This window comes from Gordionus sp. m RMFG-2023, chromosome 4 (assembly GCF_954871325.1).
Source record: "Gordionus sp. m RMFG-2023 chromosome 4, tfGorSpeb1-WG-v2, whole genome shotgun sequence".
NCBI lineage: Eukaryota > Metazoa > Nematomorpha > Gordioida > Chordodea > Parachordodidae > Gordionus > Gordionus sp. m RMFG-2023.
In genome coordinates, this window is record NC_088778.1 from 25,543,973 (window position 1) to 25,616,061 (window position 72,089).

General features: G+C 27.3%; 3 protein-coding genes and 1 long non-coding RNA gene across 4 annotated transcripts in view; 3 read left to right on the plus strand and 1 right to left on the minus strand.

The window, feature by feature from the left end:
• Window positions 1-229: 229 nt before the first annotated feature.
• LOC135929062 (glycogen debranching enzyme-like) lies at window positions 230-29,823 on the plus strand. The gene is made up of 37 exons (XM_065465551.1): window positions 230-482; window positions 927-1,110; window positions 1,586-1,726; window positions 2,388-2,479; window positions 2,780-2,921; window positions 3,669-4,102; window positions 4,275-4,446; window positions 5,499-5,640; window positions 5,968-6,076; window positions 6,629-6,903; window positions 7,226-7,356; window positions 7,608-7,776; window positions 8,022-8,183; window positions 8,500-8,623; window positions 9,872-10,035; window positions 10,712-10,813; window positions 11,915-12,070; window positions 12,582-12,738; window positions 14,159-14,296; window positions 15,037-15,136; window positions 16,737-16,879; window positions 18,388-18,496; window positions 19,739-19,893; window positions 20,853-20,986; window positions 21,391-21,524; window positions 21,816-21,964; window positions 22,683-22,785; window positions 23,181-23,337; window positions 23,880-24,023; window positions 24,365-24,476; window positions 24,834-24,969; window positions 25,940-26,061; window positions 26,673-27,100; window positions 27,282-27,379; window positions 28,551-28,638; window positions 28,697-28,822; window positions 29,194-29,823. The coding sequence occupies exons 1-37, from the start codon at window positions 374-376 to the stop codon at window positions 29,326-29,328; spliced, it is 5,676 nt and encodes a 1,891-aa protein (XP_065321623.1). The 5' UTR covers window positions 230-373; the 3' UTR covers window positions 29,329-29,823.
• Window positions 29,824-38,076: 8,253 nt separating this feature from the next.
• On the plus strand, window positions 38,077-38,840 carry LOC135928502 (uncharacterized). The gene is made up of 5 exons (XM_065464965.1): window positions 38,077-38,192; window positions 38,234-38,294; window positions 38,336-38,422; window positions 38,469-38,562; window positions 38,604-38,840. Exons 1-5 carry the CDS (start codon window positions 38,110-38,112, stop codon window positions 38,657-38,659), a joined length of 381 nt encoding a protein of 126 aa, XP_065321037.1. The 5' UTR covers window positions 38,077-38,109; the 3' UTR covers window positions 38,660-38,840.
• Window positions 38,841-41,111: 2,271 nt separating this feature from the next.
• Window positions 41,112-41,526, minus strand: LOC135928501 (uncharacterized). Its single transcript, XR_010572358.1, has 3 exons — window positions 41,419-41,526; window positions 41,232-41,373; window positions 41,112-41,146 (listed from the first exon to the last, which is right to left on the minus strand). It is a non-coding gene; the product is annotated as an uncharacterized LOC135928501 (long non-coding RNA).
• A 23,574-nt stretch (window positions 41,527-65,100) lies between these two features.
• LOC135928047 (probable LIM domain-containing serine/threonine-protein kinase DDB_G0287001) overlaps window positions 65,101-72,089 on the plus strand; it is a 25,347-nt gene continuing 18,358 nt past the window's right edge. Inside the window, exon 1 of the mRNA XM_065464371.1 lies at window positions 65,101-65,158. The gene's annotated coding sequence lies outside the window, so the exon portion shown is untranslated. The remainder of the gene's footprint in view (window positions 65,159-72,089) is intronic.

Below are 72,089 nucleotides of genomic sequence, written 5' to 3' on the forward strand. Positions count from 1 at the left end.
TAGCTCTCTGTTTTTGGTGCCCTTTACCCTCTTAAGTTGTTATCTGCTTAAAGAGTATTTTAATCTAAATTCTGGTATATGTTTTCTGTATTTTGGGGCCTCAAGACTCTTGTCCTCTCTGGCGGGGATCTATTTATTTAAAATCTTCTAATAGAAATCTATACAAACTTAAATATTTTTTCTAAAATCATTATATCATTCATTTACTTTATTTTTTTTCAATTTTCAGATTGTCTCAATTTTGAATCAAAGTTCACGAACACGGGTGAAATATTCCTATTAACCATAAATCACTAGCACTCACTTATGCAAAATTCTTTTTCTTAATTGATAATCTCATCTTTGAGCACTTCCCCGTAACTTTCTAACGAAAATGGCATCGTTTCCCATCGGTTTGGAATACACACCCCCTGGGATTGTGTATATACATCAGCTCAATTATCAAGAAAATCTCGAAACCAAATTATTTCGATTGCAAAAAGGTTAACTTTTTTAAAATAAAATGTATTTGCTAATATTTTATCCTTTAAATTTTCTGAAATATAATATTCGAATAAACACCTTTATTTTAAAATATAAAAATTTAATCAATGCTCATTGGACTCGGTTCGATCCAATTTTAAATTAAAATTTTGGCCAAAATAATTTAACCTAAGCCTCGAGATTTTATTAATAGATGTTTAATCCTTTCTTCCATCTGAACAAAATCTCCAGACTTTGCTTAAATTTTTTGGCTGAAATATTGGATTAGCCATTTAACAACTACCCAGGGCATCAAAGACTTACTATATTTAAAGAGATGTTAATTTAAATTGATTTACACCGCTACATTTCCCCTACCCTAAAAACGATAAAATATTTTTTTTATAGATATTTTTCTCTTCTTTATTGATTTATTATTTCGATATCTAAAATAATTACAACAGGCGCCATGATCCATTTCAAGTTGGGTCCCTCACTTTTCGGCAAGGTCGTCCACTTGTATTGCAACCATCCCTCTCAAAAGCCGGAAACCGGCGAATCAAGCCAAAACCCGCTAGAAGATAGCTTCTCTCGAAATTTCGAGCCATTTGAACGTGGAACCTTCTATGAACTACCATGGGTTAAAAGGTCATTTTTTTAAAGAATATATTTTGGAATCATGTGATGTTTTATATTTCTACTACTTATTACAATTTTTTTTTAAAAAATCAAAATTCAAAAAATCAATATTTTCAGCCAAACAAATATAAACCTAGGCCTAAAGTATTTTCTCAAAAGATGGAAGAAAGGTTTAATCCTTTTTTAGCGACATCTTGATCCTGCATTTCCCACTCGCAGTTGGCGCCAAATTACAGCGGAGAATACAAAATAAGCTGTATTATGTATAATTCCCCGTGAATTCGCGCTAAATGTGAATGCAGGGTGAGGCTTAGATAATATTTGTTTAGTCTAAAAAAAATCGGCTAAATCAAGGTTTTAAATAAAGTACAGTTTACTTCTAATAGTAAATCATAAAACTTATTTATAAAAAGCACATCTTGTATTGAAATTAATTTTCTTTTTCTTTATCGTCATTAATAACAAATCTGGACTTTTTAATTAGATCTATTTATCATTGCGATGAAACGGACACTTACGCGGAGCTAGAGCTAGGCCGGAGCGGATCCTTTAGATACTATTTCGTTATTTGCGATGCCGAACACGTGAAACTTCACCCGCTTTTAGAGAATAGGACTATCAACGAGTAAGTTATTTTTGCCATCATTTCTTTCTATAATAATAGTATGGCCGGAAAAACAAAAAAACTATGCGATATGCCCCTAATTGAACCGCCATTAAATGATTACTCTTTTTATTGATGAGGATAAATGAAATTATAATTAGTCCATTTCCGTTCGGCGTTTGCCATATTAAATTTTTTGGTCTCTCGAGAAATCTATCCATAATAGGTTTTAATATTAGTAAATAAATTCCTTGTGATATATAATTTTTATTTAATAAAACGGATAAATTTTGTACATATATTATTCTTGTCAAATGCCATAGTTCTGTTATCATCAATTAAGAAGAGCTCGGAGTTAGTTTATCAACAAATTTTTTTTTGTTTTCGAGAGCAATTTTACTATTGAAAATCGCATAAATTTAAACTACGAGAGGGGGAAATATTTTTTAATATCCTTTTAGCCAAAAACTAAAAATCAAAACGCATAATAATATATTATAATGTAATTAAATATACAAATTACTGAGCTCCATGAAGACCGATTTGAAAAATAAATAGGAAGGAATGAAAGAATAGAAAAGAAAAGAAAAGAAAGAAAGGAAGAATTATACAAAACTATGACTTTATATATTGTGATATCCTTTAGCGTTTTAAAAAATAATTTTAAAAAAAAACACAAAAGAGCCCAACTAAATTTACATAGGCTTAAATGGATGGAGTATCGCCAGAGTCAAACCTTAGAACCAAATACGATTCCCGCGCCTGTCGCTTCCGGTTTTGATTTTTTCTTTAAATTAAAATGTATACACATAAAACAATTAAATGCTTTTATTTTACTTTAGATCCTCTAGAATAATCGGATGCCCATATTAACATTTTTTAAAATTTTGACTTATCTTGGAATTTTTAAAATAAAATAAAATAAAACTATGATATCTTTACTTATAATAGCTAAAAAAAATTCGTAAAATATAACGATATTTTTATTTCTTCTCATTGGACGAGGGAATCTCTATGGAGTATTCCTATATGTCAATTACTCGTAACATAAATATTTATATATACATGATTTAGAAGCGGATAAAGGTTCTATTCGCGTTCGTTACTCCCTCACGGAACAATTACAGGATGAAAACTTTCCTTTGTCCTACCGTTTTCCCATGAGCGACGATACTACAGGGATCAGTTCTGAAGATTTTGAAGGGGACGGCTGTGGGTTTTCTTATTTAATTACATATTATGGTCCTATTAGACAGATATTAACTTTGGTATATAAATTGTCTGACGTTAGGCCTTTATCTTTTTACTTGGTGGTTTTTTTTCTAAAAAAAATACTTATTCTGGTTGTGATTTAGCTAGACTGCTGATTAATTGAGGACCCACCAAACACTTGGTCTAAGAATATACTAGAGCGTGCTTGCATCTGAGAAATTAAATATTTAATTAAATGTGTCATATATTTATCTATTTATTTAAAATATGGGAATTAGTCAGACCTGGTCATAACTTGATTACATATTCTTTATCGTTACATTATCATAATTAACTTTTCTGTTTAAAATTAGATATGCAATAAAAAGGTTAAAAATCCTGTCAATAATATTAATTATTTTTATAATATTTTTAAATTATTTGAATAATTCAAATCGAATTCGGATAGTAAATTATTCTACGAATCGAGTACGAATAATGAAATTTGTATTCGTTTTTTGAATAGACCCTAGTGCAATCATTCGAAAAATCGAAATATAATGTGAATCATTGAAATAAATTCAAAGTAGAAATTTATAACTCTTGCTTCATATCTAATCAAATCGATATTATTCCTCAATTTTTTTTCAGCGACATGAATAAATTGCGCAAGCGCACTTCATCTAATTTTTATACTGATAAGTGAAACTATTAAAATTTCCTATTATGTCACCTCACCACAAGAGATAATTTTTTATTTCATTTGTCGCAGTTATTTTCTGGTTGATCCGACTCTGACAGTTGGTCCAGACTCAGATCCGCTTGAACTAACCCTCGATGCCTTACGCTGCCAAACCATACTCGCTAAATCTCTGGGCCGTTTCGATCAATGGCCTAATCGTATCCTCACTTCTGTCCGGTCTGGTTATAACGCTATCCACCTAACCCCGGTCCAAGAACTAGGAATATCCAACAGTGCCTACTGCGTGAAGGATCATTTTAAACTTAACCCCATTTTTTACGTGCCTCTCAATTCCTCGATTTCCAAGCTGAGCTTGAATGACTCTTCGCTCATTAAAGACGATAGCCAGATCGATTTGGTCAATGGTAGCCCCGGTAAAAATGGAGGTGAGGTAAATATCCAAAATAAGGATACTTACGAAGACGAAGGTAAAGAAGACGGGGAAAAGGGCCCTAAACACAGAAGTATGACACATAATATTATTCCATAATAAACTTACATTTAGTATATAGTAGTATACTTATAATGAACTTGAATTGAATCTCTTCTTTTTCTTCTCTCCCAAACTAGATTTAAAATATTTAATTTTTTCACAAAAATTTAGTTCACATTATCCATTATCTATCATTCTCTTAGTGTCCCGTTCCATGAGTCTGAGCAAATCTAACAGGAGACCCGCCACTTTAGAAGAATTGGAGAATTTGATAGCCAAAATGCAAGTCGACTGGGGCCTACTTTCATTTCAGGATGTCGTGTGGAACCACGCGGCGACTAATTGCCAATGGATATGGGATCATCCCGAATGCGGGTAAAAAAAAATTACCGCAAACTTGATTAGTTTGTTGTTTTTAAATTTATAAAAATTGACTCATTCGCATGCCAAAGGTACAAGCAAATTGCCCTTACTGAATATTTATTTTAGACGATATACTATGTTAGCGTCAATGTTTCAATTCATTTTTAGGGGCGTTTTTTTAAATTTTTTAGACCCGATTTTACCGGAAAATATTCTAGCTGGTTTAGATTATTTGCCCTGACAATTTTGCAGTTAACGTTTCAGTTATTTAAATTTATATAAAAATACTATGGAAAAACTAATATAAATTTTATTAAGCTCCAAAATTCATTGCAAAATTCTAAACATGCTGGTATATTTACATTAAAAATATTTGTTTTAATTAAAAAACGCGCTCAAGGAATATTTAAAGTTGAAAACACATTGACGCTAACTTATACAATACTTCCATTTAACAAAAATAATAGATCGAGCCTGGAGATTTTGTTCATAGATGGCAAAAAAGTTGGGATATTTATTAACAAAATCTCGAGGCTTGCGTAATATTATTTTGGCTATTCAACAACAACTAAAAATAAAATAACTCTAGTCACAATCCATATAGTATATGTTTTGAAATTAAGCAGACGAGATAAGATAAGCACTTTTATAAACGAATCGTAAAATTGGGAAATTTAGCATTCAACATATAGCGCGAAACCTTGCCAATATCTAATATAAACTCTCCCCACTAGCGTACATCAGGTCTTCTTAAATTTAAAATGCTTTTATTTAATCATTTATATAAATTTTTTATGGTGATGCTACTGCCTATTTACCGAAACCGGTTGTAACGTAGGATTCTTTAAAATGTAATACAAACATGGATAATATTGGAGGTTTCGCGCATTTAAATAATTGATAAATTTTCAACTGTTAAAGGGTTGAAATGAGCGAGTGTTTAATCTGTTTCCCACTGGTTCTCAAATTAGCGACTACCGCTCAGTTGCCAGGATTGAAAAAAATATTTCTAATTCTCTCAAGATTTTTTTTAATTCCATTTTTTTGCCCTTAACTTGTTGAAGTTACAACCTAATAAATAGTCCGTATATGAAACCCGCATATTTAATTGATCGAGCACTGTGGCATTTCACGCTGCAAGTGAGCAAAGGGGAGTGGTCCCATCGAAACGTCCCGCGCAACATCCGGGACGAGTTCAATCTCAATGTAAGTATCCCCGCTTATTTTATTCGATTCATTCTTTATTTTCTTCTTTCCTTTATTTCTTCCTTTTCTTTACACACTAAAACTTTTATTCAAGCGGGTTCTTAAAAGTTGTTCAAAAATTGCTATAGTAGTTTGCACAAAAACCACGATGGACAATTTTGAATTTTTATTTATCATCAAATAATCAAATATTTTAGATGCCCTAAATATATTTTTGCCAGGAAATAGGAAAGAAAAAGAAAGAAAGAAAAAAATATCAGAATTCTGATTATAAACTTTGAAAATAAGAAAATGATAATAAATTTTATAAAAACAAAATCCTTACAGGCTATACGCGCCATCTTATTGGACACCGCATTTCCCAAATTGAAAATTTATGAATTTTACATAACGGATGTAGAAAAGGTTTTGGGGGTATTCAGAGCTAAAATTATAAGTTATTTCTTTTTATTTATTTATTCTTTTTATTTATTTATTCTTTTTATTCTCCATACAATAAAAAAAAATTATTCTGTTCTAAAATAAGAATAAATAATAAATAAATAATCTACAGATATGAATTTCTTAGAAACAAATTTGGTAAAGATAAAATAAGTATTTTAAAAATTCATTAATTTTATATTTCTTCTATTTAACCCTATAGTTTTGGACAATGATTATACGAGTATATAAAATATTTTCTTTTTTTAAATTTTTTATTAAAAATATATATAGTATTATCATATTTACTGATTTAAGTTGAATATTAGTTTTAAACCAAATTTACGAGAACTTATTCCTTGCACGAAAATGTATAGACATTATTCAGGAACATCGTTAGGGAGGGTCAAAAGGAGTACACGTCTAAATTTAATTTGAGCAACGAAAAATATTTCCTATTTGGAAAAATTATTAGATCCAACTTTACAAATTTTTTTAATTCAGATAAAAACAAATTAAATCCTCATTTTATATATTAATTTCTTCCTCCTCCCTTTCCGCATGTAAGAAATGGGTGGACCGAACCCTAAGGAAGTGCACCAGCATATGACGGCTCAGGATTTTGCCCGTAAAGCTCGTAGTATATCCCATTCCTCTCAGATCACTTCTAATACCGAATTGGAACTGCTTCCACACCCCCATTTCGCTCGAATGGGAAGTAGCGTGGATATGAAACTAGCCTTAGCCATTTTCAATAAACCCCACCAAACTGCCAACGAGGCTGATCGGATCGAAATATGCTGCAACGAATTTAGGAACAAGTTGCATAACTTGAATCACGCCGTAAGATCACATTGAAAAAATAACATTATAAATATGTATAGATTATAAATAACATAAATATATACTGAAAAATCTCTGATGGTGCGTTTGCTTTAAATAGCCCTAGACATTTAAAAAATAGAATTTGTTATACACCTAAACAGATTTTTATTTATTTTCTTAATTGAAAGAAAGAAAGAAAGAAAATTACCTGACATTGCGCTACCTATTTAAAATTAGTTTCTTTAATACAAAACTTTTAATTTTATTTTATACCCTTTTGTAACAACATCTCAATTTATTTTTTTAAATTAAAATTAAAATTTTACGTCTCACAAAATAGAAATGGGAAGAAATGGAATCTCATCTTAGAAGCGCTGCTGAAGCTGTAGTGCGAAATTGCAGATACTATTATTTGGATGGTAACGGTCCAAAATGGCCTGAAGTGTCCATGGAAACCCCTATAGTTTACAAGTACAGAAAAATCAATAAAAAGTCAAGAATAAATTAGGTGTATAGTATATATGGCTTAATATTTTTATATTATTTAAGGAATCATTGCAAGAAAATTTAATTATAGTGCGCAACATTTTAATCGAAAAGTTATTCGACCTAACCTTTAGAGGGTCGAATATTTTGATATCTGTGTATAGTTGTCGGCAAAAAAAAATAAAAAAGTATTGGGGTATCTCCTATAACAATTCGTTTAAATTTTATCTTTACAGATATTTCACTCATCCATACGACGATATGCCCATTGAGAGGGAGGAAGTGGAAATAATAAACGACTCCGAGAAGGGGCTATACATAATGGCTCACAATGGCTGGGTCATGAACGACGATCCTCTCAAAAATTTTGCCGGGCCGGATTCAAACGTTTTTCTGAGGAGAGAGGTTTTTTTAGTAATTTTAATTATTATTTTTTTGATTTGTTACATTTATATATCGTATTTTTTAAAATTTTGAAAAATTCTAGATATTTGCTATATTTATGAAGGTTTTCGAATTTTTTCTCTTTTTCAAGTTTCGTACTAGTATAAATAAATACATGATAAAAGAAAAGAAAGGAAGGAAAGGATAGGAAGGAATTATAAACTTAGACATTTTTATTTTATCGAAAAAACATCTATGTAAAAAAGTTACTTGTATGGGGGGACAATGTCAAACTACGTTATGGCGAAACTTACCGAGACAACCCTTTCTTATGGGACACCATGAAAAAATACACCGAATCAGTCGCTAAAATATTCCACGGGATCAGGATTGATAATTGTCACAGCACACCTTTGGGCGTCGGCGAGGTTTTTCAATCCGATACAAAAATATTTTGATATTGTCACTTATTTTGCATAATATAAAATACTTTTTTTAAAACTCTATTTCTTATTTTTTAGCTCTTTTTTTTATTTATTTCTTTTTATTTTTCATAAAGAAAGAAAGAAGTAATATATCATTTAATATATCGTTCTTTTTCCTTATATAACAACAACTTAATCAATCAATAAATTGCATCGTTACAATTTGTACTAACCTTATAAAATACACTGATTTTTAAAAAAATGCTTATATAAATAGTAATTTTTTATTTATATATTGATAATATTTTTTTAAAAATAGTTTTTGATCGATGCCGCTCGCAATGTCAGACCCAACTTATACGTTATGGCCGAACTTTTCACGCAATCTGAGGCCACCGATAATATATTCGTGAATAGGTTCGGGATAACTTCGCTCATCAGAGGTTTTATCTTTATTTTGGCATTAAGGCGAATAAATGTTCTGTCGTGAACGCCGTCATCCATCCCCCTCCCCAACCCATTATCTTTTCTATATTATTTTGTGAACATTGCAACAATTTAGTAGGAAAGAATAAGATAAAGGGAGGGGGGGGGGAGTGTTTTTTATATTGCAATATTCAATAATCATTATATACCTTGATCAGGGGAAATAAAAATCAATTTGATAAAAATCGCCAATTAAATCAGTAATTTTTTTATACAAAATCATTGATTTAAATCAATTTTAAAAGAGAATCGAATCCATTAAATCTATTATGTAATAAGAGAATATTCTATAATATCTATTTCGTTCTTTGTTTCCTCACTAATTTTTATTAAAAATTTAGATATGTATGGTTCTTATTCTTAGTATTATTTGATTTTAAAACACAATTATGTTGGGAGGTGGAACTAGTTATTAGTAGAGTTAACACGTATTTTTTAATATTATAATTTTAAGAACTTTTAAAATAATTATAATATAAGTAAAATCAAAACGTAAAGGAGATTCAGCTATTATTTAACCATTTATTTATTTTAAAATCATAACGCTTATTTATTTTTTAGTTTGTTGTACACAAATTTTGATGATTTTTATAGGCAAGGCTGGGAATTCGAAATAATTAAAGAAATTTGTGTATTTTTTGCTTCGTAAGAAATTATTACAGGTCGTGCAACTTGTACAAAATTATTTTATGGGCCAAGCAAAAATAATTGCCTGCCCGGTCGGATCATTTCGACTGGTCGGGCGACTTTGATCTCTAATTAAAAGAATTCCAATTGATAATATCATTTTTATGACCCGCAATAAATAGAATTTTTATAAAAAACTACGCTTAAAATAAATTTATTTATGAAATTTATCAAGTAGAACTCAAAATTTTAGCCTAATTATACTATAATGTAATATACGAGAAATTGTTTAATTTTTATAAATTAATATTAAAATTTTGGCAAATCTTTGACACGAAATATTTTTATAAATTCATGAAAGCAATAAATCAAACATTGAAATTCTAAATGTATTATTTAAATGGTATAGAATTTTTAATAATTATCACAGGTCATAAGATAATATCCAACTTCAATATTTTATTTGTAAAATTCCACCTTTAACAAATCTGATTTAACTATATATTTTTACACCGTAATCTTTATAGCACGATACAATATTTTTATGAATAACAATTTTTTTTAAAAAAACATTATAGAGGCCATGGCGGCCTGGAACGCTAAAGAGTTGGGTAGATTAGAACATAGATACGGGGGTACGCCCGTAGGTTCTTTCTTGCCCCCTCCTACCCGCCGACTTACACCGCAATTGGCTCACGCTATCTTGATGGACCAGACTCATGATAACCCTTCCCTCATAGAAGTACTATATTTCTTCGCCTATTTAATTACCACTTTTTTCCCCGAACTTTTATATGCTTTCATTATTGATGTCCAGGTTCTTTCTTTCTTTCTGATTTGTGATCAAATTATAATAAAGACGAATGAGAAGATCTAAAAAAGAAAGATTAATTAATAAAGCGCTCTAATCATTACTTTATAAAGCTCATTCGAAATGCACACAGGATTTATATATACAGAGTTTGAAGGATTAAGAACTTTAAATCAAGATAGCTCAAAATTAACTTTATTTTATAAAGAAAAACATAAATATGATATTTTTTATCTTGAATTTACTTTTCACGATCTTTATCTTTAAGCTTTATTGTTTTTTATGGCCTATTAAGAAATTAAAATAAATAAACAAAAAAAAAGTGTTGTATTCAATTTCATGATAATTAGTTCAAACGAAAATTTTTAAGAATAATTGATTTTAAAAAAATTTCTAAAATGCATATTATATATATATATATAATATAAAACTTTATCTAATATTTAAGTTAAAGATTCCAATAATTTTTTAAATAATAAAAACGCACTTTACCTCGCAAAGAGTATCATTGTAAAATAAAGTTATAATGATATTTTGCGGGTTTGAAATTAAATGATACTTTAGGAGTGAAAATGCGAAATATTATTCGTTATTATATTTTTATTAGGCGCGTTCGGTTTACAATGTCTTACCCCTTAGTGCGGTCGTGTGTATGGCGTGTTCTGCTATCGGCAGTACGCGTGGTCTGGACGAAATGTTTCCCAATAAAGTACGGTTTTATTTTTTATAAACTCTACCTTTACTTAATTATTTTTTTAAATGTCGATTTTCGTCATCTGGTCCTTGTGGCGTGCACTTTCCCCAATTTTCTATCTCTCAATTCTAATCTTCCTTCTTTAATGTTTACTAGCGGTTTGCCAGGTTTATCCGAGTAAGCTAATTTCCGCTCTGATTCCTTTTCCACTTTTTACGATCCTTGACGTCGCTATTTCCCCAATTATCATTTTCATCCAAGGCTTCGTTGATCTCTGTCGAGGCCTTGATTCCTTTACTTATGGTTTATTTTTTTCTCATCACCACTCCGATCGCATGCCAATCCTTTCCCGCAATTCGTTGCTTATTTTATTTTTCTCCCTCTCATGATACCTCACACATCATCTGATCTAAATCTTATTATTTAATCTACTTTTATATCCGGTTCTAGCGATTCCCATTTTTAATTTTAAGTAGTCTTTCTAATCTTAGACTCCGGAGGTTGAAAAATTGCATTTTTTTTTACTGTTCAATATAACATAATAAATGAGTTGGTTTAAGCCAATTAAAACTATCTTTTTATGAATATTTCTTTCCGGAATGTTCATAACAGTATCTGATATGCTCCTGATAGGAGAATATTCCATTTTGTTTTCGCTCTCTCCTTCCGGGTCCCTGCTTAAGAATGGATTCAAAGTGGGATTCTATCAACACGATTTAACAGCTGATCGTATTTTTAATTATGTTTGTTAGATCAATTTTTTAATTCTGTTTGTTAGATCAATTTTTATTTATTAGTATTAATTTTATAATTTTATTGATAATAATCTAAGAATTATTGATTTTAAAAATAAATTGATCTCATTAAAAGATTCGCTCAGCTGTTCAATATTGTCGGGTGGGATCCCACCATGAATCCAGCCAGCCTAAAATCGTCTAATTTCGCGAATAAATAAATAAAAAATGTAAATATTCTTATGAAATTAGTTTATAATTTCTTTTAAGTAATAAACAATTATTTGAATTATACACATTGAAAATTTACAAAAAGTAAGGTACATTACACAATTTAATTGAGTTTTTAAGTTTTAATTTTGTTTTCTTTCATATTTGAAAGATTGACATCGTAAACGATAACAGAAAATATAGGTTTTGGATGGACAAGGAGGACAAAATACCTCACAAGGCCATTAACATGTCAACTGGCATCATCGCAGCCAAACGAATCCTCAATCTTCTCCACCAAGAGATGGCTCTAGAACACTACGATCAAGTTTTCTTCATAATTATTTTTTTATTATAACTTTTGGTTAATGAAAGTCTTAACTTATAATAAAAAACAAATGTTCGTAAAATAAGTTATAAATGGTTTTAATTATGGTGAAACATTTTTTTTATCATGATAAGAATTCTTGTTGTAAAACTGATTAATTTGATGTTCCTTGAGGGTTAATAATAATCCTTTTTTTAGTTATATAGTTGTTAGTCCCACACAATTTTTTTTAGAAGTTTTTTACTGCCGTTAATATATTTTATATTTAAGAGTTCCGCATTGACTTAATTCCCATATTGGATCCGGGTATGTCTCCCAATTTTTTCTCTAACCTGATTGGACCTGTTATTTCTCCCAATTAATCGGGTTTAGCCTTAATTTATAAATTTTTTATTTTTACCTTGAATTCGGTGGTACAAGTGGACTTGAGAAGAAAAACAATTATAAATTATTCACAAAAAAAAATATATACGATAAAGTATAATTTGTTAAACAAATCTCTTATTTCTAGATATTCGTGGATCAAATCGACGAAGACGTGATAGCAATAACTCGTCACTCACCTCTGACTCACAAATCCATAATCTTAGTGGCATATACCGTTTTTAAGAACATCGGCAATACAGTCGAAAGGCACGACAAATACATCAAGCCTCTAACCGTTCCTGGTATTTTAAAATTTTTGACAGATGCCTGTTCAAACCAAAAAATTTCTAATTCTTTTTTTTTTATAGAATTAGAATAATAAAGATTTGGAACTTATATGGCATTCAAAAATATATTTGTTGAATAAAATATGGAAGGGCTGCTCATAAAAAATTATAAATCTGAAATTGATTTTGAAACATCAAAAAAAAAACTCTTTTTCTTTTTTTTACTGAGTCCACATAGCCAAAATTTTTTGTCTTATTCCTAGATATTTATTTCTTATATTATTTAATCTAATATATAATCAAAAAGGAATATTAGAAATACAAGTTTATTAATTTATAATATATGTTTATTACTACCAAAAGACCCAGCAATGTATTTTTTTGACGAAACTATTATTAAAATTAAAAATATTAATTAATTATATATATAACGAATGAGTGATTTATGGTTTCAAAGATTCCTTGTTTCCATTTTACTACAAATCGACTTTATTATATCTTCTTTTCTGTTTAATGCCGATTTCCAGGTTTACCCAGGTTGGCTAGTTTTCTCTCTGATTTTCTCTTCCATTTTTTGACGGTCCTGAGCATCAATACTTGTAATACTCATTTTTCTCATATCCGCCGCTATAACATTTATCCACGTCATGTGCTCTAGGTCTTGATCCTCACTTCCATCAAGGTGGATCTCTTTACCCAGTCATTTCTTGTCTTATGTTCCACATGCTCAAATCATCTTAGTCTTTTTCTTCGCATTACCACTCCAATCATTTCTATACCCAATCTTGCTCGCAATTCCTTGCTAGTTTTTCTTTCCCTCAGAGATACCCCATACATCCATCTAATCATCTTCATCTCTGTTCTTTCTAATTTGGCTTCGTGGGTCGCTTTCATTGCCCATGTTTCACCGCCATAAACTAAACCCTCACACAGCTTACATAACTTTCCCCTTTAACTTCAGAGAGATTTTTTTATTTGTTGGAATAGACGGCATCCTCTTATTATATATTACCAATATATGTTATCGTACTTACCAGCATATTATTTTTTCACATTGATCACGTGCCGGACCTGTCAGTTCGGTATTTTAAATGAATTGGATTTCTTACGATCATTCAACATCTTATTTCTGGGTATCTCAAGTATTTCCAAACAATCTAAAATTCAGGCGGATAATTGTTGGAAGCCGAAAATGCCAAAAAAAAAGTACGATACCCCCGGTTTTCTAATATTTATATTTTTTAAAAATTTTACTTGCAGATGCAAATTCAAAAAGAAGTTTACGTAACTCCACTATTATTTTTTTTGTGTATTTTCTTTAAAAAAAAATCTTCCATAAAGTCATCATAAGTTGCCGATTTATAAAAGTTTTAGAATTATCTGTATCTCATTATCGATCTAGTCACATATCTTTTTATATTCTATATATATCTAGGCATAGTAGAAGAAATAATCTTAGAAGCTAATTTAGAGTACTGCCCCCAAGGCAAAGGCGAATTTAAACAAGACTCCAAGTACATGAACGGACTCGCGGATTACAAACTTAACTTGCGAACCAACATACAATTTTATGGTTAGATAATATTATATACGTAAAAATGGTTTCTCTCTGAATCAAAAAAAAATGATGACCGAGTACGAATAATTAAAATTTAAACAAATTGCATCATAATAAAAACGTTCCTTTAAGGTTTAAACGACTTCTTATGAAAAGACTATTTTTTTAAGCTTTTAATTTTAGGTTCCCATTCTAAATCTCTATCGTTAAAATTTAGAATCTCGCTTATATCTCCTAGAAAATAAGTAAGTTTTAAATTGATATTAATATATACTAGGGAGGTAAACGCTTGTATTTAAGTTGAGTTTTAAAAAAAATTACTATAAATAGAGAAAATATTATCGTAGTTCCCGATTTGATTACCAATTTGGGAACAAATTCGGAATATAGATGATATTTCCTCCATTTTTATCGATTTTTTAAAATAACTCTATTTAAATACATACAAGTGTTTACTTCCCTATATCTATTAATATTAATTTCTAATCTTCAAAAATTTTCTAAGAGAAAATAAGCGAGATTCTCAATTTTTAGTTATTTTTGTTTTATCAATTTAGAACCTATCCCAATTTTTATACATCTTATCAGTTTATGTCCGCCATAATCTTGATATTTGTATAGTTTTAATTCCCCATTACATTTTAACTCTCGATTGACGTGTGTAAAGAAAGAAAGAAAATCGCTCAGAAATCGTAGATTTTTTCATATCATATAATATTTTATAAACGTATCGATTTCATCATCATAATGGATAGGCAGTGAAATGATAGAATACCAAGAAACGGGTCAGTCCACGGCCGCTATTCAAGATATTGATTTTGTCAAATTTTATCCCGGTAGCGTTATCGCTTTTAGGTAATTCATTTCTATATAATATGAATGCTTATCCGTTTTTATTGGAGAGCGATTTAAGATAATACTTTTATTTACATAAAAGGAGGAGGGGGGAGAAGGGAGGCAGAATACAATTTTGACCCTAAATTAATATATCAACCTAAATGGAGTTAAAACTTTATTAAAAATCAGGTGACAACATATATATTGAAAACTCAGCTCGATTGTTCACTTCTTTTTTTGAAAATATTATATTAAGTTTATCTGAACACAGAAAATATATTTATATATTTTTTATATAAATTGAATTTTCATTAAACTTAATGCCCAAATTATAATTAAACTTTATAATTTGTCCTTCCCACTCAAGTAAACCCAAAAGTATGTCAAAATACTTAGAATTTAATTTGTACACTGCATATATTAGAATCGCTTATTTTTTGAAATTTGATGGAACTACCTCGATTAAAATTATTTTTTGATAAGTGGGCTGGATTATCAATTATGATTAAAATGGACGTAAATAAATCTAACCAAAAGTTATCTCATAAGCCAACCCTACATCAAGTCTTTGCCATAGTATGTGTTTACCTTGAAACATCAAAGCATTCACCTTCTATGACCATCATACTAAGTTTCATCTTTTTGTGGTCATTAAATTAAAATAAAATACTTAAAGGGATCATCATATCTGGATTCCTTGTTAGTTAAACTTGGTAATTCAATGATATTGAAAATATTTTAGTTGGACGATCAAGGGGCTAACCTAATCAGAATGATCAGGAATCATTGTATATATGATGAATATTATTATTATAATGAGAAGCTTGTGTTTCCTCCACTCCCTAACTTAACCTCTTATCTTTATATTTTCAATTTTTGAGAGGTTGGATAAGCTAAATATTTAAACAATTATAATATTTTCTAGAGCCCCGATGTTATATATTTAATCTATCAGTGTCTACATGAACCGGGGGAGAGTTTGAATCACGGGGACAGAAATCTCTACAACTCGGACAAAAGTTTCCCGAACAAAAAGATATCGGTTAAAAATAAATACCCCAATTTAAAAAACACAATTTTTTTAAATACTTATAAAGGTTGTCATTTTTAAAATTGTGTCCGGTGTCTTTTTGTCAGTGAATATTTTTTGTCCATGGAATTTCTGTCCTTGATTCGAGTCATTCGTCGCCATATAATTTTCAAATTATAGGATCTTAAGTGGCAAGCGGGAAAAATATTTGGGGGTGAGGGTAGGGGGGTTAATCTAGGTGTATTGCCTTTCCCAAAGATTTCTCAGGGGCTATACATTTTTTTCTAAATTAAACTTCCCACTCATTCATCGTATTATAAATAATTCCATATTAGGTTAGTACAACTCACAAATATTTTATCTGTTTCATTGCTCTCTCTTTATTTTATTTTTGCGATATCACCAAATTCATATTAATTTGATCATTTTTTCCCCCTATGTAAAAATGCCTTTTTGAGAAAACAAAATTATCTTTTTTTTTCAATATATTTCATCTTTATTTATGCAATTTTTAAAAAGTTAGCATTAAGACCAACGTTTGCTAAATACAAAAAAAGATTTAATAAAAACACCTATATTGTAATTAAGAGTAAACCTGAATGCTACCTCTCGTAGCGCAATTCTCCAAGTACGTAAATGTTTGAGCGAATTTGGTTACAACCCCCGTTCCTACAGCGGCACTGAAATCGTTTTTGATCCCAAGAGTTCTTCCTTCTCCAAAATGATTTTAGGTTAGCTGCTAAAAAAAAAGTTAAAGGTTTATGGCAGTCAGTTGGTTACACATTAATTCGGTGCGACAACTAGCAGATCTAATTAAGTTGCGATTTAATTTAAAATTTTAATTTTATTAATATTAATATTAAAATGCAAATAGATTATCAAACATGAATAATATGATTTTATATGGCATTTATAAAATTAAAGTTGATGATTGCAGAAAGAACGTTAGTCCTATCCTATATGTTAACATATTTCTATTCTATTTTTATTAAAATAATTTTTCATTTTACTTTTTTTTTATTATAAAAATTCTTAAAATCTACCCATATTAGCTGGATATTGTATAATTACTATTTATATGGTCGAGTTTGTTTAATTTTTATTCTGGGTGAGGTGAAGAAAGTTGTTTCACGAGAAAGGAGATATAATCTCCAAAGCGCAAACAATGGATATAAAATTTATAGCAATTTGGAAGAATTCTAAAAAAAACCTCCAACTAATATTTTATGCCCCAAAAAATATTTGTTTTTCGGTTTCGTTATTTTTATGAATAAATATTCGTTTGCCGCCTTTATCATAGAATATATATTTTTTATTATTAATGCTGTAACCTAAATATAATATGTAACTTTAACGAAAAAGAGAAATAAGCTAATGTAAAAGTAAAATAGTGGCTTAAATTATTTTTTCGAAATTACGAAAGTTTATCAATTTTTTAAAGTTTAGGAAATTAATAAAATTTAATATATTAGCTTAAAGTTTATAAAGTTTCAGATTATATTAAGAAATGGGTAGTCATATTAATCAAAATGGGAAGTATAAAAATTATTTGGCTGGAATTATAAATTTACAAATTTACAAAACTTTAAAAAAAATTTAATGGAAGATTTTCGACACGTTTCATAATTTTGTTAAAAAAGTTTTGAAATTTGGAGGTTTTTTAATATATTTAGGTCATACCCTGAATAAATAAAAAACATTTTAAAAAAATAGAAATTTTCCCCGCTAAACAAACCCTGTTCATATATACTTAATAGTAATTTTACAATATTTAGAACATGGTAAGTTGATTCCAAGAAGTAATAAGGAGGTATTATTTTGATACCGATTAAAATATATTAAATTTATTTATAAAATAACCCAAAATAATATATTAATGTGCAATAATTAATAGGACCAACCACCAACACTCCCTTTAATTTTTTTAAATACCATTTAAAATCATACAATTCATGTTCATTAATCTATTTATTTTGTATAAATAAAATTATGATTTTTAAAATAAATCGAAACTTAATTGCGGGCTGAATTGACGTGATACCTATGGCAGCCATAATTTAAAAATGTTTGCTCCAGATTTTTTTAGAAAAAATGATTAAGTTTATCGAAAATTGCAGGAAAGATGGAAGGAAGGGAAAGGACGAAAGGAAAGAAAAAGAATAATTTTAAAACTCCAACATTTGTGGGCTTGTTTATTTTATTTATTTATTTTGCTTTATTTTCAATTAATTACTCTTAGGTTCATGTGGTCCCGAATTTTTGTCACAGTTGGAAGAAATACAAAATAATTCTAATGGTAAAAAAAACGTCGACCTTACAAATTCCAACAAGACTGGCCAAAATAATGGGTATAATAGATTAAAAAAAATTTTTATAGAATCTGCTCACACCTAATTTTTTTTAAAAATTTGTTAGAGACCTGCAGAACAAATTATGGCCCAGCCCGGGTTTTATATTTTCAAACTCAGCCCGTATTTTTTTAAATATGTTATATTTATTTTTAATTTCTATAGCTAATAATGAAGATTTAAAATGAAAAATTTAAGCCCTGTCCGGATATATTTAAAAAATTAAAATATGGTCCGGCATAAATATCCGAGATGGGTCTAGAGTTGGGCATGTCGGTCTCTGAAATTTATTATAACAATAAAAATTGTTTACATCTGTAGCCACATCCATTTGACTGGTCAAATAAGGTGTTTAAAGTCAATATTAACTTTATTTTTAATATAATAATAAAATGAATCTATAATATTAATTTTTTGAATTTATTATCATTCAATAACTAACGTTTAGCTCTCCGTAGCAGACTCTTGTTCTGATTCATATTTAATATTATCATTTTCTTTAATATTTTTTAATCAATTTTCCTGATGTCGAGTTCTTCAAATCTATTAACTTGAGATCAGAATTGATTGTTTCTTATGGAAATTACTCTTTTCCACATAAATTGTTATTAAACGAGCTGTTTTTGCTTCTGAAATTATTTATGTCACTTAAAATATTTTGATCATCACCACCCTGTAAGATGGCTAATTCTTGAATTATATCACATACTTCATTGAATTCACTACTAGTGAGATGCTCCTCATGATATTGGGGACCCAAAAAATAATCAACATTGTGATCACATGTATTTATATCGTTTTTTCCTTTTTTAAACATATTCTTAATTTTTTTCTTTAAGTTTTTTTTAGAGTCTCCTCCGGTCAATTGACCGACTTGCCAACCCTGAGCTACATAGAGTGCAAGCGAGAGCCATAAATTTGCCTCTTTATGAGTTATATTATTCTTCTTAAAGAGAAACGTGTCATTTATTTGTGCAAATGCTAATGAATGAAGTGGTCAAATTATATAATAATTTTAATGTTTTGACAAATAACTCTTAAATTTGTAAAGACTAATCAAACACTCCTCACTTATTTGACTTAAAAAAACCTCTTTGCGGATATCAAAAAACCCGATAATTCATATTTTAGCTAAGTAATATATTATGCCTATAAGATATTTCTGCAAAAGTTGGCAGAAAGATTTCGCCCTCTTTTTCGATTGGGCTTGGAGTTTTATGTACTTTTGAAATATATATATAGACAAAACAAACACGATCAAATTGGAATCTTCTTAACGCAAGTCGTCAACAAAACGCTCTATAAATGCGATCCCGAGGAGCGGGCCGATACCGATGGCAAAATTGGTGTTTACAATATTCCCTCATACGGTCCTTTCGTATATTGTGGGATTTTAAGTTATAAAAATTTACATATTTTTGAAACACCTGCAAGCTCGTACCCTGTATTTAACCCGCGGAGTGGGTATTAAAGTTGTGAGATTTATAAAAATTCGGGTCGGGCCTATAAATAACTTATCACATTGTTAGACCAGGCCTGGACAAAATATATTTTTGTCCGAGCCAACCTGCCTTAAAATACAGGAAAGATTTTAAATTCTATGAAATTTCGGAGTATTGTTATACCAACTAACTTTCGCAGCTCTATAAACAGCAACCTAGTATTTATCCTAAAAAAAATAGTCATTATCATTGAGTTGAGACTTAACTTAGAGATGTAAATTAATTTTTAATTTAAAATCTTGACCAAGCCATTGGATGGGTTAAAGATAGGTGATTTAACAGGATTATTTTGGAAAAGCTCTTAGTTGTTATAGTTTTCTAAAATTCAAAATTTTTTGAGATAATTGACATTTTAAGTCTGATATAAAAATTAGGAGGACTTCCAATAATTAGACAATCATTACCCCCACCCTCCATTTTACTTGCGTTAATAATTTAATACCAAGTTTATATATTGGAAGCTGATTTTTTTTCATAAATGACTCCTACAGCATTTCACTAACCATTTCTTGTAACTGAAATGCACGAATTTGAGATACGGTCAATTTTTTTAAAAAAAATCTTTTATTAATACTTAGTTAATTAATAAATCGAAGATTTTGATAGTGGGATCTTCTGCCCTTATTGACCCCTTATCGTTCTCTTGGAATGGCAAGTTTTTTTAAAATTAATAGTAAATGCAAGAGCACTGCATCGGAATGTTTATGTGTCTGGTCTAGTTTCTCTTTTTATAAAAATAGATTAGCATGGTCTGGTCCTACATCTATTGTGCCGTACTGGGCCCTATCCAAATCATTTTATACGGGGCATTTAATGATTTTTTTTTGTAAACATAAATATATATATCGCATTAGGTATCGCTGGTTTGTTGCGGGACATAAGATTGAGCAACGATCTCGGTCATCCCCTCTGCGAAAACTTGAGGAAAGGTAATTGGTTGCAGACTTACATAGCCGAACGATTGAAGATTAGCCTTCATACCAAATGTGTAATTTTTTACGAATTTGACCTAACGTCGCTTTATCATAAAATTCTAAGTTACTGGATTTATTAAAAATATCGAAAATGCAATTGCCATCATTTAAATTGTAAAAATTATTCTTCGAAGAAAAAAAAAATTCTTTTGTTATGTACAACGCTGCATATAATTATTTTTTCAAGATAAGCTCATAAATGCTTTTAAAAAATGTTAAAATTAGCTTAAATCATAAAATGAGATTTCAAATTATCGGCAATTATGAGTTGATTTTAAAAGAATTAGGATAAATTATGTTTTTCAACACTGGTTTTACGTTCGACTAGCATACATTTATAAATACCCCCCTTCCCCTTAATAATGTTTATTCATTTTTTAACAACTTTTTAAAATCGACATATCTTATTCATTCGCAGATCGGGATCTGGTTCGAAAACGCCTTCAACCAGCTGAATCAAATACCGAGATACCTTATACCCTTCTACTTCGAGGCCCTCATTAATGGTGCTTCCAGGGTTATTATCGACACGTCAATCAAATCACTCTCGCGGTTTCTTTTTTTAACATTTTATCTATAACGCATGATCATGGTAAGAAAAATAAAGTAACATTTTGATTGGTTTAGAAAGATATCAAATCTTGCAGGCGAGGTTATTTATTTTGTTTACATTTAATCCTCTACCCTAGTTATTTTAAACTTCCATATAAATCACTGATTAGTGATTTGCTGGATTTATTTTTTTTAAAAAAAATACGACCATTCCTTGTTTTTCTACTTCTTTATTATTATTTTTCTCCCCACATCCATTAATCAAATCAAAAATTTACATTTCCCTTATAGATTCATAAATAGAGGAACGCCATTTGCTCAGGGGTTGGCTTTAAGCTCTTTGGCTCTGGTTGGGCAGGTCAAGAATGCTCCTCTACCTTTGCTATCGGCAAACCCCGTCGAACAAGCGAAGGAAATTCAAATGCCTTCAATTTCAGCAGGTTATATCTAACTTTTATAGACTAGCTTAACTCTTTATACTTTTTATATTTGTAAGATTTTTTAAAAAATTATCAACAGAGTTGCACCGATGCCGATATTTGGTATTAAGGCAAGTGCTCACGGCATCGGTTAGTATCAATATCATTTGATACTTCCAATTTAAATTAATTTTGAGCAAACCATTTTTTGAATAAGCCTAAATCAAGAAAATTGACCCTCTCTTTTTTAAGCCATCCCAAATGATGTCACGCCTTTGATTTTGAAATTAATTTTAAAAAAATAAGTTGCGTTTTGTTAACTATATATTCGCGTATTGCCAGTATTTTTAATTTAAATGTGACTCAAATGTTTATGACCTAAATGTTTGAAATTTATAGGCTAGGTATTCTACGCATATTGATCAGATTTTTTTTTAAATTAAAAAAACTTAACAAATTTTTTTTAAACTTTGAATCATTTGTTAATTGAGTTTTATTCTAAAAAAAAATATCAATAATCGTTTACCGGACATTGCATCATTTGTCATTTGTAAAATATACTTACACTACAAATTTCAAACAATGTTACACGCAAAAAATATAATGACTCTGTATATTAAGAATGAAAGAAAGGAATGAATAAATATTATATAAAACATCTTAAAACGATATTTATTTGGAATAAAATGCATTTATTTTATTATAACAAATATAAATCTGATATAAATATATGAAAAAGGCCTGCCACATTTCTCCCATGGTATTTTTAGGATATGGGGAAGGGATACGTTTATCAGCTTTCGCGGGCTCATGTTATTGACCGGGAGATTCGAGGAAGGAAGGTGAGCAATTCGTTTTTTAATTTTATATACTCTCACATTATTTACAAAATATTTCCTCCTTTTTTTCTGCAATTTTGAGATTTATGAGTTTTCGAGTCCTGTCAAAATTTTCGAATAATTGTGTTTTCAATTTTTTTTTAAAAAAAGAGATTTTGAGCAACCACTAACTGACAAATCTTGATGCAATGTATAACAACTACCGCCATAATTATATATTGACATTTTTAAACGATTAAATTGTTCTTTTAATCTTCAAATTATGAATTTATTTACTTATTCAAAAATAAATTTATATTCTGTTCTTAGGAGAGTTTCTGAATAACTTTAAATATGGAAGATAATTTAGGATCAAATATATAAAAAAAATTTTAATGTTCTTATTTGAAAAAAAATAGACATCTGATCCTCGCTTTCGCTCGAGCTCTTAGGCATGGTCTTATGCCCAATTTACTGGGAGAAGGGATATGTGCTCGTTACAATTGTAGAGATGCAGTATGGTGGTGGCTACAATCTATTCAAGATTATTGCGAAATCAAGAATTTCGAGCAAGTGGTATACGATAAAAATATTAAATTTGATTTATTTATTTGATATTTTTTTAATACGATTTAAAGTAAGTTTTTAAAATATGTTTATAAAGAATGCATATAATTAAATTCTATGATATTGAGGCATGTTTTTTTTTATCGAATTCGATCGACTGAGTTATTTTTATTTTATGTTCGTTCGAGTTATCATTATTAATTTTCTCCATGCCTTAAACGCTAAAAAAAAGAAACCGGATATCAATGCTTTATGATTAAAAAAATTTATAACATAATTTGTCCTAAGAGTTATTATTTATTTTTATGTATAACTTAGTATCAAGCTTTTAAAATCGATATTCTCATTTTAAATTTTGCTAGAGATAGATTAAATTTTTAGAGCCAAAACTTTCAAAGATGGCCGCATCTCTTGTTCTTTTTATGTCGATCTCCCTCCTCACCATTTTTTTGAAAAAACTTTTGTCCCTTGAGTGACCACTTTATAAAATTTTTAAATGTATCTCTTTTTTGGAAAAATAAAATAAATTTTAATTTTTTTTAAAAAAAAAGTCAGCAAACTCTCAAAATTATGATAAAAATTTCAAAAAAATTGTTAGCAATGATGTATTCCCAGAGAATTATTCCATCTTAAAAGACAAGGTATCTCGTATATACCCGGAAGATGATTCTGAGCCTCAAGAAATGGGAAAATATGTTAATTTAACATTTTCAATATTTATCCTTATTTTTTTTTATTCTTTCACTTGATTTATTTTTCACGTGATTTGTATATGGTTGTGAAATTATTTTCGGCCTAAACATTCTTTTCTAAAAGTACTCTCGTTTATTATTATTATTTTTTAAAAAAGATTAGGGTTTCGGAAATTTTAAAATCAATCACAGTTTAAACCGATTTTTTTCTTAAAGGAAAAAAAATAATTTTAAGTTTTTAGTAATTTTTCCTTTTTCGAACACATGTTTTTTTTTAAATAAGGACACGTATGACAAAAAAAAAATGTGTAATTTGTTTTATTATTTTTTAAAATTTCCAATAGGTGCAACCTATAAGCGATATCATACAAGAAGTTTTACAAAAACATGCGCAGGGTCTCGCTTTCAGGGAGAGGAACGCTGGGCCTAATGTCGACTCTAATATGAGTAGTGAAGGTCGATTTATCATTTTCGCTTTTATTTATTAATTTTTTTTGTTGTTATTGATTTTATGGATGTTTTACCGTTTTTTATTCTTACATCAGAGACCTACCGGGTCTGGCCTTCGATTTTAAAACCGGATATTTTATCGCCCTTATTAGCCATAAAATTAAAAATAAATGTAATATATTTTTAAAATATCCGGGCCGGGCCGAAGTATTTATTTTTAAAATAAATCCGAGCTTTGCCGTGCAAACTGCACCTCTGTAGGTCTCTGCTTACATATTAAATTTTATATAAGATGGAATTCGAAAAATGAAAAAACCTTTTAAATACAAAAATTAATAATATTTGTTCTAATTTAATAAACAGGTTTCAACAATTCTATCGGGGTCGATTGGAAAACGGGTTTTGTTTACGGTGGCACTGTTCACAATTGCGGAACTTGGATGGATAAAATGGGAAGTTCCGATCTTGCCAAGAATAAAGGCATCCCGGCTACTCCGAGGTGTGTAACGAAAATATTAAACTATTCATTGCGATAATAGGTGTCTGTCTATTTTACCAGTCGAACAGGATTGATTTTTTCATATAAAACCCTGTGAAATTTAAAAAAAACTCTCCAGTTTATTAAAACCAAATTTCTATAGTAAGAAATCGAGCTTATGTTTTACACTTTTAAAATAGACTAAATTATGAGGTAAAAGTTAGCAGCATCTATCATATTTAATTGAAACTTTATTCAAAAAATAAATATTAAACTTATTATAAAAAAAATTATAAATTTCACAAAGAACGATAAATTAGAGAAAATATGGCCTGGCTTGTAATAATTTTAAATTTGTGGTCTGATAAAAAAAAATTTTTTTAAATGCCAACGTCCGGCCCCCGGCCATTTAAAAATATTTTGCTCAAGTATCCCGATGGGAAATTTGGTCTTTCAGACCGGGCCGCGCCGCGCCGATCCATGATAAAAATACGTTTATTTAAAGTTTGTTTATAATAATAGATTTATTAATTCATAATATTTTTTCTTTTATTTTCAAAAAAATCAAATAATTTTTTATTTTTACTCCTTTTTATAGTTTAAAAAAATGGCGCAATAAAACCAGAAATTATATCTTGGCGCAGAAATTTCACGATTTATATAATTCGTGTTTAATTTTTATCATAATATAACCTCTTCATCAGCTTATGTTTATCCCTCTACAAATACTACCGATAAAAACCCTGATATCCCTCTTTCCTGACCTCATGGAATTTTCTTCCTAAGTTTATCACTCATTTCAGAAGTTTACTAATAATCTATGTAGAGCTGCCCCTCCTATTTCTTATATATTTAGGTTTAAATTCATTTTATAGTTTTACCTAAACTTGAATATAGGTTTACTAATTTTACCAGAATCCTATATTTCTTTTAGTTAATTTATATTCGATATATATATATACCCATCTTTAAATCATAAAAATTTACCAAGGGATGGAGCCGCTGTCGAAATTGTTGCTCTTTGTAAAAGCGCTTTGAATTGGCTCATCAAAATTAAAAAGTTGGGATACTATCCTTACGATTCCGTTAAGGTGCACAAACAAACTAAAATTAGTAAAAAAAATTTTATTATTATTATTATATTATTTCTAGCCAAATTATTTTAGACGAAATTGAGTGAGAGTCAAAATCTTATTAATAGGGAAGTCTACAATGTTGGTAATTTTTTTTTGTAAATGAAAGCCTTGAAAAGATCGTTTTTGTTCCCTTTTATTCAAAAGTTGAAATTATAACTTTAAATTATTATTCTTTTATTTTTGTAAATTTCATGATGTTAATAATAATCAAATGCATTAGTTGACATATAATAAAGAATCAAAAAAAACAGATAAGTACAGATTATATAAATCATCATTGAAAAATATATAATTAGTAAACAATTACGAAAAAAAAATCATAATAACAAAAGGACAATATTGAGGCATAATACTAAATAAACAAATAAAAGCGAAAGCAGCAGAAATTATTCAAAACCTCCTTCATCTAATCATCAGGAGAGATCGAATTAATAAAGCAAATTTAATTAGCCTTAAGAATGGCTATTGCGATCCTCTGCCTTAAGTAAAAATCTTCGCGAGGCTCCCCAGAATAACTCAATAATCAAAATATTTTTTCTTTATTATTGTTTTCCATAAATAAATAATCCAATTCATAAATGAAATCAGATGACAATAAAGATCGAACTCGCACGCGTGACTCCAAAAATCAATCAGAGTCCGAATCGATAACCTTAGAAAAGTGGAGCGGTCTTATAGCCCAGAATTTTGAGAAAAAATTTTACATACCCACAGTGGCCAAATTTTTATCAGAGGGAGAGGAGATATACGACACGGACGGTCATAAGAGGCCTAGTATAATGCCCGTTGAGAATAATGCGGACGATGATTCTGAAAATGCGAGTAGTGAGGAAGAAATGACTAGTAAAAAAGCCACCGATAAATCGACTAAAATACTCCGGCCCAACGGAGGCACGAAAGATGGAAAAGAAAATAAGTACATCAACAGGAGAGGCGTATATAAAGACACGTACGGTTCTAGCCAGCCCTGGGCCGACTATCAATTACGCTGCAATTTCCCTGTGGCCATGATTTTAGTTTTTATTCCATTTTTTTTAAAATACATTAATTGTAGATTAAGATTTTAGATTCTATTATATTATACTTAACTAAACTTCTTTAAAATTCATATCGGGTAGGATACATTTTATCACATTTAGAATGTTATTTTATTCGTAAATTCTAATTAACCATTCATTTTGTTAATTTTTGAAATAGGCTCCCGAATTATTTTCGAACGAAAAGGCTTGGAAAGCACTAAAAATCGTTGAAGATATCTTATTAGGTCCTCTAGGCATAAAGACACTAGACCCAACGTAAAAATTTTTTTATATATTTTAATTTATATTTCAATTTATGGATAAAATTATCTGCATTGGGTGAGTGGGCGGGCTAGCGGGTTAAAAAAATTTAATGGGTGGCTGGGCGGGTTAATAAAAATATTTAAATTATGGATGGGCGGGCGTTATAAAAAATTTACAACTTTTTTTAGTTATTTAGAATCATAAGAAAAAAATATACTCCCTGAAATTTCAACATTTTTAATACAAAAGTACCGATAACTGAGGATGTTGTCGGAAGAGATTTATTAGGTAAAAAATATATCGAATGTTGGATTTGATTTACCTGGAAATATATAACATCAACGTAGATGAAAATCTGATTTTTACCTGTTTCCCCAAAAGCAAAGAGAATTCAATTAAATATTATTAAATTATAAATACAATGTTTGGAATAGCATCCACATCAAATTTAAACAACAGCAGATGGGTAGATGTGGTTGTTACAGAGGATAGCATTACCTAATGACATAGAAAAATATTTAAATCTTAAAGTAACGAGTAAGATTTAGCACGATTATAGATCACTTAGTTAAGTTTAAGTTTACAATTTATTAACAATTAATTTTAATTACTTATTGTTATATATTAATAACGGTGTCACTTTTTATTTAAATATCTCACTTGAGTAGAGGATATACTTCAAAAAGATTTATCAAAACTATCAAGATTAGCTTGAAAAATATTGTCAATTCCAGCAATCAGTTCGTCTGAACGACGAATTAGCATTGCTGGAAGGTTTTTAGTATCAATAAATATTAATTTTATACTATTACATAAATATTTTATTAGATCAAATAAATTCCTTATCCTTAATTTAAATTTAATTTTTTTTAATGCTTAATATAGCAATTTTCCTAAATTATAAAACTTTTTTGTAAGGATGTACCGCTAAAACTAAATCATTTTTTTATTAGATTCTTGAAAAAAATTGAAAGAATGAACTTATTTAAATTTTATATGGGCGGCGTGGGCCAAAATATTTTATGAATAATTGGCGGGCGGGTAAGAAATTAATGGACAGGTGGGTAAAGAATTTTAGATTAAAGGGTGGGTTGGATATGCGGGTTAAATTTTTATAAATATTAGTTAAAAATGTTTTATAAAAAAAAGTTATATTTTAATAATTGGAAAAAAACTATATCAGTGATTGGGCCTACAACGGTTTTTACGATAACGATAACAACTCTAATGACTATAATCTGGCGCATGGCTTCAATTACCATCAAGGCCCAGTACGACACCATTTTTCATCATTTGATATAACTGTATTTTATTATCAAACAAAATTAGGAATGGTTATGGCCCGTAGGTTACTTTTTCCGATCCAAATTATACTTTGCCAAATCTCAAAACAATCCTACTTTGTACTCTGAAACCGTAGATTGGGTCAAGCAAAGATTGTCTGCTCATTATGAAGTTTTTTTTAAATATTATTCCTTAATTATTTAATATTTATTGACTTAAATGGGCTGACCCTACAATATAATAAATAGCTTTTTTCATATAAAGGTTCATTTGCACTGTTTCAAGAAATTTGGTTTGACTTGATCACTATTCTATTGAAAGATTTTTTCATAATTGAAGCTTCCATCATATTCAGGAAATTTTGTAATGTTACGGAAAACTTTAAACAATATATAAAATCGCCATTAAGTTTTTACTTAACATTTTCTTATAAAAAAAATATCCTTTATATACCTTGAAATAATTAATTCTCCATCTTTCCTTTATTTTAATATTTAATTCAACCCTCATGAATTTTAATAAATATTATTTTTTTTATAAAGATGCTTAGAAAGCCACCATGGTATGGTCTTCCCGAGTTAACGCAAGAAAATGGTAGAGAATGCCATTTCGGGTGCCCGATTCAAGCTTGGAGTACTTCCTCTATCCTTGAAACGCTATTTGATATGAGGCATTAGAATCCTGAATATGATCTTTCTATTCCTTAATATTTAAAATTAAAACGGTTTTACTTTAATTATATATATATATATATACAAATCGCTAATTTTAATTTATATTGGAATTCTACTTTTAAAAAAATTCAATTTTAAAAAATTAAATATTTTTACTAAAAAATATTCTTTATATCAAATAAATTGTCCCCCATTTAAAAAGAAGCGAAGATGCAATCCATCCGAATTATATTAAATAGAACTCAAATTATATATTTCATTTATTTTAATATATATTACCCCCTCCCCCCCCCCCACCTTTATTTTATAATTTAATACTATTTATATAAAATTGTACTTATTTAATTCCCCCCCCCCTCTCCACCTTCAATTTACAATTTAATGTTATTTATATAAATAATAATTTTTAAAAAATAATTGTAAATATTATTATAATTTTAGAGGTGCAATTTTAAGAAAAAATCAATCAAATGATCCATTCTAAATTTTATTATTCAAAATCGAAAAGTAATATATTTATTTAATTTTAGTGTAATAGTTCAACTTATTGACCACCGTCAATTGAGTCGCATTATAATGAAGGAATATTTTATTAGAAAAATTTTATTGCAAAAATTATGTAAAATTCATGCTTATGACTAAATGTTTTGTTATTTAATAATATTATTTTCTTATTAAATGAAAAACGATTGCGAATATAGATCCCTTTATGATTTTCCCAGATTCTAATATTATAACCAAATACTTTTAAACCCAGATTCTAATATTATAACCAAATACTTTTAAATAAGATTCCATTAAATTATCAAAAAAATATTATAGTAAACTCATAGGCCTAACCAGGATTTTGCTAGGGGGGGGTAAGCACTATTATGTGGGGTTTTCCCCATAAATTTTATAGGAGATTTTTAGATCCAATTATTGTACCTTTTGGCTATATTATATTTTTATAAAAATAATTTTGGGTTTGCACCTATTTTATAAAAAAAAAATACTTTTTTTTTCTTTTTTGAATAATGATTTGGAAAAGTTATAGACTATTACTAATTTTTCTATCAGCTTCTTCATTTACTAATTGATTGTATATTTTTGCGGTAGATTGGAGGAGTGAAGGGGGGGGGGGATTTTTATTAACTTAAGAATGATATTTACGAGAGGCAATTTTCTGGAGAGGAGACCTCTTGCACCCCTCCCCTCCGGCTGCTCCTATGAGTAATCTAAATTAACCATTTTGAAAATCTATAAATTATATCGTATTGCCTTTTTTCAAAAACATTTTCCTTTAGAGATCTACTACCAGTGAGTTAATAAGTTGAGCACTGGGCAGTAAAAATAGTTTTAAAACAATTAGCGGGTGGGTACATTTAATTACTTGGAGCAAAAATATATTAAATATATGCCAAACCAATTATTCCAATAATTATATATGGTCAGGTATTTTTTTAAAAACGGCAGGTTAGATAAATTTTTATTTCCTGTTTGAGAAAATGTTAGGTAGTTACGGTTATTAGATTTAACATGGTTTACATTCCAATGTTCAGGAGCATGAAAAAAAAATTAAACAATAAAATAAACCCTTCTAAATGAATCACAGAAAATGTTCAACAACATACATAAATTAGTTGCAAAATTTTTAAAAATACTTACGGTCCTAGAGGTAGTATTGTTCGCTTTTTAATTTATTCTAATTTTAAGAGTACCCAAATTAGTGTTTAACATATAACCAGGGTCTGGCCGAAAAATATTTTTTTAAAAAAAATTCACTCGGGCCGTGCAAATGATACCTCTGCAGATCTGATTAGTGTTTAAACGGCCTTGAGTCCATTAAGATTTTAGGAAAAATAATAATAAGTAAGACTGAAAATTTATTCCTGATATATATTTCAAAATTATATTTGGTAGATATTACTTTTTTATAATAAGATTCATTAATAATTAAAATATTTATTTTAAAATTCAATATTAACAAATAATAATAATTAATAAGATATATTTTTGATTATAATGAGAATAATACATATCTAAAATTTATATACCATATCTATAAAAAAAATTATTTTAGAAAAGATATATATTAATTAAGTAGGTGGGGGTATATGACCCTATTTTATTTACTAATATAGATTATAATTAGATTTTTAAGTCAATATTTTTTGGCTAAAAGTTTTAAACTCTGTTGGAGTTGGCCAAATTTAGGTTTAAGACCATTAATCGTAATTTTACTTTTAGAAAATTTGATTTTAAAATAAAATTTGATAAATTGTGGGATATCTAATAAATTTATCAATTTTATAAAAGTGTACAGTTTAAAAATATTATCTTTTTACAGATAAATATTTTATTATCTTTAGAATCAATAACAGCATAGGTTATTATTTTTTACAGATAAAAATTTGGTGAATTAATTACCTATTCCTATGAATTAATTACCTATTCCTATGAATTACTTAGCAATTGGCATTATGCATATTTTGAATGCAGCATGCTTAAATTTAATCCTTAGGTATAGTGCCTATTTCCAATCATGCCGATCTGAAGAATTTAACCCCCCTCCCCAGGGGCAGACTGGCGACGCTACGTGAGCATTTTTTTATAGCGGTCTCATTTTTATTGGGGCTTTGCCCCATATATATCTATTTTGAAGGTCTTCGGCCCGCTTTTACCTGATTACCTCTTATTTTTGAAAATAAGTTCAAACGATTTACATTTTTAATAAAAATAGAATAGTATGACACGATAATCATATATTATATTTTAAAAAATTGCAATTCATTGCGCATCTAAAAAAATATTCATTTTACATATTTCTTAAAATCAAATCATATATCATGTGTTAAATTGAAAAGAATAAGGACACTAACGATATGGCGCGAGGTGCGAGTCAGTAAAAATATATTTTATTAACTAACTTCTTTTTCTTTTCTTAAGGTATATATACATTTTCTAAAATATATATTAGAATATATATAAAAACAAAAAGTAAGGTTACGAAAAATAATAAGTAATATAAGTTGAATTACAAAAATTAAAAGTTGAATTGAAAAGATAAATTTGAATTCATAAAAAGTAATACAAGTTGAATTTGAATTCCTAACCAAATAAAAATATAATGAATGTATGCAATATAAATTAAAATATATTACTATTCAATAACCAATATTTTAATTTATTAATTCCTATAATGTAACATAAATATATAATAATATGCAAAGAATATGGGTGGTGACGATATGGTGCGAGGTTCGAGTCAGTAAAAATATATTTTATTAACTAATTTCTTTTTCTTTTGTTAAGGTATTTATACATTTTCTAACATATAAATTAGAATATAAAACGAAATATAAAAAAGTAAAATAATATATAAAAAAGTAAGGTTACGCCGTTTATAAAATAAAATTAGATTATAACAAAAATAATAAAAGTTCAAATGCAAAAAACAAAAAATAAGATAAAGGAATAACGCAACATTCTCCCTCTTCTGATAATTTCATCGGAGAAGTCATAGAGAGTTTGTTGTTCAAGTGGTTTATAATTTTGGTAATCAAGTTGTATCACATTTCTCAAATTTCATAATTAATCAGTCGAATATTGGAATTTGGAATAAATCGGAATATATAATTTGGAATAGTTGATCAAATCAAATATATGAATAATATGCACGAAGAATAAAATTTTGAATTTTGGAACAATAAAATATGTAATAAGGAATGATAATTTATGTAATAAGGAATGATATTTATGTAATAAGGAATAAAATTTTAATCCAGAATAAGGAATGATAAATTATAATAATTATTATATTATTTTTAAGTTAATCATAGCGTTTTATACTTTTAGCGTTTTATGCGTTTTATATTTTTAGCGTTTTATATTTTTTGCGTTTTACATTTTTTAGCATTTCATATTTTATAAGCGTTTAATTTTTCGTGTTTTAGTGTTTAATTAATTTTTGTTTATTTTCTATCTCCCAGGTTAAAATATGCAAATAATATATTATTCACATTTCCCTCTCTTTAAATAAAATTTTAAATTTCACACCCTAATTTTAATTCAAAAAAAAATTCTTCATAAGATAGTTTTGAAAATTCACCACATAATTTAAATATATTTTTCTAAAATGAATGTTTTTTTTTTTTGTCTTCAAAGCTTTTATTTTCAAAAACTTTTTATGTTGTATTACTTATAAGGGTTATTTGAATCAATCATGTGATTTAAAAATTACATTTTAACATATTTAAAATTAAGTTTTAGGATTTTTAATATTTTTAATTATATTTAAGAATTCATCTTTAGGTTTATGTTAATTTACAACAATTGGTCATCATTCAAGAAATCAAAAAATATCAATATTATCCATTATGATTTTACATTTTAGTAATTTTAAAAATTTATAACATGCCTTTATCCTGGCATAAAATTTTAATTTATAATACTTCTTACGTGGATTAGAATAATAAGTAACCATCATTGGTCTCACAAAATAGAATTCATAACCTATCGTTCAACTTCCATATCAGTTCTTCCTAGGTTGTCACATTAGGTTAGGTGCTGGCTATTATATTCCAGTCCAACATCCAGAGCCGGGACACCATAAAGAAAGAAGCTTTTTGCATGAAAGAACGTACTAAGGTTTGATTCTTGGTAATCTCAGTAGTTTAGGTAGTCACAATAGATAAGGTAAGTCATAACATCACAATAGATAAGGTAGTCATCTCCATAGGTTAAGCACAAGGTAGAGTCATAATAGGTAGTCATCTCCATAGGTTAAGCAATCAACACAATAGGTAGTCATATAAATAGAGTCATCTCAATGGATTAAACAATCGTCACAGTAGGTAGTCTAAATAGAGTCATCTCAATGGATTAAACAATCGTCACAATAGGTAGTCATATAAATAGAGTCATCTCAATGGATTAAACAATCGTCACAATAGGTAGTCATCTTTTTCTAGTCCACCACCCAAAGGGCACCATGCAAAGAATATGGGTGGTGACGATATGGTGCGAGGTTCGAGTCAGTAAAAATATATTTTATTAACTAATTTCTTTTTCTTTTGTTAAGGTATTTATACATTTTCTAACATATAAATTAGAATATAAAACGAAATATAAAAAAGTAAAATAATATATAAAAAAGTAAGGTTACGCCGTTTATAAAATAAAATTAGATTATAACAAAAATAATAAAAAAGTTCAAATGCAAAAAACAAAAAATAAGATAAAGGAATAACGCAACATAATACATACACAATATATAAATTCAATTAATTACACATAAAAATTATTGCAATTTGCAATTTTACACAGAGAATAAAATTGCTGCACTAATAAAATCAGGCACCGATCATATTGTAAATAGATTTAAATACAAGAATTAAGATAATATATCATTTTGAACCTTTGCATAAATAAACAAGAATATCTTCTAGTTCATTCTGCGCTAATAGCTCTCGTTCAATTGACATCGTTAAAAATGCTTTTAATTTTTCTTGGCCTATATTAGCTCTCAACCTATTTCTTATAATTTTTAATTTACTAAATGTAATCGCAATTAACCTGTGTAAATAACAAAGTTAAAATGTATTCATATGCCAAAAATAAATTAGTGTGTGCACTTGTATGCATATTGTATCTTTTAAGAATTTCATAAACGCATAGTAAACACTTGTTACAATTATTATCACACTCTGGATTATTACCATATTGTAATATTCCATCTACTTCATTTTTCTCACTGGTACATAAAATATCATAGTCCGTTCCATTTAATTCTACAATTAAATCTTTGAATACACTGGCAAATAAACACAATTCGTTACGTAATTTTACACTCAATATATTTGCCAATTGTGCCAGTTTTTCCATGACCTTTTCAGAATACCTTTTCTATTTATTTCATCAAAATGCCTTGGATGCAAATATTGCACATTCAAAATAAGCCAATATTCGCAAAATCTAGTTGCGAAAAGCTATTCATAATTTGTTCAATTAAGGACGAAATACTTCGACCCTATAAAGGTCAATCGATTCTTAAGGACATTTATCTTGACTTTCGTCACTATATATTCTCTTCTCTCGTCCAATTCGATCTTTTTACAGAGCATTTTGTACTCAGATACTCTCCTGGAGCTGTAAATATGAAAATGTTTTATTTAAATTAGAAGATATTTTTATTATTTTATTTTGATTCGATGTAATAGTTATTGATGATACAGAAGACTTAGCATCTTCTATCATTTTCCATGTTGATAAAATTTTTAAATTTTGAGTTTGAAGATATAATGACATTGACATAAATTATCGATCAAAGACTAAGCTTCTTATGAGGTTTTTGCCTCAAATGATTTATTTTTTATTATAAATTCAAGTGCACATATTCTTATTGGAAGCAAGCTCTCTTTACCATATATCCATCTAAGGGCTATTTCATGTGCCCACCACCTTGTCTCACCTATTTTTTGCAGCCTTCTCAACTTATTTTAACCAGATGAATTATTCTGTTTTACCCAAGCAACCGTCCTTTTATATGATTTACCAAAGAAGTTGCTAGTCTGTTCAATAATCTAAATAAATTTTTGCCTTCAATATTATCGCATGAATCACATATACAGAGATTTAATATGTGACTCTAACACCAAATATATAAAACTACCTAGAGCCTCTAGTCTAATAAGAGCATGCAACCCAAAAAATTCACCCCGCTATTTGCAGCACCATCAAATGATTCTCCTATTATATTTCTCATTTGAATTCCATGTTTTAAAAGCATTCACACAAGATATCAAAAATCCTTTTCAGAAGAGTTTGTTACTTTTGTAAGTGCGAAAAGCCTTTCTGTTATTTTGTCATTATATATATATATTTTAGGTAAACGGTTGCTTGATCATAAACGCTAATTGAGTAAAATCCATTTGCAAACTAAACCGCTTGTTACCAATCTCCTTTATTATTAAATTCCTGATTTGATCAATAACAACATCAATAACTTTTTAACAGTTTTTTTTTGACATCAAGTTATCGAAAAACCTCTTATCTTCGATTATGATTTGTCAGAGAGTTTAAGCTTTTCTTTTCTATATTTGGTCTTTAAAATAGCTTACTCCAAATCTCTATCATTCTTTGATATAATACGAATCATTTCCAGGAAATTTTCGTGATTCAAATTTTCAAATGGCTAAGTGTTTAAGTAGCGTTTGATCCTCTGTAGGATAAGTTTTATCTGCCTGAATACTTTATTATCTTCAATATTTGTTTATTATGGGGACATTGTTGTAAATTTGTCGATTTTTTCCATTTATTATTTTAACACTAATTCAATTATCAAATGACTTGTTTTTTGATGCTCTGAGGTAGGCCTCGATCGCACCAATATGAACTCTTGAATTTCATGCATTTTAATTACTAAATGCATATGTCGAAAATTTGTGTTGTGAAAGTGTTTTCGCATACTGCAAATGCCAGGCAGATTGAGCAGTACACAGTTTTGGCTTTATTGCATATTAGTTTTATTGTAGCACATAAATTAACATTCAATTAATTAATATTAAAAAAAAATTTTGAAAAATCAGATTGATCAAAAATTTCTTTTATTAAAATTATTATACCTGGGTTTTATTCAATTTCAATGAGTTAAGAACAAGAAATACAATCATAAATGTTGGCTATATTATTTCTACAATTAATCAATGTATAAAAATATAATTAATAAATTAATCAAAACTTAGCTTCACTCTACTCAAACTGAAACGGAAGCATTTTTGCTTCATTGAAAAAAAAACAAAAAAAAGCACGTGGTAATGATGTATAGTATCAAGCGACGTTATTGATATTTTATGCATTAAAATATAGTAAACGACATAATTCTCAAGGAATGTGATATTCAAATAATATAGAATAGATATCATTAAAAATAAATAAATGATAAGAGAAAATAATGTAAACATAATAATTTTTTTTTCTAATCGGCCTCTTTTTTGATATTTTTCTCTGATCGGCCTCAAAAATCGACATTTTTTCGCGGCCTCTTAGACAAAATGCCCACCTGGTCTTATGGTCAGTCCGCACCTGCCCCTACCCTTGACGTTCATATAATAGTTAACACATTATTTTATTCTAACATTAGTTTAATAAAGTGTCGCGTCCCAACTCTAAATAATGCTGAGATATCTAACATTTTCGGTAAAACTGTAACTTACTTTTCGTGTTTAATATAGGGAAACACATGTATTGAGACTAGTGATATTGATTGGACATTATATGTAAACACATTTTCTCCCATCTAATAATAATTTACGTCCATTAAGTATACCTGAAAAATCTCAAAAATACACACATCTAGCGACAAAAATATATTTATATTAATTGTAAATCAACAAACTGCTCAATTGGAGGGAGGCTAAATGCCTATTCAAACCATCAGCCTGAAGAGCCCTAAAACAGCAATCTCTTTAATCAAGCAAGAAATAAGCTTTGAAATTATATTAACGTTACAATTTAAAATTTGATATGGCTGTCACCAGAGGAAGATGACTATATTCAACTTCTTATTTTAAATTTAATATATAAAAAATATTCTTTATATAATTTTGGTATTTTCTACATAGTTTACATGTAATTTTTAACTACTTTAATATTAATTATTAAGTTAATGAAGCATCAAAATAATAAAATTATCACACAAGTTATTATAATATGTAACCCTACAAATATCGTTTCACCTCCGCAACTCTGCCTCCGACAACATTTATATACCTAACATTTTTATTAATTATCTATCATTTTGTCATGGAATACCCAAATCATTTGCAAACAGAAAAAGCTTTTGGTACATATGCATTCGAGAATATACCGGATAAAATGATTACAGGGTTTGTATATTTTAATTCTTTGCTATAAATTTTCCCCACAGGCTTAAAAAGATTCATGATCAGATTACGCCATCTCATCCATTAGAAACTGCAAATTATATAGTATTTATTATAAATTTAAACAAATATATTTAACATATAAGAGAAAACAAGATGAAGAAAATCCCTTTACTAATCTATCTATGGGATTAAAATTAAAATTAAGAATGGAAAAAAAAGCTGTTGAGAAGGTAAAAATAAAAATATTATAATAAAAATTATTAATCTTATTTATAGATTTCTCCACTGTCATGTCTGGCTCCATGTAATCCTTCACTTAGTACACTAATGGAAAATTATAATACCATTGATTTCACTGATATGTTGAATAGTAATTACATTATGATTAATTTAGTCTCAACATGATTTTAGATTTTTCCGAATCAAAACCTGAGCCCAGATTAATGATCGAAAAATTTAATAAATAATTTTTACTAATTATGAATTTTTATATTACTACAACCATCATTTTAACATTTAATATCATTATTTTGTCCTAATTTATTTTTTATAATTAATTAATATAGTAATTACATTCTTCAAACTCCAGTATATTTTATCACTGTTTTGCAAAAGATATGATAATTCAAAAAATTTAATTTATAATACATTCATTATTATCAGTTTCATTTAGAGAAGGTTATATGGTCCATTATTCTGAAAATTAGCTTGACTACTCTATTACAAAATTTAATTGTAAATTATTTTTAATAGTGAGTCTTTTGCAAAATCTTAATTCTATAGTATGATTTTAGGACCCTTTTTTATATAATAATTATTGAAAATTAAAAAATAAAAAACATTGGAAGGGGTTGAAATGGATTAGTGACTTGAATAAGAATCACAATAGGATTGATAATAGGAATGTTTGTAGATAGAAAGTATAAATGACAAGGGAAATTCAAAGAAGTTGACCCAGAAATGGCAGTATTTGAAATTGGACTCAGAGGCTAATGAATAAGTTTTTTAAAATTTAATATATAATAGTTAAGAAAAATTTTAAAAGCCAATTTTTAATTGTAAAACATTTTTGGTGTAAAGTTCTCCAGAGTTTAGGTTTCATGTTGACAATTAAATACATAATAAAATATTTCTTATTATATAAAACTTTCCTAATCTTTATCCTTAAATTTTTACAGATAATATTTTTACAAAAGTTTGAATCATTTAACATAGAATCATATTTAATGCGAAATGTAATTAATCTGCCTATTCACAAAATGTGAAATCTGTTCTAATATACATTTTACCAGATCCTGCTTAATTAATAAGTGGACACTTTTTTAAATGTTTAATGATAGTAATAATAAGGGAATTTAAAATATTTTAACTGATTTTAATGCTGAAATATTTTATATCATTTACATTATTTTTTTAATTAAAATTTTCAACCCTTGTATTTAACTTACTTGAGCCAAACAAACAAGTTTGGAGGATTTCATTGTAAAAATAAGAAATATGCCATATTTCTGATACCATAATACCAACATGGTATTGATCAATATGAAATTAATAATGTAGTATATAAGTTCTTTTATTTTAGATATTTTTATTCATAGTATAATATAGTCTACCATTTTTTTATAATTCATATTTTATTTGGTTATAATTTTTGAGCACCAATTAAAATTTCATGTACCAATAATATCATGAGTATTGGCCTGATAACAATATCAACAAATTTTTTAAATGAATCAAAAATATTTATTTAAAATTATCCATGTTTGTTCCATAAGAATAATAAGTATATGTACCAATCTAACTGAACTTGTCAGTTAGTATTTCATTTTCTCAAATTGATCAGATTTGGCCCTTGATTTTATTTGGATTGGATTTAGCGAAATTAACTATTTTGTCTTCCTAAGATATACTTAACATATATTTTTTCAAAATTAAAAAAGAAACTAATATGCTTTTTCATCCATATTATTCAATAGGAAAATAAGAACTTCCTTTCATCCTATGATTTTGAAACCATACTAGTTTTCTTAGAATGTTAGACATAATTAATTTTAAAGAATATTAATAAGATTATATTCAACTGTTAATTAACACTATGTGGAGCATAAATTCAGTATAATTAGCTGTATGATATCCAAAAATTTGAGAAAAGGGGGGGGGGGGTCACTTTATTCTCTAAGTTCTTTGAAGGTTAAAAATAGTTTCCTATTTATATTAACTTTCTAATTAGTAATTTGTTTCTAAAAAGATAAAGAAATTGTTTCTATATTTTGAATGATTAAAAAATCAATTTATTAACAATATATTTGATTTAAAATTTATTTAAAAAAATATGATTATTTATAACATGAAAAATAATTTTATTAATTAATTATATGCAGTATCTTTAAATAAATTTATCTTTGGATACATCATACACCAAAGGATATTACATCTAAGATTTAATTTATCTGAATCATCAAATTTATCATACATACTTTTAAAACTTTTGAAATATGTGAACATATCATCAGCAATTGAATCTTTAATTAATTTAATTTTTTCTTGTTCTAATTGAGCAATTTTGTTAAATATTTTATTAAAATTATTAGTATTGTATATAGGCATTTTTTTATTATATTCTTTGTGAAGACTTGATTCTTCTATAGGTGAAATATCTTCAACAATTATGTTATGCTGGGATAAATCCTTTAAATTAAAATCCTTGTTATCTTCAATTGAGCTAGGTAAGGATAAATCCATAAAATTAACATCTGTATATTTGCAGGTGTCCATGGACATGCTTGCTGAGTTCCCTCTTGGTCGATGTTTTGTTACTATATCTAAAAATCTCATAAGATGTGCATATTTATATTCACATATATCATTCCCTTTCCCTGATGGTGTTAGAACTTTTTTCTTTTGCTTTCTGTAAGCATCTTTTATATGTTTGAATTTTGTTTTTGCAGTAGAGGCTATAAAAGTATAAGTGATATATATTGTTTAAATTGTCACCAATAAATAAAAAGCATTTTAAAAATTATGAAAAATTAAATATACATGAGACGCCATGGATTGCACCTATTTCTTCCCATCCCCTGTATTTTAGCTTCCTATTATAAAACTCTTTATCTTGTGGATTCCAAAGGTTTTCTCTTGATCTTACATCGTCTATAAGATTAGGAGTAATAATAATACTCATCTAATAATAAACACAAATTTTAGTTCATTTAAATACAATCACAACTTGAAATTTAGTACATAATATTATGATGTATATTGTTGTGATATAATAGCTGACATTTTAAAAAAAGTGGCATTATATTTAACGCATCAAAATTACCGCACCAAAAAATGCGTCCTATCTGATAAACATTTCTAGTCCAAACATAATTGAGTAAATCGGATGAATTTTGAAGATCTTAACATTAACAGGCTGTTTTGGTCAATCATCATCAAAAAAACATGCAAAATAAAAATCAAGCTTCTAAGATATTTTTGAAAATCTTTGCTTAAATTATATAAGATTTGTTTAATTTTAGTTTCAGATTAAGATTTATAGACTGAAGAATATTAATTTGATATTTCAGGAACATGGATCAGCAAAATATTTTTTTATTTTATCTACAATTCATGTAATTTGAAAAATTTATGTAAAAACCAGATATCTGTTGCGATGCATAGAATAACTATTTGATTTTACTGAACTACCCAGTTAAAACCCAAAACTTATTTGAGATATCATTATTAAAGGTATATGAGGTTTCATTTAGCAATTATTGTAATAAGCTTACTAGAGATCTCCTATTTTGGGTGATTGTAGTCTGGTCGGTTTCTAAAATATTTTTAATATTGGGTGGGGAAAAAATTAATGGGTGGGTGAATTTTTAAAATTTTTCAGGTGAAATAAGTAGAAGAGACTTCAATTAATTATAACTGATTTATCTTCTAGCAGAACTACTAAGATTTCAAACTTGATGATCTACATTTTTAGCATTTTTATTTTATAATATTGCATATTATATGTGTTTAATTAAAATAAGAGCCAAAAAAGTCATTAAAATTATTTTTGAACATTAGGCGGGATGCCTAAACAAAATTTATAGATATGGCGGGTTAATTTTCAATAGAAAATTATATGGAGGCAGGCGGGCGAGTTAAAATAATTTCAAAACAACGAGTTTTTGGCAAAAACCCGCCGAATGTAGACCTTTAAAACTTTGGCCCAAATTTAATTTTGGCTTAGTACTAATTTTTAATTTTTTGGATTAAGTTTAATTCTAATTGCATATTTTCTTAGTAGTTATTGCAGCAAGCCCGAAATTTAACCCAAGTTTATCTTAACTTGATACGTTCTTTATAGCAGCTGAAATTGCATTAATGGTTAGTTTAGGACTATGCTACAAAGATACGGGTAAGGATTTATATATAATTATCAAAAATTTAATAATTTATCTAAACCCACTATATTCAGTAAAATCTAAAAGACGCTTAGGGTTACTAAACTGAGCGACGTATCTAATAGGTATCTTGTAGTTTTTACCAAAGTACGCGGTTCAGGTTATGTCTTAATACCGAGATCGTGAAGCGCGTTAGTGGTACCTATGCAGAGTTGTTAAAGAATCGAACCAAAAGATCGCCGATCGGATTCGATCCTAAATTTGTCAATTTTCTTGGATTTAAGATCCTGACCTTAAATTGTGGATCGTGATCGAGATCATTTTTTTAAATATTCGATCCAGATCCTTTTAAAAATCATTTTTTTTACTTAAAAAGCAATAAATAAAATTAAAATTTTGAAAATTAATTTAAAATATTATTTAAAAAAAATATCTATCTACATCATATTTTATCAACCACCATTCCACCAGATTTTATATTTCAACAATTTACCAATTGATTCATAATATTTTTAATGATTTCTTTTAGCCGTGAAATTTTTAAACTGATTTTTTTCTCGATTCACGCATATAAACATGTGAAAATTAAAATATTTTCCGGAATTTAATACTTCAAAATGGCCGAAATGTATCCATTTTATATAGTTGAGCAAAAAGAATTTGTTAAAATGATGGAAGAAATATTAGGGCGGTTCATCCGGTGCTAAAATTTTGGAAGTATAACTGAGAATACTGTAGTGTATGGATGAACCATCAATAAAAAATAATACTATATCATACTGATCAGGCAAATTTCTTTTATTTAATCATTTTTATTTACAGATTCTATGAACATTAAATCTCAATATTGATATCAATCATTAAGACTTGCACTAAAGAATTTAAACTTAAAATCAGCCAGCACCCACCCTTAAACGAATTAAATCATACTGTAGTTCTCGGGTATAAGCTCTTTTTCTGCCCCACTGCTTTTTAATAAGACTAGAGGTTTACGTAACATTTTTCTAAATGTTGCAACTACAAGTATGTGCGACTTGTACACAAACGTGTTGAGGGCTCCTCATATTTTTACTTTTACACCCAAATTAAATTAGTTCCAATTAGATGGAAATGAGGAAAACCTAGCGTAGCTCTGCTGAACCTTCAACGTAGAGGGAAAAAGTGCTATATATCACGTATCACATAATTTACCAATTTTTTTGTACGAACAAGTTATATTTATTTATAAGATAAATAAATAGCCATTATAGATTTAGTAAACATCTACTTCTATTGATGTGACAGCAGATATAAGTGAGAATGAGAATCTTTTACTATTTCATAATTTACGTAAGTTTTTTACTTTATGTGAAACGGATGGAAACCATACAATAATCTATGCATAATGCTCTTTATGCAAAAATAAAATATCTTCTTCGTTGATTAGCAGTTCAAACCTAAAGAGGCATTTAGAAGTAATTAATTCTTTTAAAAATACAATTATTATTTGTGATCATAACAATATACATATAATAAGAAATATTTACAATAATTAATAAAATATTTATTGATGTGTTAATCTTAATTATAATGATCAGGAATTTAATATTATTATTAATATTAGCCCATTCTTTGCATTTATATGAAAGGGAGACAAATATTTTTAATTGGAGTTAAAATTAATTTTTAGTATTTAATACCCTTCAACCACATATAAATAATATACTTAACTTAATATATTTAACAAAATTTGTGTTGAAGCCTTTATTCATAAGTTTTTAAATAATAAAAAACTCATTTTTATTCATATCACAGGAAAATATTTTATCAAAATCTTTTGCCCATATCATCTTGGGCAGCTTTTAATGATAGACAATTTTAACTTGAATTTTTAAGATAACCTATATATATGACCCTTTTAACCACATGCAAATAATATAAATTTGTGTTGAACCATTAATTCATAAGTTCTTAAATCCTAAAAAGCCTAAGTATTATTCATATGATAGGAAAATATTTTCTCACAGCTTTTAATAAAAATTTTAATGGGCCAACATAGGCATTAAAAATTGTTAAATTTAATCAATATTATACATAGGATTGGTCAGGCCTGACTGTATTTGAAAGGGCTAACTTGGAGATACCTGATTTATATGAATGAACACTTATATAATAATAAATTAATTATCATTTATTAATATTTCCTTCACTATATGATGACAGTAATATATTGGCATCAATAATTCACCCAAAGTTTAAGCTCAATTGGCCTTTTATTAATCTGCCACAAAATTTGCTGCTAAAAGAAAGGTTAATTGCCCATTTAGAAAATATACAGTGTCAACCATGCAGATTCTTCATATGAAGGCATGGATGTAATTGATACCTTTTTGGGGAAAAATTCGTCACAAAATGCTTTTTCCATTAATAATTTTTTTTATTCTAATGATGATTCTGTGAATATTTTTAATAATTATGTTAATTTAAAATAAACATTTATTAAATATAACACACCTTTACCATCAAGCGCTCCTGTAGAGCGCTTGTTTAGTAAAGCTAAATATATACTTAATGAAAAACGTGGTTGTTTAAATGATGATAATTTAGAAAAAATATTATTATTATATGCTAATTTTAATTATAAATATATAAATTCTAATTGTTATACTTATATATTATTCAATTACAATAAATTTATACCATATTTAATTAATTTTTATATTAGTTAATTTTGCATCGATCAGAAATTTGAATAAGAAAAGGATCGTGATCGTGATCCTTTTTTAAAAAAAAGATCGATCCTGGATTTCGATCCTATTTTTTTCAAAAGATCGAGATCGTGATTCGATCTTTTTAAAAGGATCAATTAACAATCCTGTACCTATGGCTATACTACTAAGATAAAGGTTAAGGTATATATTAAATTATTATAAATAGTTATTACCGCCAAACCCACTGCTTTTGATAAAAATTAAAAATACTTATTGACTGCTTAGTGCACATAATACCAAGCTGGTGAACTGCATTAGTGCTTATCATATGGCTATGCTACAAAAATAAGGGTTTATGTTAGATTATATACTATAAAGCCACCAAACCCGTCACATTCAGTCAAATTTATAACTGCACAAATTGAACTAAAAATCCATGTAAAGTAAGATAAAATATATGAGAATTTAATTTCAAATTAGTTTTTGTTAAATGTATAACTATATATATATTGTTATTTTTAATATAAATACATTATTATGATTATCTAAAAAATAAATCTAGAATAATATCTTTTTTCGTGAATGAAGTTAATTCTATTATGCATCCTTTAATTGAGATTTATATGTTATTTTGCATGGATTAATATCCATATTTATTATATATTTGATTGATATCAGAGTTGTTAAACGCTACTTTTAAAAGTAGCGCGCTACCGATATCGCTATTTGTTAAATAAAGTGCTCAAAATCAGCTCAGATTTTTTATTTTGGCCCGGATTTATAAATTCAAATATTACATAGTCTCTGTAATTATTATTATAAGTTAAGTAATGATAATGGCCAGCTCTGATTTTTTATTTTGGCCCGGCATAAATTCATATCATTTTTTGATCCGGATCTGCTCTGCACTATTTAATTAAATAGAAATGTTTTTTAAAGTCAAAATCCTTCAAGGATTTGAGGTTTTAAATAATAAAACGAAAGTTAAATAAATTTAGTTCACCTTTACACATTTTCATCAACTTTTAGATATTTATTGAAAATCAAATTTTTACTTTTAAAAAAAAATTATTTTTACACAAATTTTAATCATTTTTTTTAGAAATATAAAATTTAAATATCAGTTGGAGATAAGAGGCTTTTCACAATTTACTATCTCTTAAATAGCGCCCTTTTTTGTTTTTATAAGAATAAGCTAATAAATAATATAACTATAAATTCTGTGACGAAATAGGAAATTTGCAATTCAATCTGATCTCCTCTATTTGATAAAAATTATTTTACTGAAGTATTTACCTACTTTAAGAATTTAACTGACTGAATACAATATAAAACTTGCAAAATTATATTTTTTACTGCCCAATTTTAATTAAATACTGCCAAAAGTAATGCAAAATGCTGACCATTTTAATCAAAATATATCCAGAGGTGATTATCAGTAGTGAGTATTATATTTTTCGAATCTAACAATTATTATTTTGTTATGAATTTTTTTTAAAATTTACAGAAAAGAAATATTTATAATCTTATTAAATGATATATAATAATAAATTATATTATTCAAATAAACAATTCTAGAACGTATGTTCTCCAATTGAAGAGAGAAAATTAGGCAAGTCCCTTTTCTCTTCTAAAAAATCAATACATAAATTTTTTAAATATTTTGTTTCGTTGCATAACGACGATTTTTTTTGGGGAGTGTATGTCGCAATACTCCATTGGCCGATTTTGCCCATGTCGACGGCTATTTCCATCCTCATTTTTTCGATTAGTTCCCATATCTTAGTATACCACCCAAATATATAAATTTATTATAACATTTCCGAAGTTGGACTTTCAAATAAAAAAAGTTTCTATTTTAAGATTATAGTCCCTCCTGTGTTTTCTTTGATGAATTAAATATATTAAAAATTATAATATTTATAAAAATAAACAAATATTATTTAGAATAAATAGTATATTATTGGTAGCGTTCAATTACTTGATATAGTCTTTGAATTAAATAAACTTTTGTAATCAGTGATTAGGATCAATACTTTTTTTGAAAATTTATAATCAGATACAATTTTTAAAATCAATAGTATTAAACATAAAAAATTTCCATTATGTTATTTTTGTCCGGGATTCAAACTGATATAAACGAATGGAACAGAATAGTGTCATAATATTCATTTTAATGTTATATATATTTTAACCTTAGTGGGGTGTTAGAAATAATCCCCCCCCCTCTTCATGGTAAATATAATGTGGTTTAATTACCTGTTTTCATAATACTATTCAAGTCTAGATGAAAAGTGGATTATGGAAATAACCTTTCTCTTTCTAGGGAAAAATTTGCTTTCACATTTTTCTTTTCAATTTTAAATTGTAAAACCTCTTTCATAATTTTCATATATTTCTATAAAAAATTATCGTCACAAATTACTTTTTATGCTATCTACTAAATTATAAAATACTAGAAGATAGCCCGTCAAAAATGATGGGGAATGAGAATTTTCTTCTTACTTTTATGATAGTTGTTACCTCTTATTTGAAAATAATATCCAATTATTATTCTTTTAATCCCACCCCCTTCATGCCAGGTGTAATCCATTAAAACTAAGTGTAAATACTATGGTTTAGTAAAATTAAATTTAAAGCTTTTACTTGATAATACCAATATTATATAATAAATATTACTGATCATTTATACCTAATATTTAATATTAAAAAAATTCACAGGCAAAGTACAAAGCCATAATAATTTTGAAAAATTCTTCCAAGCCCAGTGAATATAATAATTTTGGTAGTTGAGAACGGAAATAAAATATTTAAATAATCATAATGTTAAAAATACAATCAAAATCAGATTTATTTAGGCCTAGGTTTTTTGATCAGGCCGAGCCCAGGCCTGGATAAAAATTTTTTTAGGCCAATGTCTGACTCATAGTTAATAATAGAAAAATTCTCAAGCATTCTAGCTCATAATATTTTTGAAAAATTTTACCCAAGCCCAGCCTAATATAATTTATAAAAATATTTTTCAAACCCAGCCCAACCTATAAAAATTTTATAAGCCTTGCCAACCCATAGTAATTTTCAAAATTTTTTCCCAACCCGGGAGATAGGTAAATCTCTAAAAACCATATCTATCTTTTATTCTATTTTAACCCAGCTCACCCCTACTTCAGACAAAGGCCAACCCATTAAGACTGAGAATAAAAACTATTTTTATAAAAATATATTTAAATTATCTTTTACCTGAGGGCCATATAAATATTCTGTGTTAAATATTACCCCTATGCCTAGACATGTGCGCCGCCGGTCATATGCGCCGCCGCCGATGATTTTGACCACGCCGACGCCGCGCGCCAAAAAATTGTCGGCGCTCAACACGCCGCCGCCGATGTAAAAATTCGACGGCGTGGCGGCGTGATACATATTTTTTATTATTTATTTTATATATTATTTATGAATATAAGAAAAATATTAAATATTTTTTGAATTATTAAAAAATGCAATTTTATTTTTTAAAATTAATAAATATTATTTGCTATAAATTTGATTTGTAACAATCCTTATTCGCTCACTTTGGGCAGGTTTGTGACCAACGTGCTAGATAAAATAAGATTAGGACATTAAATTTGAAAAGGTAAATCTATATTTTATTCTTTTATTTTGATTCAAATAATTTACAACTCGTTATATAAAATTTATTTTTTATCATAATAGAAATTTTATTTAATGATTTTTATTTTGTTGCCATTATAACATATATAAAAATACCAGGACTAAAACAATTATAATGGATGCAGCATTGCAATACCCTGTAACAAAATAAAGTATATCCTTGCAAGCAAAACCTTCTTTTGCATGGAAACATTTTGGATCCTTAATATTAAAAACTGACACAAATAATAAGAGAACCAGTGTTGCTACAGATAAAGTCTTTTGTAATATATGCTTGCAAATAGCACTTGATAAAGATGGTGAGGATGAAAATAATTCATCATTTTGAGAGTAAATTTTTTGATTATTTTATAAATATTAGTAAATTTTTTAATTAGTTATCCAATCAAATCTTTTTCAAAAAATATCAGCACATCAAATATAATATAACATTTACTTGACAAACATGATTTATCATGTAAAGAAGAAATATCTAAACAAAATTTAAAGTTATTTTTCAATTGTAAAAGATACAACTGACCTTATAAAAGATAAAAAATGGATTCTGGTAAGGAATTATGTTCTCATGTGTTGCAAGGATTTAATGCCATTCTCTTCTATAAATAAAACTGGAATGCAAGATTTTCTAAAGGTTATTTGTAAAATCATTATAATTTTTTATAGGGCAATCTTAATTTTTATTTGTTAAGATATTTAATTATTTTATAACATCCCACATTTAGAATTTTTTATGGCATAATATTTTATTATTAACTTTTTATTATGTAGAAATATGGCATTATTTCAGATGCCAAAGAATTACCTGACAGAACTACACTTAGCCGGAGTGGATTAGATGATGTTTATTTATCAATGAAAGCATACATATGCCAACAAATTAATGTAGGTCCTAAATTTTGTGCTATAACTTTTGATATGTGGACAGACAAATATAGACGGCGAAATTATATCACCTTTACTTTTCACGAAATAGGTAATAATTTTAATATTGTATTTTATACATTGGTGACACATCATGTCACCCAAAAACATACCGCTGAAACTATTCTTTCCGAAATAGAAAAAGTTGAAAATGAATTTGATTTAGGGTCCAAGAAAATTCAAATGGTTACGGATGCAGGACCCAATGTAAAGAAAAGTGTTCGTCTAGGAGAATATGACCATCATTTATGTTTGGGGCATGGATTACATAATCTAGTGACAGTCGATGGAATAAAAAAAGTTAATAAAATTGAAAATCTCATTAAAAAAGTTAGAGAAGTTATAGTTGCCTTAAGATTCAAAACAACGGATTTTGAAAATATAAACGATATAGAAAATAGAAAATAGAAAATGTTTTGAATCGATATCATATACATCGGATATTTTAGATTTGGATGATAATGATCCTTTTTATGAAGATCGTTTGGGGTATGATGATGATAGTGAAAATCAAAAATCATATGAGAAAAAATTAAATGTGCCTACACGTTGGCATAGTATTTTAATAATGCTGGAAAGTGTGACTGGCAATAACAAAAATCCTATAAATATTCTATTAAATAGAATGGAGAAACCGGATCTCAAATTATTTAACTCCAATTGGGACTTGGTGTATGAACTTTTAAATTTTCTTAAAACCTTCAAACAAACTGTTGAATTTTTATCTGTCCAAAAAGGAGTTACTATAAATTTAGCCTTATTATTTCGTAGTGAAATTAAAAATCATTTAATTGTAAAAGAAAATGATAGTCCACCCATAGCATCCCTTAAACAAAATATGCTTACTAAATTTGATCATAGATTTCCAATAATCGATCTTCAGGTAGTATTTTAAAATACATAAATTATTTTTTATACATTATTCTTTCTTTTATTTTTTTTACTTAGGTGTTAGGAGCACTTTTGGATCCTCGTTTTCAATCAATAAACAGAGTAAATGAATATTTAAAGGAAAAAAATATTACTCCGGTTGAATTTTTATGTCAACACGCTACCTCTCTACGGTTCTTACACGGACGAATTAAACGAATGTAAAACGACGGAAGTTGCTTCAAAACTCGATTATCTTAAGTCATTGGCTACGAAGCATTCATCTATTCAAAACAATAACCTGGAACAACAACACTATTTAACTAGTTTAGAAAAAGAGTGTTATTCATTATTTTCGCCTTATAATTTGGAGATAAAAGATGTCTTAGATTTTTGGAAGATAAGAGCATTGGATCTTCCTAAACTTTCAATATTAGCTAGAAAGGTCCTGTGCATTCCAGCTACAAGCACACCCAGCCAGCGTGTATTTTCTATAGCTGGGCTCACTCTGAACTCTAAAAGATCATTATTATGTCCTTTAAATCTTAATAAAATAATATTTATTCATGATAATTATAACTTAATAAAATCATTAAATTATAGTTATAAACATAATAAAGTATAAATTTTATTTTAAAAGTGTTTCCAATGAATTTATAAATTTACTTAAAAAAAATTTAAGCTAAAAAAATATTTGACGCCGCCGCGCCGCCGCCGATTTTTGTGGCGGCGTCTATATCGATTCGCCGCCGCCAGCTGATCATTTTAAAAAAAGAAACGCCACCGCCGAAAATGCTATCGCACATGTCTACCTATGCCTAATAATAAAAAAATTCACGCCAGGTCCACGCACTTGGGAAAATTTTCTCAAAAAGACCATAATAATTTTGATAGTTGAGAACTGAAATTATATAAAAAGTCACAATGCATTTAAAAATGCAATCAGAATATGAAAGTTGCATTCAGGCCTGGTCAAGTCTCCAAAAGAAATTTTCATGCCAATTTCTATCCCATATTTAAAATTAAAAAATTTTCAGGAATCTAAGACTATATTAATTTTAAAAAATGTTTCCCAAGCTACTTCCAAGTCCATATTAATTGTGAAAAATATTTCCCAAACCCAGGAAAACCCAGAATAATTTATTTTTTCCTTGGATCCAGAAAAATAGGTGTGATGTAGGGGTTTATAAGAATTAAATCTGTCTAATATGTATATATTTTTTTGCAATTTATATTATTGGGAAAATTTTTCAAAATTAGGATCAAATTAAGAGGAAATATCTGATTTACCTATCATTCTACTGGTTAGCTCCTGCCTGGTATTTATATGAAAATCATGAATACATATTAAAGTACCATGCTAAAAATATGTTCATTCTAATTTAAATTTTAAACAAACCACCACCCTTCCAAATGATTTATTACTTAGTTACAAAATATAAATTTAAATTTAAGACATTGTTATTAAATTACAATAGAAAAAATAAAAAGATATTCTATCTTAACAAATAATAGGAGGTTAACTTTAATCATAGTCAAATTATATATAAGTTAAACAAAAAAGTTATATATTTAATCAAAAATGTTATAATAAGTTATGAAAAAAATATACATTCTACAATTAAATTATGAAGTTATGAGAAAATAAACAAAACTATGGAATGCATGTAGAAAGGCCAATTTCAGAAAAGAAAAGAGAGATGCAAATATTTACTTATACATAAAAATTACCTAATTAAGATATATAAAGTTGTATAAATTCAATGTGGAATGGATCCTTCTAAGGGTTTTAATATAAAACTCTCATCTGCAAGAATAAATTTTTAGATTATAAAATACAAATGAATAATAATTTATTTTAAAAGACTTTTTAATTGTACACATAAATTAAAATTACTAAATATATATTTTATTAACATATTTTATAAAAATAATGGAAAATTTTAGAATAACCCCAAATAAATATAAATTTTTAAATAACACCTCATAAGATAGGAAAATTTCTGATATATCCCTCATCAAATAAAAGAGAAAATTCTGATTCCCCATATAATGGTTTAAATTTTAAATTATACATAAATTCAAGAATTAAAAAAGTATTTAAATAAATCTCGTACTCTTTGAATCGTATCTATTTGATTAATTTTGTCAGATTAAGAAAAAAAAATATTTTACCAGATTAAGAAAAAAAAATTTGCCGGGATTCGAACCCAAGTCCAATAATCCATCTAGATTTGTAAGCGAAGTTCTTGCCCGATTGGACCCCAGGCACTTTTCAAAATTAACGATTTTTTGAATATATATTATAAAGTGGGACATGAAAAGTGGGACATGAAAAGTGGGACATGAAAAGTGGGACATGAAAAGTGGGACATGAAAAGTGTGACATGAGAGCGTAACGCTATTTTTGTGACAAGGCTTTTATATATATTATAGATAAAAGCTACCAACCGATTTATCAATTCTCATTTAAAGATTGCCCTTTTGGAATTAAAAAAGAAATACTCTCAACGTTCAGAAAATACTAATATAATTTTTTAGAAATATTTTCGTTTTTTAGCGGCAGGGTTATTTTTTGATAATTTAAAAAATATTATTCGGGGAATTTTTTCCGGTTTTTTTCCGGGATTAATTCCCCCCCCCCATATTTAATTTAAAATCTAAAAAATGGGGAATTAATTTCCGGGAAAATATTTTCCGGGGAATAATTTTCTATGGGAATTTTTTTCCGTGGAATTTTTCCAGGGGAATATTTTTCCAGGTAATTATTTTCCAAGGATTTTTTTCCGGGGAATTATCTTCCAGGGGATATTTTTTCCTGGGATTTTTTTTCTGGGGAATTATTTTCCAGAGGATTTTTTTCCGGGGAATTATTTTCCTTGGGAATTTTTTTCCAGGGAATTATTTTCGGGGATTTTTTTCCGGTTTTTTTACCGGGGAATTATTTTCCGCTTACCACTTTGAATACTCAATTTAATGAGATTAGGCAAATTACCAGTTAATTAAATAATATAATCTTAACACAAAACTATTTTTGGCTAAATTAACAAGTTTATTCTTGTATATATATATATATATTAGTTAATAATTAGCTTTTCTTTTATAATAATATTTGCTAATAATTTAGGGAAAAATCATATAATTCTACCATTAATAACTAATATCTAAAAAAATAAAGTACTGACCACTTTTAGTAAAATACTGTTTTATAATATTCTTATTAATTAATATATTCAAAAAGTTTATCTTAGTCTATAAAGAATATGACAGAATGGATTATTTAAGTTAAATAGTATTTATATATAGTTTAACATCAAAATGTAAAACTTGCTATTATTTTTAACTCAATATAAGTCTATTTAATATAAAACACATAAATAAATAAAAGTATAAAAATAATTAAATGGATTGTTAGTTAACTTATTTAAACTGAAGATTTATAGTAAGATTTTTTATTATTAAAAAAAAGATTTAGAAGATATTCATTATAAATACCATTTTTCATATTTTCTATTTTGCATATATAAATAATGGTAAATGCTAACTAACATATTAATTTAATATTAAATAATTTATAATGACTTAAATAAATATTCGAATTCTGAATTTAAAAAAAATATATGATTATTAAAATAAAAAATATTATTGATCATTAAAATATTGACGATCATTTTATTTATTGTCATTAGAATTCTATGATCCAAATTTTTTTTAAAAGATCAAAAATAACTGTTATAATATAAAAATAAATGTAAAATTGTTTCTATTAAGCTTTTTATTTATTCTATTTATATATTAAAAAATTCTGAGCTATTCATCATCATATAGTATATAAGTACCTATTAAATGGTTCGGGAAAAGTCAAATCCTGTGCGATCCTATTTTAAGTTAGATATTATAAAAAAATCAATCTATTTGTAAACTATAAATTTGTGGTAAAGTTTTAACTGGGGACCATGCTGCAAATCTCGAGAGACATATAAAAAGATTCCACGATAGGGAATTCAAATTATTTTAAAAAAAGAAAGAAAATTTGACAATTAAGAAAACTCAAATAATGAAAAATGCAAATCAGTATAATGCAATCCAAAATGCTTTTAAGCCCACAACTACTACAATGCAAATTAATATCAATAAAGAAACTTTAATCCGCTCCTGCACCGAGTTGATAACAGTTTACGGAAGACCAATAAAATCAAATGACGTCAAAGCATTTCGAAATAATAATTATAGGATTGGGTGGTAATTTAACTATGAATTCGGGAAATGTACTCAATATTATTTAAAAAATGGTGTTTGATTTTTCGCAAAGTATAAAAATAAAATACACCAAAAACTTATTTCGTTAAAATTAGATATAGCAACTAGATATAGGTCCATATTGGGGATCAACATTCAATTTATAAATAACGGAAAAATGAAATCAAGAACTCTATGCATGAAAAAGATAAAAGAACGACGCATATCAGAATATCTTTAAAAAATTATTCTAGATGTTCTAAATGAATTCAAATAAGAATTGAACAAATTTACATGAATACTATCAAAAATACAGCAAATATGATTAAATTAATTAAGCTATTAATATATCACGATGAATAAGTTGATGAAGTTAATAGCTTCAACGATTATTTAAATAGTGAGATATAGTGATAATTTAAATAATAATGATATGATTTATTATGAAAAATGTTGAATATGTTGATCGATGTTATTTTATTATTTATTTTGGCAATTGATTTATTTTTTTATATATCAATTTGTATTTAAATTTAATCGGTGAAAATTTTATATTAACATTTTTTTTATACATGAATTTGTATTAGTTATTTTTTTTATTATTGTTAAAAAAAAGATATATAAAGGGATAAAAAAAAATGTAATGGATCTTGGAAAATAAAAATGTAATTAATCATATAATAAAATTTAAATTATGATTAAAAATAAAATGATAATCAATATAAAATGTGAAATAATTATCTATGATAAAATGTGGAATTAACACAATTCTAACATGGAGGCCAATCTACATCTGAACTTTGCGTAAGTACTATCTCAAAATTTGATCTTGATTTTGCAATGTACTTTTATTCTATTTCACGCCTTTATCGATTATAATTCTCTTACGATGGACGCTTTGAATAATTCCACATAAATGACTGAATTTGTCAAGCTGGATTTCCCCAAATTTAGTAGCGATGACAGCGCCTACATAGGGAAATTGCAGAATTTCTTCAACACCAGCAAGATCTCCAACGGAGAAAAGGCCGGTTTATTTCTCCGAAGTCTTCCTGATGACGAATTCAATAATATTGGGGCAATTTGCACTGAGGAAGACTTCCAGGACCCAATCGCCCTGCTTTGCAAATTCAAGTTACAACATCCATCGAAGACCGAGAACGCTAAACTATCATTATTTTATGCTGCAACTCAAGGCAAGGATGAGACATTCTTGGCTTGGGTCACGCGCGTAGCACAACTCAATAAAGAATGTAAATTTAATGGCAATCAGAGAATTTTTGAGAAAGTGAGAGTATCTTCATATTCCAAAGATGTCAGGAAAGCGGTCAATAGCTCTATGACCATAGAATACATTTACAATCTAGGTCTAGAGGAAGACACCGCGGACCCAAGTGGCATCAAGGGCGAGATAAAATTGTTACATTTGAATGAATCACCTGGTGTACAAGCAGCGTCTACATGACAGGATTTTCACTGGATGCATACCCCATTCAAAAACCTTTGCCTACCCCCCTAAAAAATTTTCACTACCTTCGGCGGCGATATTTCCCTATTATTATTTTCACCTTTTTAATTATAATGATACTCTTTTCAAAGAATTTATAAAGGATAACTTAAATTAATCTATTTCTACTACCAACTATCGATATTTTGTGAATATAAAGGATTTATTTTCTAGATAATAAATTCAATTAAATCCTCCATTATTTAAAATGAATTCATTCTTATAACCTTATGAGCTTGCTGATATATCTAAACCTTTTAAATGTAATTTAAAAGGATAGCAGAAAGTTTTATTTGGAAAACAATATGTATGATTGTTTGCAATATATAGATTTGGTCGATGAATTGTATTATAATAGTTCTATAATAAAAGTATTAATTTTTACAGCAATAATTTTGTCCTATTTCATCTCAAAATTCAATAAATAACCCATCCACCCCTCCCCCCCCCAAAAAAAAATATAATTAATTTATCCTACCCTCATTAAAGCCGCCTACCCCCTCAAAAAAATAGTATGCAAACTGTTCCTACTCCCGCTCATGTAGACGCTGTGTACAAGAGGTTAATCACATGGGCAGAGTCAAAAATAGTTATGTAACAACAAAACCCATTCAGGACTCTCACGCACATGATAAATTTCTTATCAAGCAACCCCAGTATATCAATGATAATCGCCCCGCACAGCATTTCGATGAACGTTACGATTTACGCTGCGACTATTGCCGTGACAAACGATTTGATGAACGTTACGATATACGTTACGACAGCGACTGCGACAAACGATTTAACGGACGGCACAGCAACTTTCACGACAATCGTTTTGATCAAAGCTACGATAATTGTCACTATAAGCGCAACCGTTTCGATAATCGCAGCGATAACTATTATGACGATCGATACGACAATAGCGGGTACAACGTCCATGGCAATCGCCACGACTCTTATTGTTTCTATCATCAAAGCCCTGATCGACGGGATGACTGCTATAGAGGTGATAACCGAGTCAACTATCCCCGTCGTGGTCCAACCCTTAAAATATTAATGGTTTTCCGAAATATTCGTCGAGGCCCAACCAGTACAAAAATGACAATCATACTTACAATAGATCTTCTGATTAAAAAGATCGTGATTGTCAATTGAATACGAACCATGCTATCGAAGTAATCGATAATGACGACGACTCAAACACAGACCTTAAAAAATATAATCTGCAGAACTTGAAAGTGTACAATATGGGGATCAAGGATACCACATATGACGCGTACAACGTGACAGCGAGCATCAACAACATACCCACGTTGATGCAAGTTGACACCGGTACCAAGTATAGTATACTTCCGAAGCTGACAGCTAGGCTGGGTGTTTTTTAAAATAATTCAGGCGCGGCTTGGGTGTTTTTTTAAAAAAATTTCGGGCCCGGCCCGGGTGTATTTAAAAAAATTAAAATACTCTCCAGCCCGGGGGCCGAGCCTGCAGGTCTCTGAAAAACATACCAAGAAGTACAACATCTGAAAGTAGATTGAAAGGTTTGGATCTTTTGAATATTCATAGGCATTTGACGACAAGCAAGGATGAGATAAATGAAAAATTAGCTCAATCACAACGAAGATTGGATTTTACATTGTAAATATATAACATACAAAATGCAATTATTCCTAAGAAACTTTATGTGTAAAGGCTCAAAAAATTCAAATTTCTATTTTGGGTCATTTAAGTGATTCTTTACATATAATTTTTTTATAATTCACATAAATTTAAAATTGTGTATTAGAAATAGTTATTAGTCCTAATAAATTTATGTTTGATTATTTTTAAAAAACAATAATATTTCTTAAAAATTTATATTACCTCCCCCCCCCCCCCCCTACTTTAGACTAAATTTTTGCGTACGCGCCTGCATATTAATATAATAATTTATACAAAAAAAATCAATCACTTTATAAAAAAAAATCAATTTATATAAACATAATAAAAAAAAAAATTTAAGGTTAGTATTAATCGGTCATATCAACATTCCATCCTTTAAAAAATGATCTCCACTCAGGTTTTTCTTACAAGTGAATCTTATCGTGCAGTCAACGTTTCTTGATGGTTATATTGTCATCATTAGTATATTTCATTAACTTTTGCTATTGAAAATTTATTTAAAAGAAAAATATTTTATTATATATATATATATATCTTTTTTAGTCTTTATTTCTTTATAAAATTATCTAATTTTTTGGGCAAAATTATATTCCTGCTTGGTCTTTGACTAACAAAACTCTGTTGTATTACTAATTTGGATCATCATTTCTACATCAAGAAAGCTTCGACGACCTAAAAAAACTGATAAGTACTCCGCCTACGTTAAATTTTTATAATCGATCTACCAATAGGCATTGCAACGGATGCTTCAAAGAAACGTCTAGGCGCTGTCTTATTTCATATTGAAGGTGATGGCAAAGAGAAACCAATTGCTTTCGCGTCAAGAGCTTTATTAAAATCAGAGTTTAATTACACTAATATAGAGAGGGAAGCTTTATCTGTTATATACGCGGTAAAAAAGTTTCAAGAATATTTAATTGGTACGAGATTTACAATAATCACAGATCACAAGCCACTCGTCTATATATTTACGAAGGGACTCAAGGATAATTCATCCATATCAATACGACTTCAAAAATGAAGTTTGGCTATGGGAGCTTATGACCTTACGATAATTCATAGACCCGGGAAACGAAATGTAGTTGTGGATTGTTTGTCAAGATTACCCCAAATGAACACAGAAGAAATGGTACAAGAGATAGATGATAAAAAAATTGATGACAAATTTTGGGACTTACCAATAAATTTTAAAAGAATAGTTCAAGAAACTAGTATTGATATCGAATTAATGGAGGTAATTAACAATATAAAGAATCATGATCAGATAAAGAATAAAATATATAAAAATATGGAAATGGAACTGAGCTTAATTATAGATTGTCTTTTTAAAGAGAATAGGATCATTAAACCAAAAAATATGAGAAAGGAGATATTACAGGAATTACACAAAGGGCATCGCCGGGAAAATGAAATTGTTGGCAAGAGATTATTTGTGGTGGCCTGGTCTAAACGCTGAAATAGATCAGGAGGTGAGAAACTGTGATACGTGTAATAAATATGCGGACAATCCTCATAATGTACAAAATCCATGGGAAACAGCTGTAAAAGTGTTCGAACGCGTGCACATCGACTTTGCACAGTTTGAAGGTAGCAGTTTCTTGGTATGTGTTGACGCACTTAGCAAGTTTCCCATCATTAGAAGAATTAGAGATATAACTACTGAGTCTACAATTAAAGAATTATTAAAAATAATCAGTTTGTTTGGTATACCCGATATGATAGTCAGTGATAATGGTACGAATTTTACAAGTAGCTTGTTCAAAAAATTTTGTAGTGATCATGGAATTGATCACATTTTCACCGCGCCTCACCACCAACAGTCCAATGGTCAGTGTGAGCGAATGATAAGATAAATGAAAATATGCATGAAAAGGAATATGGAAAGTAATAATAAAATAGACTTTGATATGTAGCTTTAGAAAAGTTTTTATTTAATTATCGCAACACACCAAACGCGACAACCAACTAGATACCAAATGATGTTCAACAGAACCATAAGAACCAGATGGGATTTAATCAAACCGCAAGAAGATAAAGTGAATGAATTTAATTGCAATTTATCGTCAAATAGAAATATCATGAATGGTTACAAAGTTTGGTATAAAACCTTCAAGGATAATATATAGGACAAAGGCACGATAAAACGTAAATATGGGGAATTTAATATTTAAAGTGGATACAGGAGACAAAATTATTAGAAGACATTTAGACTAAATTAAAAAAAGGTCTACGAGTAGCACACCTCTTGATGAAACGACACATTTGAAAACAAATACTGAAAATGCAATACCTTTTACTTTAAGTTTTAGAAGAAATGATGATCAAAATTTAGGAGTACAAGAACAGAGTCTTGTTAGTCAAAGACCAAGTAGGAATATAATTTTGCCCAAAAAATTCGATAATTTTATAATGAAATAAAGACTAAAAATATATAATATATATAATAAAATATTTTTCTTTTAAATATATTTTGCAAAAGTTAATGAAATATACTAATGATGACAATGAAACTATCAAGAAACGTTGACTGCACGATAAGATTCACATGGAAGAAAAACCTGAGTTGAGATCATTTTTTAAAGGGTGGAATGTTGATATGACCGATTAATACTAACCTTTAAATTGTTTTTTTTTATGTTTATATAAATTGACTTTTTTTTATAAATTGTGAAGATTGATTTTTTTTTATATAAATTATTTTATTAATGTAATATGCAGGCGCGTACGCAAGAATTTGGTCTGGGGGATGGGGGGGGGGGGGGGGGGGGTAATAAAAATTAGAAATATTATTGTTTTTTTAAATTAATCAAGCATAAATTTATTAGGACTAATAACTATTTCTAATACACAATTTTAAATTTATGTGAATTATAAAAAAATTATATGTAAAGAATCACTTAAATGACCCAAAATAAAAATATGAATTTTTTGAGCCTTTACACAAAATTGTTTCTTAGGAATAATTGCATTTTGTATGTTATATATTTACAATGTAAAACCCAATCTTCGTTGTGATTGAGCTAATTTTTCAATTATCTCATCCTTGCTTGTTGTCAAATGCCTATGAATATTCAAAAGATCCAAACCTTTCAATCTACTTTCAGATGTTGTACTTCTTGGTATGTTTTTCAGAGACCTGCAGGCTCGGCCCCAGGGCTGGAGAGTATTTAAATTTTTTTAAATATACCCGGGCTGGGCCCAAAATTTTTTAAAAAAACACCCAAGCCGGGCCTGGGCTTTATTTTTTAAAACAGCCTATATTTGAAAAATCGTTATTATTAGCTATAAAAATCAAAAATAAATATAATTTATTTTAAAATCCGGGCCGGCCTGAAAATTTTATTTTAAAAAAAGCCGGGCCGGGCCTTAAAATTTTTTTTAAAAAACCCAAGCCGGGCCCTAAAAAATCTTTAAAAAAAATCCGAGCCGTGCCCTGCAAATGGTACTTCTGCAAGCCTCTGTTATTCTTCTTAAAAAAGAGTTTATAAATCCCTTTAATACATTGGGAATTTAATCTAAAATGTGTTTGAAATAATGTAGAGCATCCATAGCATTTTTTGGGACTATATCAACCATAGTTAATCTTATAAACATAGTTATTTAGCTAGTAAGGCATCATAAGATACTTTAACATCTTCATAATAAAAATCTAACAAATATTTTTTTTTTTATCACCATCTGAAAAAGGTTAAGGCTTTTGGGGAAGTAATATTTGCAGATTAGTATGTGCTGCATGATGAATTAAAAATTCATTTATTTGGGTTATAAATGTGTTAAACAGTATTAACTTTAAAAAAAAATTTTTTTTTTACATCCTTAAGCCATGCCATTTATGGCGTAACTTAAAATATTTCAAATGTAATAAGAATTGTTTCTTTCTTTTTGTTAAAAACAACTTTTATATTTTAAATCAATTTGTTTATAAACTAATATTAAATTTTATATTTTATAAATCAGTTTCTTTCTTTTTTGTTAAAAACAACTTTTATATTTTAAATCAATTTGTTTATAAACTAATATTAAATTTTATATTTTATAAATCAATTTACTTAAGAAACTAATGTTCAATTTTTTATTTTTAACTTTTTAAAAAAGATCAATTTATTATAAATTACATTAAATTAAATTGTCAATTAGGAAACTATTTTGAATATGTGATCATTATATTTTTTTAATTTAAATATCAATAAATTTACGTAATATATGTATATAACATTTATTTTCTGCCTTTGATTTCTGCAACCTTTTCATATCTGTATTTAAGATATACTCTTCTACTGATCCTAAATGTTTTAACGATGAGCTTGCCTTGCTACAGTCGAGGGAGACAAATATTAAACACGCATAGCTCTGCTTTTGAATCAACAATAAAATATGAAATGAAATTCTTCATCAACATTAGCCCTAATTTCCTTGAGTTCTGATAAAATGCTCTCCGCTATTCTCATCTTCTTAATCAAGTCAATGTCATGCTTATGAAGAGTAATACTTAAAATAGTTGTATAATTAAATAATATATTCTAATGAGAAATAAAATTTGGAATAAGCATTGAATCCAATAATTTTCTTGCTTCTGAGGAAATATTTCTTTCAGGCCATTGTGATAATTCAGTAATAGCAAATAATTGGCTCTTCTAACTCCTTAAAAGCTGTTACTGCTTGATGGCGGAGACTTTATCTAGTTGGACAAGGTTGCAATTTCTTTTTCCCTGTTGTACAAGAAGTTTCAGAAATAATTATTATTTGACTAGAAATTTGAAAATGGTAGATAAATATTACGCCACTAAAAATTTGACAGTAATAAGTAAATATTACGCCGGAAAACTTGAAATCGAAATTAATTGATAAAATAACTTAGTATATAAATGTGATAATAAATGTAATTAAATATATATTTATTATGAGATACGAATAAATATTAACAAATATAAATTAATATAATATAAACAATAATATTTTTGAAAAATATATCCGGCATCTCCATTTTTTGGCTTGGGTGGGGGAGATTTCCCCCCCCCTTCCGCTGCGTACGCCAATTTTAATATGTAAATTGTTATATAAGCATGATATTTTAGTATGTAAAAATTTTAAAATAAATTAAATTAAACTCGTAACTTTGATTTATTCTAAATTAAATAAAATTGAACTCGTAACATTCAAATATTTTTAGAAAACTTTATGATGTCAGCGGAGTTAAAGGTTAGTATTAATCGGTCATATTAACAGATTCAAATATAAAATATATGTAATTAAGAAAAATTATAACTATATTACAAATGATGTTATGATGATTCTTGTGCAGTGTATAACTTATAAAAAAATAAAACATTATTATAAGTTTGGTTGAGATATATTTTCAGATGCCAAAAATTTTTAAGGTTAATTGTTTCAGTAATTTAGTATATAGTCATGTCCTAATAAAACCAAGTTACCTTTTTTTGCATCACAACTCGAACGGCTTTCTCATTTTATAATTTACTTTAATGGTAAAAATAATTTGACTCTGCACTCGATGTGGAAGATCTAAGCTGATAGTAGAGAATATCTGAAAATAATTTGGAAATACATTTCTATATGTAGAAATTTAAAAAAATCTGATGTAAGAATCTTTATAATTTCTAAACTTTTATTAAAGAATTTTTTAATAACCTCAATTAAATTTACTAATCCCTCTTCAGTAATATTGTTTTTCCAATAAATTTTATTTAAAATTTTTCTTTCAAATTGTTAATTAGTTCATTGGAAATAATTGGAAAAATGTTTTAGTCTTAGGATCCTTTTCTTCTATGTATTCAGCAATTATTTTGTTTTTTAAGGCCCATTTTTTCAAGGACCCTCTTCTAATTGGTAAAACCCGTTTTGGTATAAGTTGATTCATCATATTTTGATAGATTCTACAAAGCGAAAACTGCATCAGCTTTGATTAATTATTTAACGCAATCTTATTTATAAAGCTTTTTAATTAACAATAGCAGAATTTTGAGCGATCTTGGTCTATTTGGTAATACCTGATTTAAATCAGATGGTTTTAAAAATATTTTAAATAACAGTGATTATAATCACTCCTTTTTGTTTTTGGAAGCTCAGGCTCATTTTTCATATTCAGAATCTAGGCATAGGCACCTTGGTAATATTTACATTCATTCACCAAATTAACTATTTACACTGTCTCCTTGTTCCTTATTAGAATTGGGGTGCGATTGGATTATTAGGCATTTCAGCAGGCATGAATGAATACAATCTTTTTAAAGCGATGGTGATTTGTACAGCAGTTAATCCTCTACTATTACATATTTTAAAAAAATTATCTAAAACATATAAAAGGATTTTTCAGGAACCATTTTTTTAAAATTTTTTATGGGGAGTGGGGATGATGTGATTGAATATTAATTTTTATTATGATAATCTGTAATTTTATTGAATTATAATTTGCATATAACAATCGAGCGATCATTATTATATTAAATTGAATGTTTTTTATCAAGAATATTTAAAAATAAATGATTTCTTTAAATTACACCTTATAAAAAATAAATTAAACTAAATAGTTTTTTTAAAAAATATTATTATAATATAGTGTTTTTTTTTATAGAAATGCATGTTTTTTATTATTTTCATTTCATCTGGAAATATGTTTTTTAATATAAAATATTGTATTGTATAAAATATGGGAATCCGGTTTAAGAATAAAATTTGACTATGCCATTTAGAGGGAAATATTTACCTCTCCATAATCTAAGGAGATTAAAATAATATTTTATTTTTCAGAAGAACTTGATCCCTCCAACATAATTATAATATTTTCATTTTTTAGAGTCCATGAGTTATTTAAATCAAGGTAAAAATAAAATTTTTTAAATATACTGGTTTGTTACAAGCACAAATCAAATATGTTATTTTAATATATTATACATCTGATCAGAATTTAATAATAACATTTACACTTAAATTAATTTTATGTTTTTAAATGGCAAAATTTTTATCTTACTTTCCTCGCGAAATATATAAAGATCAGTTCAACTCATTTGAATATGATAGAACAAGGTATGAAACAATTTATATAAATATATTGGTTTAATCAGTAGTAAGAATCATGTTAAGTATATAATTACATTTTGTTTTTTTATATTAAAATTTTTAATTTATTATAAAAATTATCTAAGTATATTTGAAAATTATATCAATTTCATATTAAGATGTATATATTTTTATATTATAGAAAAATATGGTGTCTTAGGATATTTAATTAATTTTATATATAAACATAGATATATATATATTGGAAAGGTTTTTTTAATATCATGTTTCATATCTAAGATATCCATAAATGAAAATTTATTAACATTGTTATTTAAACTCAAACCCTTTTTTTTATGTTTTAATTTAAATAAACATTGCTGTTGGGAAGGGAGGGAGTGGGGGTTAATAAATAAAATTTAAATTTATTACTTAGAACAAAAATGACAATTGTGCCTTTTTAAAAATAATAATCTTTATACACCCTATAATTAAAAATTCTAACTTTAAAGTGCCCACAAATATAACTCATTGGCACTTCTGAATTAAAACATGTTATTGAAATTGATTTTTAAAATTTATGATAATTTATACATTTTCTTAAACATGTTCTTAGATTATTTATCTATAAAAGGTTTTTTTTATAGATATTTTGATAATTATTAGTTTGTTTACCTTTATTAATAAGTTCTAACATATAAAATATTATATACAGTAAAAAAATAATAAAAACTTACTGCTTTAATATAAACTATTTTATTCTAAAAAAATTTACGGCTTCATAGCAAATCCTTGTATCTAAATTTTTTTTTCTTCAATTATTTATGTATTATTGAGTTTATTGGGATTTAGAATTTTTCTATCATACTAGAGGTTAGCCCTAACTTGAGCCTGACAAATTTTTTAGGATGGGCTGGATAACTTGTTCACAAAATTTTTACAAGCCATGCCAGGCTATGCCAATCTCTCTATCTCGTACCAAAAGCTTATTTAAACAATAAAAATCTATTTTTAATTATTGATATGATTAAATTCTATTGAGTCATTCTATGACAAATTAATCACCATTCCTTAATAACTTGGAATTTAAGGACAATTTTATATCTAAACAAAAGAAGATGTCTAAAGAGTTTTCAAATTTTATTATCTTAGCCAGTGTTGTATTGCTTAAAAATTTGACAGGAGGATTTATATATATATTACCAAAATATATGTATAAAATAAAAAATAATTATTTAATCACTAAATAAATTTTTTATTTATATAATATTTTTTAAATAACATAACAAATTTAATATCACCAATATCTATTCAAATTAAAAAATATCTAATAAGAATTTTAAAAAATAGACAAATCTTTCATTTCTTTACCTCTTTGGGCTGTATTTTTCTTTAATAAGATTTCATTTTCCATATTTTTATAAATGGATCTGGAATCCATTCTGATATAGAAGGTCCATTATATATTTATGAATATTAAATTTGACTAATTATATACTTGTAAACTTGTTCTTTATTTGCCATAATCATCATAAGATGTAGCCCTGTTATCTACTTATCACATTTACATGAGAGGAGGGTGGGTGATAGGAACGATTTGTCTTCATTTTTTAAATGGAATAGGCATTCCAAGAATAGGGTAAAATAAAAATAAACGCTATTTGTAGACAAAAAAATGTGAATTATTTTTAAATGACATATATAAGAACTACAAAATAAAATTTAAAATCCATATAAAAATATATTTAAATTAAAAAATATCCTATAAAAACTTATAGAACTATAGGTTGATAAAAAATTTGATATGTAAATTTCTAAGCCTAACTAATAAATAAATTAAATTTAATAATAAATATTCTCATTCATTCACAGACATTTTAATGCAGTTTGAAGTTATACACACTCGTAGAAGATGGTTAGTAACATCTAATTGAATATTACCAATTAATGATTATTTGTTATACCTGGTATAAATAATAAGGCCTGGAAGAGTTTAATTAGAATTGTTTTGGATTATAAATGGTGGCTCATTATTTTTAATATTATAAAGTTGTTAGACCATAATAGATAGATAGGTATGGTGGCCATAGGGCAATTTTTTAGGAGGATAGTGGTAGATTTTGGAGGGGGTTTGTCTGCAATGAATTTTCTGTCATGTTGACTTTGCTTATATATTATTTTATTAATGTCAACATGTTTTAATAATTTTTTTTTGAATATGAGTCAATCAATAAAAAATAGTTAGTTGGCATATGGACATCAAAGAAACCAAAAAAAATATCCTAATTTATTATTTTTTTCCTAGTAAGTTGAATTATCCTAACATCAAATTGTTTTTTAATTAAATGATTTTGTTAAAATTGGACTAATTCTCTCCTATTGAGTTGTTGAATCAGCTAACTCATAATTGTTGACAAAATTCACTAAGCATAGAGGCAAGATTATATTTCCAAGATTGAGCTATCCTGTAAGTTTAAACCTCAATGCTAAGATGATAGTTTTTGCTTAAAAATTTGATTTAACATTTTAGAGTTGGCTAAAAACCTGTTAAAAATAAAGCTATTTATCGCCTATTGGTCATGAACCTCTCTATATTTTAAATAAAGCAGAAACTGCAACGACATAAAAATATTTGACTATAAAATTTTTAAGTATTTATAATAATAATAAGAAAGGGGATTCAAATTTACACCTTTGAAAAAAATATTAAAACTTTTTGGCACAAGAACTTGGCCTCTTAAAATTTAAAAAGGGGTTAAAAATTAAAGTAATTAGCGAGAGGAATTAGTCCCAGCCCCCTCTCAAAGCACTCCTGATCATAGCGCTTAAATTTTTAAAGATATCTTTAGAAAAAAGTATGCAAAATTTTAAACTTTAAATTTTTAAAAAAAAAAGTTTTAAGGTTGGAAGTTTTGAAAAATATATTTGATTACAGTAATTTTATGTTTTTAATTATGTTCTTACTTAAAAATTAAAATATTGCATAAATATGTGATGTAGATAGAATCTTTACTATAATAAGAATATCATAATGCTTAAAAAAAAATTCTTAGTTTTCAGTTTTTTAATTTTTACTACAGATATAGGTTGGAAAATTTTATTAAAATTTTAACTTTCAATATAACTAATTATTTGTAAAATATAAATAGTTCTGGTCTATATTTATAAAATAATACCTTTTTTGTCCATTTTACCAGATGTATGGTCTGGGATTGCATGTCTGACAAATAACACTTAAAAAAAATTTTTTCTCCTAAACAATTTTCAATAATCAAAATTGAGGGTTTCAAATAAATGATGATTTTAATTATAAATATTATTATTATTATCAATTACATTCAAAAGAATCAAAAAGTTTAAGATGTTCTGATGTAATTTTTTTAAAAATTTAAGTTATGTAAAGGCATTCTGTTCTGATATATTTTAATATAATTAAAAGTTTTCAATTTTAAGCTTTCAATCAATATTTTGTTAAAAGGATAAATAATAAAATATTAATAAAGGTCATTTAAACTTTGGTGGAAAATTATTTTATTTTCCATAATTTTTAGAAACAATATATAAATTAATATTATTGACTTGTAAAATGTTAGGCTTTATATAAATTATATTTTTTTTAAAAAATTAACCATAAAAATTATTATAATAATAAGTCATGACTGGTTTAACTAATTATATAAAACTCAGATAGTTGGAAACACATCTAATTTAAAGGTATTCTTCATATTTTTTTAAAAATTTTATTGTATAATAGAATTTTTTTATCAGGTGGCCTCTTTATGGAAAGGTAATTTGCTTAAATGATAAGAGTCAGAAAAATGATGGGGTTATAAAATTATCCATTATCCCTATGATTAAAATTGAAATATACATATAGTAGTTATAAGAAATCATTAGTATATATGACAAAAAAAAACTATGAATATAATTTTAAAATAAACAAGAGATAACAAAGTGAATAAGTAATTATCTATTTATTTATTTATTTTATTATAATAAAAATTTGTATAATTTTAAATATAAAAAATTGTCATATTTTATTTTTTTTATTTCACCTATTATAAAATTATAACAATGTAAGATAGAGTATGTAAATATATAATATCAATTAATAAAAAAAAATAGGTCGTGGATTGTAAATTATTTATTTTATTTTCACCTTATTAAAAATATAATAATATTACCTCTAAAACCTGCTTAAATTTATTCAACTTACTCGTTGAGATGCCCAATTTGATAAAATTCAGGCGGCCGCGTTAACCTATTATTCTCATTTGAAATCACGTTTTTTATCGTTCAAAGCCTAAAATTTCTGGACACTGATTTCACTATTGTATTTTTAGTGCATTAAAATTTATATCATTTTTTTTAAATATATTAAGTTAACGAACTCTCCAGTTTGTCTCTATAATTATTATATTTTAAAATTTAATAATTGATTTGAAAATTGTCTTGTCTTTTGGGTGGCTATTCAATCAATTAAAAACCTTATTTCTGCCCTACTCCTTACTACCTAGTTTTTAATCATTAAAAAAAATTATTTGTAGTTTTCATTAAAAGATTAATATTATTTTTTTTGTTTTATAATATTTTTTTGTTATTTTAATTTTTTTAAAAATATAAAAAAATTTAACTATATGTCTTTTTAAATATATAAATAAATAATGTCAAGGCCTCAATTTTTATTTTATTTTTATCCTTCTGGTTCGGATTTTCTTTGTTTAAAAAAAAGATAATAAAACAGGCTACGCGCACATACTATATTTTGTTTGGTATTGGATATTTACCCATTTTAACAAAATAGTATTTATCGACATTTATTAAAGTTCATTTCATTATTTTTGGTCGGTTGAGTATTATTTGTATTCTATTTTCACTTTTTTTGGCAAAATGCATTTTTTTGATAAATCAATTCTTCACTACTGTATTTATCCATATCAACAATGAAAATGTTACAATATAATTTAGAATAACCCTTTAGTTTGCATTATTATAGCGTGATCTCCTATTTTAAAATACAATAAATATTTCTTTAAAAATGCTCACCTGAAGTTTTAAAAAAAATTGATATAGAACAATATAAGGCTCACCCACGACTTATTAAAAAAAAATTTCTTTTTTACCTCGTCGCAAAAGTTAATTTTTTGATTAGAATATATTTAAAATGGTTGCCATCATTAGTATTGTTCGATAAAATAAAATGTTTTGATAAAAAACACGAATTGCTTTAAAAAAATACTGTAAACGATAAAAGAAACGCGCTACCACTACGTTACTTTTTAATAGTTAATAATACTAAATAAAATTTTATTTCGATTAAAGAAAGTTTCGGTTATGAAATAGCGGAGATCGAAAAATTTAGGAAATGGTAATATTTTTTTTATATACCAGACGAAAATAATATTGATCTAAAGAAAATAATACTTATATTTCAAATAAATCTTTTAAAAAAAATTGCTTCTTAGATATTCTTTTTGACAATTTTTTTATAAAATTATCTTTGAGATTTTTTAGAATATATATGAGAAATATTTCCAGTTATTTGCTTTTAAAAAATTTTCTTTTTCGATCTCATACAATTTAATATAGTATACATTCACTACTAGTGATACTCTGTCACATTTTTTACGATTTTATGCAGATTTGTTAAACAGCCAAATTTCATTAAAACGCAAGAAGACCCATTTTAAAATTTTAAAAGTGAAATCATGCTCTCCTTAAATTCAGATCTACGGTAAGTGATATTCATTTCACCAATAGATCAACATAGCATAACTATAATTTTTTCTGTATAATGATAGATGAACGATATGTTTAGATTATGAAAAATACATAATTACCGTTCTAGATGGAGAGTCACGAGTTTAAATTTCCTTTTCTTTTATATGATCCAAGACTTGAATTCAGGATAAAATTTGAATAAATATTCAAAGACCCTTTGTTGGATGTTTCTTAAAAACTCAGCTGAAATTAAATTAGTATTGAATTAGTAAAACATTACTTAAAAAGTAACTAGTGACAATGGACATTCTCATTTCCCTCAAAAAGGAGCGCCTTTAATTACTAATAACGTAAGAATCAACGTTACTTTGCGGCGTTGATTTTAGATAATGACAGACAGCATGTAGTTGCTAGGTTTTTTTTGCGCGAAAAGTGAATTTTTTTTTATTATTCAGGTGTCATAATTTCTCAAAATTAAGGATACATTAAATTAGAAAATATTTTAGACCTGATTATATTAAAAAACTTTTTCCCTCCCCAAAAATGATGACAGATGTCCATTTAATGACCAATTTTAAAAAGAGCCATTTATGTCGTTTATAATCCTTACATAATAATGGGTCATTTTGATTATATTATTTGTAATCATTTTTTTTTAAATAGAATTTTTAATTATCATTTATTTATCATATAAATAAAAGCAAAACGAACCTTGAAATACATATAACTTTCGCGACTCTTATGTGATATTGAATGAAACATTTTTGATTTTATAATTATAAAGGATCTTTTAAAAGTAAATTTAATTATACCATCCAAAGCATATGTTTTTTTTAAAATAAAAAAATTAAAATGTCTAGATATTTAATTTATATTATATTTTTTTTAAAAAAAATTTGGGATAATTTAATTTTATATTTTTTTTTATAAATTAGTAATTATTATATCGATCGCTATATACTATTTTTTTTAAATATTAATTTTGTTTAACCAGATCCTGGCAGGGATTTATAATGAATAATAATTTAATAAAGTTACGTCAAATGTTAGATTTCTAAAAAACGAGATCTAGCAATTATTGTGACCGGGCCGCGTAAATATTTTTATAAATTTAACTAACAGGGCCGGACAATTTATTCATATAACACAAATCTCTGATTTTTTTTCTTAAATAATTTTAATAGGCCAAACCGGGAATTAAAATTTTGATATATTATATATTTTAAACTTATATTTT

Excerpts from the sequence above, each read along its gene's own strand:
- LOC135928502 (XM_065464965.1), top strand. The coding sequence starts at position 38,110 with ATGGAATACCCAAATCATTTGCAAACAGAAAAAGCTTTTGGTACATAT. Across the intron at positions 38,295-38,335 it reads TAGAAACTGCAAATTATATA|AGAAAACAAGATGAAGAAAA; the intron begins GTATTTATTATA and ends TTAACATATAAG. Across the intron at positions 38,423-38,468 it reads AAAAAAAAGCTGTTGAGAAG|ATTTCTCCACTGTCATGTCT; the intron begins GTAAAAATAAAA and ends TCTTATTTATAG.
- LOC135929062 (XM_065465551.1), top strand. The coding sequence starts at position 374 with ATGGCATCGTTTCCCATCGGTTTGGAATACACACCCCCTGGGATTGTG. Across the intron at positions 1,727-2,387 it reads GAGAATAGGACTATCAACGA|AGCCCAACTAAATTTACATA; the intron begins GTAAGTTATTTT and ends AAAACACAAAAG. Across the intron at positions 5,641-5,967 it reads GGGACGAGTTCAATCTCAAT|GCTATACGCGCCATCTTATT; the intron begins GTAAGTATCCCC and ends AAATCCTTACAG.